The sequence below is a fragment of the Daucus carota genome, chromosome 4 (genome assembly GCF_001625215.2).
Source record: "Daucus carota subsp. sativus chromosome 4, DH1 v3.0, whole genome shotgun sequence".
Lineage (NCBI taxonomy): Eukaryota > Viridiplantae > Streptophyta > Magnoliopsida > Apiales > Apiaceae > Daucus > Daucus carota.
The window spans coordinates 15,894,208-15,965,139 of NC_030384.2; the positions used below are offsets into that span (position 1 = coordinate 15,894,208).

Consider the following 70,932-nt stretch of genomic DNA (forward strand, 5'->3'; position numbering starts at 1 on the left):
TAATACAAATAATATATAATATATTACACATATATTTTGTAAAATTCAACTTTAATTAAGTATAAATATTTATGAATTTAACTTTAATTCATTAAAATGAATTAACTTAAAAACTAATATTTATGTTTAATTAATTTTGAAAAATACAAAATAGACACAAATAATTATCTAAATGCTTGAGAAATAATACAGGGGAGTATATAGCACTTAGAAAATTACAGAGACATGCATAATTACACAGAAAATTATCAGATAATTTACAAACAATTATATAAAATCTAATAAAATATATATATATTACACAGAAAATTCACAAAAATATATAATAATATATAGAACAAATATATAATATATACAAAGAGAATCATGGCATATTTAACATCCCTAACTCACAAACCAACTTAGAGAAAGTGGATTCATCAAGTGGTTTAGTGAAGATGTCAGCAATTTGATCAGCCGTGGGTACAAAATGGAACACCACAGTTCCATTCATGACATGTTCTCGAATAAAATGATACCTGATATCTATGTGCTTGGTCCTGGAGTGTTGCACTGGGTTGTTTGAAATGGCTATGGCACTGGTGTTGTCACAAAATATAGGAATTTTGTCGACAGAAATACCATAATCATTTAACTGATTTCTGATCCAGAGAATCTGAGCACAGCAACTGCCAGCCGCAATGTACTCAGCTTCGGCAGTAGAAGTGGACACAGAGTGTTGCTTCTTGCTATACCAGGAAACCAACCGACGTCCTAGAAATTGACAGCTTCCAGACGTACTCTTTCTATCAATCCTGCAACCTGCATAATCAGAATCTGTATAGCCGGTTAAGTCAAAACCAGTATTCTTAGGGTACCAAATACCTAAACCAGGTGTACCCTTAAGATATCTAAAGATTCTTTTGACGGCTATAAGATGTGATTCCTTAGGATCAGCCTGAAACCTAGCACATAAACATGTTGCAAACATGATATCTGGTCTACTCGCAGTAAGATAAAGTAATGAGCCAATCATACCTCGATAGCTTGTAATATCAACTTTCTTACCAGATTTATCCTGGTCAAGCTTTGTGGCAGTGGCCATGGGTGTCTTTGCCGGAGAAGAGTCTTCTAGATTGTACTTTCTTAGAAGATCTCTGACATACTTTGATTGGCAAATGAATATTCCATCTTCCTTTTGGCTTACTTGAAGACCAAGGAAGTAGGACAGTTCACCCATCATACTCATCTCATAATTACTCTGCATTAACTTAGCAAACTTCTTGCACAAGTTATTGTTAGTAGAACCAAATATAATATCATCAACATATATTTGAACAAATATCATATCATTATCATGCAATTTGTAAAAGAGAGTTTTGTCTATGACACCTCTAGTAAATTTATTTTCAATTAAAAATTCAGAGAGGGTGTCATACCATGTCCTTGGTGATTGCTTGAGCCCATAGACAGCTTTGAATAAGAAGTACACAAAATCAGCAAACTCTGGATTTTCAAAGCCAGGGGGCTGTTCCAGATATACTTCTTCTTCTAGCTTTCCATTCAGAAATGCACTTTTCACATCCATCTGATAAACCTTGAAGTTGGAATGTGCAGCAAATGCAAGAAATATTCTGATGGCTTCAAGACGAGCAACTGGAGCATAGGTTTCATCGTAATCAATTCCTTCTTCCTGAGAATAACCTTTTGCAACCAGTCTGGCTTTGTTTCTTACAACAATGCCATCACCATCTAACTTGTTACGGAAGACCCATCTAGATCCAATTGTAGACTTTCCTTTTGGTCTTGGAACCAGGGCCCAGACTTCTTGTCTCTCAAATTGATTGAGTTCTTCTTGCATGGCAAGAACCCAATCAGGATCAGCAAGTGCTTCATCAACTTTCTTTGGTTCTAATTGTGATAGAAAACCAGAGAATAGACATTCATTTGTCGTAGCACTTCTAGTCCTTACACCAACATCAGGATCACCAATAATCAGATCAAAGGGATGATCTCTGCTCCAAATCCTTTCCCTTGGAAGATGTGTCCTTGATGATTCAGCAGTATTATCATTAGGCTGATGTGCATGACTAGTTGATCCACCAGCTCCCCCTGAGTTGTTGCCAGGTTGACTTGATGATCCACCACTAGCATCAGTGGAATCTCCAGCATTATTGCCATTTCCTCCACCATTGCCTGGATCATTATCATTGTTGTCATCACCTGTTGCAACCTCAGGTGACACATCATCATCTGAATCAGAATCTGGATAGTTATCAAACTTCAGAGATTCAGATGGATCAGCAGATTGTATACTTGGAAGTTTAGTGTCATCAAATGTAACATTGACACTAACTTTCACTGACAGAGTATCAATTATAAAAACTCTATAAGCATTATTAGTATAACCAACAAAAATTGCTTCAGATGCCTTTGGTTCAAACTTGTTCAAGTTCTCTTCTCCATCCTTGAGAACATAACACTTGGCTCCAAAGACATGAAGATGTTTGACATAAGGTTTCTTGTTGTTATACAGATGAAATGGAGTTTTCATATGATCCTTATTGATCAAAGTTCTATTCTGGGTATAGCAGGCAGTAGACACAGCTTCAGCCCAAAAGTACAGAGGAAGCTTTGCTTCAGCAATCATAGTCCTTGCAGCTTCGATCAGTGTACGATTCTTTCTTTCGACGACTCCATTCTGCTGAGGAGTCCTTGGTGCTGAATACTGCCTTCTAATTCCCTTTTCAGAGTAAAAGTTGATTAGAGTTTGATTCTTGAATTCTGTGCCATTGTCTGACCTTACAGCTTTGACTGGAACACCTTTATCCAATTCAACTAACTTTATATGATCAATCACTGTCAACGGGGTTTCATCCTTAGAAGCCAGGAAGTAAACCCAAGTAAATTTTGAGAAGTCATCCACAATAACCAAGGCATATCTTCCTCCATCAATTGATGTAACATTCACAGGGCCAAACAGATCCATATGCAACAAATGAAGTGGATCTGTAATGGTATTGATGGTTTTGCCTTTGTGAGATGCTCTCTTCGCTTTTCCTTTCTGACAAGCTTCACAAAGATCATCAGTTGAGAATTCCAGGGAAGGCAACCCTCTCACTAGATCTCTCTTGACTAGAGAGTTCATGGTTTTGAAGTTGAGGTGTGAGAGCTTCTTATGCCATAACCAACTATCTTCAGCAGACGCTTTGGCGTAGAAACAGTGAACTTCGTTTCCTGGTCCTGAAGACAAATCAGCTACGAATATATTGCCTTTCCTTATGCCACATAGTGAAGGACGCTTATCCTTGATATGTTTAATGATACATATCTCCTTTTCAAAATGAACATAATATCCTTTGTCACAGAATTGACTGACACTCAGGAGATTATGTTGAAGTCCTTCAACTATTGCAATATCTTCTATGATGATCCTTCCAATTTTGTACTTGCCATATCCCACAGTACGAACTTTGCTATTATCAGCAAAACTGACTGTAGGGCCAGCTCCTTCTCTTATGTCTTCCAGCAGGGATCTATTGCCAGTCATGTGCATTGACGCTCCACTGTCAAGCACCCAGGTAACACGAACAACTCCACTGGCACCCTGCAAAAGACAACTTGATTAGACAGTCTTTGGGACCCACACTTGATTGGGTCCGGCAGTCTTAAAGAACTGATTTCTATTAGGTAATACAACAGAGCCTCTTGGACTGATACTTGGTTCTGATTTGACTGAACTTAATTCCTTAAAAACAGCCTTAAAAACCTTGGTTTTAGGCTTTGGAACATAAGTCTCCTTCCTGACACGAGGAGGACTAGCAATCTTTGATCTAGCATGCTTATTGTTTGTGTGTTGTCTAGGAGATGTGTTTTCATTTTTAGCATGCAAATTTCTAAAATAAGCAGACATCATATTGAAAGCACAAGTCATGCAATTATCAACACCACAACATTTATGACATGCATCAAAAGCAGGAACAACAGGAGTATCAGTCATAGTAGTAGGAACATCAATGGATTCTACTCTAACCTTGTTATCAGATTTAAAGTTCTCAGTAGAATGACATCTATTGTTCTTGTTCTTACTATTCACAAAATTATTAGGCTTGTTGAATTTAGTTCTCTCAGAGTTGACACCTAAACCAGCTTTAGGCAATCTAACATTGCCCTTCACTTTGATTGGTTTCAGTGATGTCAGGATCTCATCTCTCTTCTCATTACTCTCTTTCAATTTAAGGTCTTCCTGTTTGAGTTCATATCTAATGACAACAGGAGTCTCTAAAAGAGGTTCAGCTTCTGAGGTTTTAAACAAAGGTTTAAGGGAATCTTTCAAAACAAAAGGAATCCCTCTTTCCTCAGCACTCTTCTTAAAGGGAGTAATGTTACTAGCCTTACCTACGGATTTGTTATAGTCAAAACCTATTCCAACAGTTCTTTTGATCTCTTGTTTATCATTAAGTTCTTTGACTATAGTGGAGGCATCCTTAAAGGCTTTACACTTAACTTTCTCTTCGTCTAGCTGAAGTCTTAAAGCAATCTCACCTTTCTCTAGAACTTTGACTTTAGCACATTGTAATCCTAAATCCATAGTCAATTGTTCTATTTTAGGTTTTAATACTTTCATCTCATTCATCTTATAAGCATGAATTTCTAAGACTAAAGTATCAATTTTAAGATTGGCAGCTTTCATCTTTTTAATAGCATCATCTCTTTCAAGTCCTAATTGCATAAACAGTTTAGGGCATGTAGGATCTACCTGAAAGCTTCCAGCAGGAGGAGGTGAAGATGATCCAGCATTAGCCATGAGAGCAACATTCCCAATCTGCTCTTCTTCATCACTATCTGTATCATCCCAGCTTTTCCCTTCTGCTAGATATGATTTGCTCTTGAAGCTTTGACTTCCAGAAGTACCATGATGCTTTCTTACTAAGGCATCATACTTCTGCTTCAGCTCATCATACGAATCCTTTCTCTTTCCTTGAACCTTGGGCTGCTTGCACTCAGTTGCAAAGTGTCCAGGTTCACCACAGTTGAAACATTTAAATTTACTTCTGTCCACCATCCCAGTCTTGTATCCTCCTTTGCTTGTTGAAGATGAATAGTGTTTGGATGAGATTTGGATTTTTGAAAGAAAAATATTTTAAATCAAAATTAATTTTTGGAATAAAATTAATTCGAATAAAAAAATATTTGGACGCTACAGAGTGTGTATAGGATCTGATACGGAAAATGGTATCAACCTCGCTCTGATACCAATTGTTAGGTCCAGAAACGATTGTAGAAGGGGGGGGGTTGAATACAATCGTCACAAAATAATCGCGGCGGAATAATCTGATCGGAGTTTAACTTGTTAATCAGATTTAAATTAATTAATATAACAATTTTTAAGTCGTTATATAATTAATATGGTTCATTTTAAAGTCCACTAGTTCGTAGAATAAATTTGACAGGAAGTATTCTAACTTAGCGGAATAAAACAACCGAATGATCAAAGCACAGAAAACTGTGGATATAACGAATAGCAAGTTACAAACAACTTGAAAGTTTACAAAGCTTTGAACATTTACAAATGAAGAGGTGAAGGCCTATTTATAGGCAAATCACTTGAACTTGTATGACAAAGTTGGTATGACCATGCTACAAAGATCAGTATGACAATGAGAACTAATGTCATGCTATACTAGAGATCAGTATGACAATGTGAGCTTATGTCATGCTGAAATAGAAATCGGTATGACATAGCAGGACATTGTCATGCTGCAATTTTCGGTATGACAATCCATAGCATGACATATGACTTGGAGGTTAAGTTTGATTCAGTATGAAAATGCAAGGTAATGTCATACCACTTTACTTCGGTATGACATACCATCACATTGTCATGCTAATACAATTTCGGTATGACATAACAAGACATTGTCATGCCAATACAATTTCGGTATGACATAACAAGACATTGTCATGCCAATACAATTTCGGTATGACATAACAAGACATTGTCATGCCAATACAATTTCGGTATGACATAACAAGACATTGTCATGCCACCTGAAAACAGAACCTTCCAGGGGCGGTATGACAATCTATATGATTGTCATACCGTGCCCAAAATCAATATAAATTGATTTTCTTTAATATAATTAATTCAATAATTATTCACTTAATTATATTAATCATATAAATTCATAAATTAAATTAATTCAAGTGTGAATCAATTTAATAAATAAATTACATAACTTATATAATTATTTTGAGATGTGAATAAATTAAAAGAATAATTATATTGAGCACAACCTTCAGCAGCAGGTCTTCTGACTTCCTTTAAAAGATCTGATTCTTTGTCTTGATTGAACGACCACCTATTGTTGATGCAGAATATTTAATCTGAGTAGCTGACACACAAATGTACTGACTGGTTCATCTGTATCTAGCTGAATCAAATATTCTTTATCAATTAAACATTTGAGAAGTGGCTTGTTCGTCGAGTCTTTGTCTTCGTAGTTCATCTTCATAAGTAGAAATAGTTTGGAATCTTCTGAATAAATAAAGTATTAAAACTTTATATCTTTTGGACTTCTGGACGTGCTACAAAATATTATTTGTACACTGAGGCTTGAACATATTAATGAACTTCTTTCAGTGGTGTGCAGCAGCATCCTGAAATTCTTCAGACATATGATTTTAATAAATCATTTGACGTTCTTCGTACGGATTCCTTCAGTAGAGCTTGCTAATTTACTTTCTTTCTTATCAGAGTTGAGTTAATACTCTTAAATACAAATAGGCTAAACATGTGCCTTTCACCTCTTAGGTTCATCAGAACTGTCATTTGCATCATCTCCGGATGATTCATCAGTAACTGATGAGATGTCAGTATCCGATACTTGATTCCGGATTTGATTTCTAGGCTTTTCGATTTAACATGAATGTATCCGTATTTATGAAAATAATTATAAATTAATGTTTTTCCTCAGTATTACAATTTAGTCAGCTATGCTTATCATTTATACTTTTCTTAGTGCATACAAAACTAGTATTTTGTTAGGTCGCAATTTAATCATTAGACTTGAGCGGAATTTATCTATTTTTGAATCGTATGTCGTATATACTAAGATAAACAACCAATCAAAATCTATATCAACTCAACTCTTATTGATAACTTTCAGAATTGTTACAAAACTCTCTCAAGAAACACAACCGTTCTCAAGAGCCTCTAGGTTACACAATATATTTCCTTACTTCTATTCGTAAGACCTAATAATCTGTGTTTATATGGTACACAGCTACCACAATTACTAACTTGATATATTCTACCAGAAGTATATCTCTCTATAAATAAGCTGATTCGTATCGATTTCCTTTCTTTCCTTATCAAACTCAATCTCCAGATACTGATTGTACTTGATACTGATCAATTATCCGCATACTGATGAGATTTCATCAGTTCCTGATGCGGCCATTAGTTTCTGTCCATTGCATTGTTCATTGTCGCTTCATTGTGATGATCTCCTGATGCATAAATGAATCTTCCTACGTAACATATTTAAATAACAATCTCCTATATGAAAAATACAATTCTAATAAAATTATAATTTTATACATATTGGCACTATTGACCGCAATTTTTGCTATATCAGTTATAACTTGAACTTTGAATATTAAAAAATAACTTATAGCTATTTATTCGCCGATTATTATAAACAATATAAACATTTTTATAAAGATTATATTTATAAGGACATAATGTTTAAATAAATTATGTTGAGTTGGTATGAAATTTTTTTTTCCGGAATTGGTGAATAAAAATTTACGTATTACTTGAAAATTTTTTGATCATTAATGCTTTCTCCAATCTTATTATAAAATCATATCATAATGTTTTAAAATATTAATATTCATACATAATAACATGTGAAAAAATTAAATAAGATACGTATTATCGATTGAGAAATATTGAAAAAAAAATAGAAACAACCACAACTAAAAAAAATGGGGTCTAAAATTAGGAGCAACTGTCCAAAACACATTCGCGAGACAGTATTCCTTTTGCATGCAGTCTAACTCGGTGCTGTTGTGAAAGATCAAGCGACGAAACACACTATTGAGGAGGAGAGCGGAGAGATGGAGTACCAATATTCAAATTCAATGAAGGTAATCCAAAAGCTCTCTTCCTCATAATCGTTTAGTCGCTTATGTGTGTCTTAGAATCTTATAAGCTAAAACCATATAACCAAAAATCCTAAATGACATATAGCCAAATCAGGAACAAGCGACTGCTTCTAACCCTTCAATTTGAACTATGACCATGTTATAATTAGTCCAAGATTATAATTGATATGTTAGCAGTTAATGTGTCTTTTATTAGCGATTGAATCATATGTTAACTTCGTTTTAGAGTGCATGATGGCATGTACTAAATTGAAGTAAAGTATTAGTTTCTTCCGACTAAATTGATGTAGTTATGTATACATTGTCTGATTACTCACTTGATTGAAAGAAAAATAGACAAATATGATCAAAGATTGTATTAAATCAAGATGATGATTAAGTAGACATTTGATCTACAGAAAATAGTCATGTGCATAAAATAGTTAACAAATCCAACAGGTTTCAAGGCACAGGAATTGGTGAATCAAAAAATGGAATTGGTAGAGAAGTGGAAGAGAATTTGTGACAGTGGTGAGATCAATAATCCTCTCTCTCTCTCTTTGTGGTAATTTTTATCATATTGCCCTATGTAAGTTGATTATTTTTTACATTGTTGTTCAGGAGATTCGGCGATCCTATCTAGTTTCTTGTCAGTGAGCAAGGACCACGCATATTTTGGTGTACTGGTAAAAGAATCCGGAATTTTTGTATTAAATATGTGTCATGCCTTCAAATTGCTTTATATTTTTAAAAGTTTTATTTGACTGTTTACTTATTTATTTACCACAGACCATGGCCGACGATTTTGTACAGAGATTTGGTGCTACGTTACCATTATGATAGGCCTTCAATGTCAAAAAAATTTGTGGTTTGTGAAATATGATCTGCAATGCAAGGAAATCTATGGGTTTAACAAATTTATGAGATTTTACGGACTCAAGATATTTAACTTGGTACAACTAGATTATTATGGAGAGGGCGTGTTTTTGGTTACTCTCTTTAAAGATATTATAATAGAGTATAACTACCCGATCGGTAATCCAAACTATTTAAACATCAGCAAAGAATGAGAAGATCTAAACAAAGATAATTATGTACTGCACACAGGTACGCTTCAGTCTGAGTAGTGCACAACCTTTATTTCATTTAACGCATGTTCAAACAAAGATGATTACGCTAGTATGCTAATTCTGAAATCAGATATGGAAATGGATCGAGGGAAAATGGTAAATTAATCCTCATTTTTAATTACTCTTCATAATACTCCCATAAATGTTATATAAGATATAACAATCATTGCAAATTTATGCATGCTTATATCATTAGATTGATGCAGTTACTAAGTCCCTGAATTTTGTTTCGATACAAATAGTCACTGAAGCCTTCGTGGGAGAACTTTATAAGCATGGGACCAATGGTAGCAGAGTGTCTTTAAAATTCTTAGATACATCATGGGATATTAAGGTAAAAATAAGAGGCGAAATGTGCTATTTAGGCAAAGGCTGGAGAGAATTTGTTGGTGTAGTTGGTTTGAGAGAGGGTGATTACCTTGTCGCCTTCAAAGAAAAAGATACTGAAAATAACATGCTAAGGGTGTGCATCTATAGTGAAGAAGACAATAGACGTGATCTAAAATCAGGTATGGTTCTTTCAACTAAGCTAAACTTTTCAGTGCAAAGAAAAATGGGAAGGTTTCACAATTAATCATATCTTCACTTTATTAGCTGTGACAGAATCAAATCGGTGGAGCAAGTCATTTTTAAGATTGTTTATGAAAAAGCTTCAGTAAACGGATTCTTTGTAAGTATTGTTTCATATATTTTGATGTAGTTTTGTAGGTACTACCAACATTTTTTTTGAATACGATATAAGGATATTATATCATCGCTTGTATAAGAACAATTATTGATACCCATAAATAAGGAGGTTAAAAATTAAGACTAAACATTACATGCTTCCGGTTCAAAAATGACTAACTCTGATTCTGAACTTCTTACTGTCTACAATAAAACCACTTGATCAAATCATTCCAGGTTAAACATGCTTCAAATGTTGATTACGAATAATCATTGAGACGACACTGAAATCCACTGACTTTGACACTGAAATTGTAAACCATCCTGATCACTAAACCACTTGAAATTTATTTGTCACCGAGGTCTGAACATTTTAATGAACTTCTTCAAGTGACTTGTAAGTGTTTCAGCTTTCTTGATTGTCTAATTAATCATGTATCACCTAATATTCATTATGTTGATTCTTGTGTCCTACTTATTCATTATTTTTTTGTCTTGATTCTAGTGTTGAGTTATCGCTATTACACATTACGTTACATTATGTTTTACACTATATAATAATTCAGTTATTAATTTAATATTTAATTTTCTAAAATAGTACTAGGACTAAATTTTATAGTATTTTGATTATTTAGTTATTATTATTTATAAACATAATAAGAAAAATTCATTTTTTTAATCAAAATTCCAAAAATTTTATGACCCAGCCATCGGGTAAAACGTACAAACACAACTCGTATCATTCACATTCATATTTTGTCACAGTGTTGTAGAGAAGTGTTATGCCCAAATATCAACTGGGCGGTTAATTGCGTGAATCTCGCCCTAGGATCTAGGATCAACTCATGACTTGAGTCAACCTCGCCCCCCATGGACCCTACCTCGCCCCTTTGTAGTCCTCGCCCTATGGCAAGCTCTGGACACCTTATATGTAGATCCACTAGTCTGATTCTTAGGTGGTCCTCGCCTTGATATAGCCATCGCTTGGACAGACATCTCGCCTGAAGCTTTGTCCTTGCCTGTCGATCAGAGATGCTTACTTTTCTCAATTATTATTATTAAATTGGGCTCCCGGCCCATATTTAGCTTCACCCTCAGTGAGGATGGGGGTAGACCACATAGCCGAATTAAGGGAGGTCCACATGTTCTAAATCGGGTTAGCCCATCTAGTCTCATGCTCTTTAGAGGAGGCTGGGCCTCAGCAGCCTATACCTGTTTGATCTAAGACAGTGGTTTACAGCTAGAACCAGAAAAATAGAAAACTTATTCTAATTAGGTTACTTGTTCCCCAAGAGCTACGTCAGACTTGATCGATACGTAGACACATTCTGCAAAAGCGAATACTCCTTTGATCTTGTGAGAAAATTCTGATTCTCAAATGATCTCAACCAAACCCAAAATCACCATCTCTGTTCCGTTGTACGCCATCATCAACAAACAATAATTTCATCAACCCACCCCAAATCTTGTAATCATCAGATTCCTCCGTTAACAAGAGCATGCATAAAAGATATATGGAGTAAGAGGTATACATGAATCAAAGACAATATAACCTGAAACGACTCTACTACTATACAAGTAAGTTGTTGTACATTTTATCATTCTCAGAACTGGTAGCTAATGTGACGATACATATATGAAATTAAGTGCTAGATACGAAGATATTATTCATACTATCAAAGAAAACCAACATTAATCATTTCCTAGCCTTGTGAAATTTAGACAACAAAAGTCTGGCCAGTCATAGCATCCTGAAGATGCATTGACCCATCCTTCATCATTTGTACGCTTAAGCTTTGGAATCTCTCTCTTGAATATTGTCGAGATGCCTTTCTCCAATCTATTCCCGTCTTCATCATGGCAACAAACTCGTTGTAACTAATTTTTCCATCCTGCAAAATTGGACCACTAGTGTAAACTTAAATTCCTAAATGTTAAGATCTTACAACATTTGTAAATATGTTTAGCTAAGCAAAATGAAGTGAAAATAAGTAAAATTTGTGGTTAATGTTAGACCTTGTCTGTGTCAACCTCTCGCATTACTTCGTTGATTACATTGTCAGCCGTTTCACCTGATTCATCATCCAAAGCATCTCTCAACTCATCCACCTCAATATAACCATTAGAATCTCTATCGAAAAACATAAATGCTCTGTGTATATGCTCATCATTCTCCATCCTCTGCAAGTGGATTGTAACAGCCACAAACTCTCCATAGTTCAGTACTCCATTCCCATTAACATCAGCCTATTAAACAGAAATGAAACTGTATCAACATCTGATGCATTTTTCAGTAGCTTATTATATACACAAAGGGCAAAAGAGATTTCTGCACAGGTGCAAACAACTTTCTTGTGATGACAAGAGGCTTAAAAATATACGCCAATCATATTGATATGTACTTTTTCTTTTAAAAAAGTGAGAAATCAGACCAATAACAAAAGAGTATCGTGAATTTACCACATCCATCAGCATCTTCATCTCAGGTTCAGCCAATTGTGAACCAACTTTCCTTAACCCAGCCCTTAGTTCTTGATATGTAACTTTGCCGTCATTGTCTGTGTCCATCAAAGTAAACATATCCCTCATAACTTCAACTTCTTCAATAGACAAATGTTCAGCAATTACCTACATCAATCAAAAAAACCCAAATCTTGTGATATATTTGGCATATTTAAAATACCATTCACTAAGAGCTGAAAACAGCTTACAGATAACACCTATAGACATGCCAATACATTTTATGTGTGATATTAAAATTACTGATAATGTGAATGTGTGATAATAACACAAGCTCATGGGGCCAAACCAACCATTTGCGGAAACTTACCCGCAATGCTTTCTTCTTGAATCTGTTCATTAGAGAGAACTGCTTGAGCCGTGTTCTTACTATATCTCCCAACGAAACATTAGAAACCTTCTTTGCATTTTGTAGCCAGGGATGTTCTAGCAGTAAACATAAAACAAAGACTTGTTACCAGATGTAGCGGTGCCAATGGTGTAACATAATTTCAGTTTAATTACTAGCTTTCACAAATCAGAGAGCTTTCTTTTAGAGAGCATATATTTCAAGGGTAAGCTCTTCTAGTCTAGGGTCAAGAAAAACATCATCCTTAACCTACTTAAACAGTCTTTGAAAAGAATATAGTCTGAGGATAAGGCACAAAGATCATTAATATTACAATTCTGAAAAATTATTTGAATGCATATTAAGTGTCATCATGAGGACCATAAGACAGAAGCCATACAATGTTCTGCAATTACAAACAACTACATTTGGGTAGAAGACATTTGCAAGGACTTACCAAGCACCTGTTTCGCAGTCAAACGCTTCTTTGGATCAGGTTCTAGCATTTGTCGAACAAGACTTTTGGCATTATTAGAAATCTGAGACCAGGGTTCCCTCTTAAGATCAAGTGTGCCGCGCAAAATAGCTAGAGCAATGCCCTGTTCAGAATCTGTGACAGCAAAATGAAAGTAGAACCACCTTTTAAAAAAATTATTCAACATCCAACAAATTGAATAATCGAAATGCTTATGATTGATACCTGCCCAAAAAGGAGGAACTCCACATAAGAGAATATAAAGTATGACTCCTGCACTCCATACATCAACCTCTGGGCCATAATTTCTTCTCAAAACTTCTGGGGCCATATAATAAGGACTTCCCACAATCTCTGAAAACTTCTCACCTTGAACAATAAATAAATACGTAAAAGAGAGTTGGCAAATAACCATCAAATATTTGGAATGAATTAACAAAAACTAACAGTTGTGTTCATTTGGATGGAATGAAATGGAAAGAAAATGGAATGAATTTTGTACTCTAATATCAGGTTGATTACAGAAAATGTCCATAATTTTCATTTCTTCCGTCATTCCATTCCAAGAAATTTAAACTCATTTATATTTAGTCACTATTTTCTCATACTTTTTTATTTCTCCATAAATATTTTATATAATTTTTCATTCTATTATTCTCTCATTCCATTCTCTCCAAGTGAACACAGCCTAAGGGAACTATGAATGAGGACTTGAGGAGTTCGAAGACTAAAATATACTCCTTCCGTCCATTTTTAATTGTCCACAATTGACTTTTGGTGGTCAAATTGACCAATATTTGACTAGAGATTACAGATAATTCTTTTATTATTTTAAAAAGCTAAAAATTATATTTTAAAATAAATTATATGTACTTTATAGTGATATAATTTTTAAATATTTTTTCAATTATATAATATACATGAAGTTCAGTCAAAATTTGGTAAGTTTGACTATTAAGGATCAAAACTTGATAATTAAAAAAGGACGGAAGGAGTATGAGATTAAAGTCAAATAATATATTACTTCATCTATCTCTTGTTCTTTTAAAAAAAACTAGCATTAAAGCCCGTGCGAGGCACGGGTCTCTAGTTTTTGCTGTGTTTTAAATAAGTCTCTAGTTTTTGCTGTGTTTTAAATAATATTCATGTGTCATCATATTGTTCTCGTACGAGCCTTGAGTTTGTATTGTGTTTTAAATAATATCTGTGTGTCATCATATTGTTTCGAGCGTAACTATTACATTTTATTTTTTGACAAAATATGTAAATATGAAAAATGTAATATTTGCACCCTAATAGCATTAATAGTAATAATAAGTACTATTCCCTCCGTCCCATTTTATATGACGCTTATTCCTTTTTGGGACATCTCTAAAATAATGAACTTATCATACTTACTATTTTTAAACATTACTTTTCACTATTACACCCACTACTTCTCTATTTTATACTCTTTTTTATTAAAGGTTTAATGACCTTTTAGCCCTCAAAGTATGGGTGGAAGTTCCGATGTAGGGGTGGCAATTTCGGGTAACGGGTTGTGTTCTTTTCATCAATCGGGTCAATTTCGGGTCAAGCTAAAATCACTTAAAATTAAATAAACCACAAATTGAAGTTGTTACAAATGAAATTCTCATTTCGGGTCATTTCGGGTTCATTTCGGGTCCGTCGGTTGATTTTCGAGTCACTTTCGGGTTTCTGTCTCAGTAAATCGGGTTTCGGGTTGGGTCGGGTTCGTGTCGGATTTCGGGTCGTGTCTGATATTGCCACCTCTGTTCCGATGCGGCCTCGAAGTTTAAAAACGTACCTTTCGACCCTCAAAGTATCTTTGTCGTACCTTTTAGCCCTTTTTAAAAATACCAGTATAAATCGGGGGATAAACTTGACAATTCATATTCGGGGTAAAGTTTGGGCGTACCTTTTAACTCTTAAAGTATACATCTCGTTCCTTTTAACCCCTAAAGAATACATTAAAATTCATTAGATGTTCTTTTTAACCCTTAATGTTTAATGCCCCTTTTAACCCTCACGTGTGAAATGTCAACTTTGTTCAACCCGTTATATACACCATAAGGGCTAAAAGGTACGACAAAGATACTTTGAGGGTCGAAAGGTACATTTTTAAACTTCGAGGCCGCATCGGAACTTCCACCCAAACTTCAAGGGCTAAAAGATCATTAAGCCTTTATTAAATAAACACTATTACACTCACTACTTACCTCCACTGTCTCAAATCTATTTTTAAATTTTGATATGTTCCACCACTTTACCCACTTTCCAACTAAATTTAACCTTTTTTAACTACCTTTTTCTTAATCTCCGTGAAAGTCAAATAAGGTCACTTAAAATGGGACGAAGGGAGTATATTTTAAAAAAAAATTCTGGATCAAAAACTACATTTGAACTGATATTTCTATATTCAAATTCGTTAGGATATAGAGACCATTATCATATTACCTATGTTCAAAATTATATTCGAAATTAATACTGATATTTTAGATTTTAAATATATTATAACTCACTAAAAGTATTTGTAATTTATTGTTGAAATTATTAAATTATCTCAACTAATATATCATGATTTTGATGAAAACTTGTTCTTGATATGTGAATTACGATATCCTAAATCATGTTTAAACGAAGATGTGTGGTCCGCGTTGTCTTACATTTATTTCTTTTTTTTAGCGTATGTTTGCATAATTGTTAAAGTAATACATGATGGAGCAGATCATCAACACATTCTTTTTAGCATAAGTTGCACACATTTTGTATAAATAGAAATTGAAACATATGTTGTATGTAAAAAGACACATACCTTATTTTATTATAAAAGCATCAATTGAACTACTAACTGTATAATTGCACCCCAAAAATTTCTGACACCTTTGATGTGTCTTATCCTTTTATTTTTCATATCAATTATATAGTACTTCAACGTATTATATTTTCATTGTTAATTTAAAAATATTAGATGATTATTACTTTGATACATTATGTTATAATGTTATCTCGTTATAAAATTTAATTTTTTTATAATTAGTTTTTTGAGCTTGTCGATTAAGACTTTTAATGATTTTTCATGTAATCGTTATAAACCAGATCCCAAACAAATGATTTTTAGGAATTTCAAATAGGAAAAAGAGAGTAGATATGAGTTAGGCATCATGAAGTTCATAAAACCATGAACTATTTAGTTCAATTAGTCGTGTAGTTACTTTTTTAACTTTGTGCAAACTCACATTTTTAAATATTTTGATACATGTATTTATTAGGAGTGATCAATGTGGCATACCATGTTCAATTGTTAAAGATCAAGTCATATATCCGATATTTTGAATTATGAAAAAACTATTCTTGTTCTAATCCTGTTTAATCAGATATTAGTTTTCACTGTATCACGTCAGATTATCCGATTCAAAATTAATTATATTTTATTAGCTTAATTTGTAAATGATTAATTTAATTGTAGTTTGAATCATTTTATTTAACTGGTATATTATATATTGAATGATGGCATATTAAAAATTATAGTTTTAAGACTTTAATATATATAACTTATTCCTCTCTGTTATTTTATTAACCAAGTAAAATTTATAACTCAAATCTTTTTAGTAGTTCTCGTAAACGCGTTTTATTATTATATGGTTGACTTCTGATTGACAATATAGAATTTCCCTAAATTCACCTTCATATCACAAGTTATAGTATTTCAATTACATATATCATCATATTTTCTGACACCAAATTTGATGTATTGTCACTATTCTTATATCTATAATTTCTTTAAAAAAAGATTTTAGTTACACACCAAATTCTGAATTCATAAGTTTAAAAAAAAATTCTAATTAAATAGGAATATTCTTTCGGTCACCTTATTTCGTATTCTCCAAAATATTATAATCTCTTTATAAATCGCCTTTTATAACAAAAGAAATTAATATGACATAGTCCATGTTGAAAGCCCATCAATTTTTCTTTTCAAATATGCTCGCTTAAACCTCAGTTTGTGTGCTTATTTCTCACATTCATGACTTAAAATTTCTATAATATTGTATCGGTGCTCGTTTAAACTATTAAGTTAGATTTGAATTCGTTTATTTTTATTCAAATATGAATTATATCTATTTTTAGAAATTTGAATCATGGCTCGAACCCGATTATTCATATTCTTTTTCAATTTTAAATTTATTTACGTAAATAATTAATTTATAGATATTAATCTATCATGTAAACAATATATGAGACTTAACTGAAATAATAACTTGTCTCAAATAACTTGTCTCAAATAAATAAGATATTGAAACTAATATAAATACAATAGTTTTAAAGGATGTGGTTAATGCTTTTGAATAACAAACTAATTGTTTGTGTAGTTCAAGTGGTTTGAGTGATGTATTTGCATCGGAGAGGTCCTGAGTTCGAGTCTTATGAATAACATTTTTTTTAATATATATGAGAAGAGGCTAGGTTCGGAGCTAGGTAATTAATTTGCTCAGGAGAGGCTAGGTTCGGAGCTAGGTAATTAATTTGCTCAGGAGAGAGGCTTAACACGAACGTGTTGGGCTATTATATATATATAAGTAGATTATAAGACTTGACGTGTATCTTAAGGTGTATATAAAATATAATTTTATAATTTATTTTTAAATCTTTTTACATAAATATTTGAACATTAAATTTTTTATTTGGAAAAACAATTATCAAAACTTATAAAATTATATTTCATAAGAGATTTAAAAGGTGAGGTTTCCATTATTACTCAAGAATTCCTCCCAAAATTCTGCGAGGTCAAGAAAGGTGAAAAGGACAAAGAAGCTAAAGCAATATTCTTTTTATTCCAAAATAATACTCGTTTTGACTTTGTGCACATAATTTGAGGTGTAAAAACAATATACTCCTACATATTATTTTGCAAAAAAGATTTTTGAATAAAAATTTAACATCTATATTTTTATTCAGAAAAAGAAAATTTTAAAAATAATAAGTAGAAGTATATTTTTCTAACCCATCAAAATACGTGCAGAAAGTCAAAACAACTATTATTTTGGAATGGAGGGAGTAGAACAAAACTTTAACTTTTTGTCAGCAATCAATAATATTCCTAATTACTCTTTTATTTATATTTTATAAATCTTTTGACTTTTTGACATATACCTGTGTTTTGATTACATAATAATAAATATTAATTTTAAATTTTATTTTTATGAATTATTTTAGTTATTGTATATTTTTATTAAGAAAATGGTTTGAGAACAATAAATTTTATTTTATAGTCAAAATTTAGAAAATAAAAGTCAAACCAATTATTTAACAAAAATATAATTTTGTTCTTTAATAGTCAAACCACCTCTAAGATTCCCATAAAATGGATATCTGCTAAAATTATATCGTAGTTGCATGTTAAAGAAGTATAAGGGTAGCTTTCTTCCACCTACTCTGTTCCTTAATAAACTGAAAACTCATACCCAGAATTCTGGCCCCTAGTTATTTCAATCAGCCATGTTTTCTCAAGTCAAAAGCTCGATAATCATCCATGAAATCTACTCCTACAAACTTTGTAAGAAAAAAATATCCATGAAATCATATAGTATTCACGTATGTATGATCAATTTGCAAACAAATTAAAAATATGTATCAACTTGTGATAATTATATTGGTGAGGTTCTCGATATCCAATAAGGAGATATATAAAACGTGAAATTTGGGTAAATATTGAGAAAATTGAACGTTATATATCCTAAAAATGAGAGAGCAATCACATACCAGGTTTAAAGAAAACAGAGAGCCCAAAATCAATCGCCATAAGAGGAGAACTCTCCTTGTTATTAGCAAAGAGGAAATTCTCCGGTTTCAAATCTCGATGAATAACACCATTATCATGGCACATCTTCACCACTATTGCCACGGTCTTGAAAACGGTAGCTGCAGCTCTCTCACTATAATGCCCTCTAGCAACAATCCTGTCAAACAACTCGCCGCCTTGACACAAATCCATAACCAAATGCACAGCCTCTTCATCCTCATAAGTGGCTCTGAGCTTCACAATGTTGGCATGGTCAGGCAAGCTTGACATGATCGCAACTTCTCTACGGACATCTTCGATGTCGATTGCCGTCCTTAGCTTTTTCTTTGATATGGACTTGCAAGCTAGGTTTTGTCTTGTTTCTTTGTCTGTGCACAAGTAAGTGATCCCGAACTCTCCACGACCGAGTTCGTGGCCCACGATGTACTTGTCGGTGATTCGAGTCCAGCGGTGGTTGCCTGGAGATAGATCTCTGAGGACACGGATCACTGCGGGAGATGATGATGAGTAAGGGTTTGGTTTTCTTGTGTTATTGTTGTTTGTTGTGGTTTCTGGTGTTATACATGCAGCACAATTTCCCATGATGAAAATTGATAAGGTACCACGCTACAGTGACCGCCAACAGTACCCGCCCCAGCTACAGGGTCTTAAGACCCCCAAAGTCAGACCTCATCATTACCAAGTACAAGGCAAACAGGATAATAAGCATGCACAAATCCCAAAAGGACAAGAAAAAGGACAGTAGTTGCACCAAAGCAGCCACCCATGCTGGGGAGTGGCTATAGACCCATTCCCGCTACTGTAGCAACAGTGGCGGCCAAGGGCCTATATAAAGCACTCCCCAGCCAAGGTGGGAGGTAAGTGCAAATTTCTCCCCAAAACTCTCTCTAAAAAGCATCTCTCACCAGACACTTAGAGTGAAAACTCTCTGATTTCCCTTACTTGTCAAGCATATCCAAATCACTGATTATCACGCCGGAGGCGCCTCACGGGATGTCACCCCCCGTGTAGCGTTGTTTTGCAGGTTAGGTCCTGCCTGAAGCTTCCCGGAACAGTGCACTGGAACCCTAGACGAGATTTGGAGTTATCATTTGGCGCGCCAGGAAGGGGCCTTCTCCCTAAGAGAAACCTAACCGCATCCCTAGAAGCTGGGTGAATTTATGCAAACTCGATCCGGACTCATAGTAAGTCAGACCAGCAACATGGCAAACCCTCGCCCAAACATGCAAAACACCAACCCGCTAAACCCCGACCCTACTAACCCTAACGCTCAAGTAGTCGGGGACGACGTGCTCCTACAAAACCTATCACCGTCCGGAAACTCCGTCCCAAACGCGGGACAAAACACCAACGCAGTACCCCCCCCGCTCGTTCAAGGGGGGCCCATTGACCTGACAAAGTTCACACAGCAACAGATCGACATAATGCTAAAAGTGGCATCTGCCTTCCCACAACCTAGGGGGGAGGCGCGCGGAAACCATGAACCCCGAGACGAGGAAGAGCGAAGTGAAGCTCATAGCCAACCTCGCCCACAAAAGTCCACAGCATCGCACCTTGGACCGTCACAAAACACGAACCACAAAAACCACGGTGGCCAGCAACACCGCCCCTCAACCTGGAAGGAAAATAGGAGAATCCGGGATCTGAAAAAAGAGCTCGAGGCCAAGCAAGCAGAATACGAAAAGGCCCGCGCCCGTCTCGAAGGCCGTCGTACCGAGACCCCTGAGGTTCGCAACGACACAGGAAGCGTCAATCCCTCCAACGCGGACATGCTCAATACGCTCATGGCCCTAAAAAAGCGCCTCGAGGATGGCACCAGTGGTGAAGTCGGAGAATCCCCTTTTACAAAGAGACTAGAGGATGAGCCAAAGCAAAGGCACATCAAGCATCTTAACCTGAACCCCTTCGACGGGATGGGAGACCCCGAGGAGCACCTTAGCTACTTCAACCAACTGGCCCTGCACTACGAGTACCGCGACCTCACCAAATGCCGTTTCTTCGCCGCCACCCTGAGGGGAAGCGCGCAGCGGTGGTTCAGTCGCGTCCCGGCCAGGAGCATAGACACTTGGGCCGACTTTAAAAGGGCATTCCTGAATAAATTCAGAGCAAACCAACCTCAGGAGGTGCACACTTCCTACTTACAAACCATCGGGCAAAGAGAAGGGGAATCCCTGCAGAGCTACATCAACCGCTTCAAGGAAGCGGTCAATAAGATCATCTGTGTAAACGAGATAGAGGCTCTCGTCCATTTGAAGAGAGGACTTGACCCGTATGAGTGCGAAAAATATGTTGTCAAACTAATGGAAGTCCAGCCTACAACATTAGCCAAGGCATATGACCTAGCGTCCCAAGCCGTCACGGAAGCGGAATCTCTGGCCGTGTTGAAACGGGCACGAGCCCCTCCCGCCAGCAATCAGAAACACTACCCTCGTGAGCGACACGTCCCGTACCAAAAACCCGTGGAGCAAATGCAAGTTCAAACTACACATGGACCTCCCGCCAACAAAAACAACAACATATCCGTAAAAGATCGTCTGGGCCCCGCGGTGGGTTTCCGCCCCGAGAAGCGCCCTGAGCCTAATTGGACTAAGTTCAGCCTCAGCCGGTCTGCCCTGTTAAGAGACATTAAAAACAAGCCATTTTACCAAGCACCGCCGGCCATGTGGACAAACCCGGAGGACCGGAACAAAGAGCGCCATTGCGAATATCACGAAACACATGGGCACTCTACGGATAGCTGCCTCGCACTCAAACACTTCCTGGAGCGACAAGCTAAAGCGGGAAACCTAAACCAATACCTCCCTCGGGATCTGCCACCACCACCACCACAGGACCATCGAGACGGTCGAAATGTGGTCAACCCCGTCTTTGGCGGCACCGTCACGCCCCCTGCCCCAGGCGGGCCTTCAGTGTATGCCATCGCCCAGGGAGAGGTGCACAGCCCCATATACTTCACACATGCAGATTACGAAGGTATCAACCCGGATCACAACGAAGCACTAGTAGTATCCCTGGACATAGCAGAAAACGAGGTAAGAAGAATATTGGTGGATAATGGCTCCTCTGCAGATATCTGCTTCCAGCACACCTGGGATCGACTGCGCCTCAACAACGCGGTTCCCGAACCCTGCCTTGAAGAGACACCCTTATATGGTTTTGGGCACAACGCTGTGCCCATAGCGGGAGTAGCTCATCTGCCAGTCACCTTCGGGTCACCCCCCCACCAAATCACCAAGACAATCAAATTCTACATCATCAACGCAGTCTCCTCATACAACATGATCCTAGGGAGGCCAACCCTGAATGCACTCAGAGCAATCCCATCGACCTCACACCTCAAAATGAAGTTCCCAACTCCCACAGGAATAGGCGAAATCAAGGGGGATTCTGAAACCTCGAAACGATGCTATGGGATAGCCTTAGTCCTAGCGGCCACCGAGCCCGGAAACATCAAGCGGGAGAACGCTGACAAACGAAAGCAGGAGAAGCGAAAGAAACACGCTGAAAACCTCCAAAGGAAGAACAAACGGCACCGAGAGGTGCAAGTCATAGAAACCCATGATCCCACGCACGAAGAACCTCCGCGCATGGACGCCGAACTCAAAAAATGCTTGTTACGGGATGAGCAACCCGTGGCAAAACCCGCTGTGGCAACAGAGCAAATTCAGCTCTCTCCTACCGACCCTACACGGAAAATCAGCATTGGGGCCGGTTTGGAGTCGGTGTTCAAGAAGGAACTTACAGATCTACTGCGCGAGTACGCGGACGTTTTTGCATGGAGCCCAAAAGACATGCCCGGCCTCGATGAATCCGTGGCCATGCACAAACTGAGTGTCGACCCCAAGAAGGCGCCAAAAAAGCAGAAGCGGCGCAACTTCGCTCCTGACCGCCAAAAAGCAATCGACGCGGAAATAGACAAGCTGTTGGACGCAGATTTGATCTGCGAGGTCTCATACCCGGATTGGGTGGCAAACGTCGTGCTCGTAAAGAAAGCTAACGGGAAATGGCGCATGTGCGTCGATTACACAGACCTTAACGCAGCATGCCCTAAGGACCCGTACCCGTTACCAAGCATAGACCAACTCATTGACGCAACAGCCGGGCACCTCATGCTCAGTTTCATGGACGCCTTCTCAGGATACAACCAGATTAAGATGGCACCGGAAGACTGTGAGAAAACTGCTTTCATCACTCATAGAGGAGTATACTGCTACAAGGTCATGCCTTTCGGCCTCATCAACGCGGGCGCCACCTACCAACGCATGATGAATAAGATCTTCGCACCCCAACTGGGACGCAACATGGAAGTCTATGTCGATGACATGATTGTCAAATCTATGCTCCAAGAGACGCACCTGACCGATTTGCGGGAATGCTTCGCAAACCTCAGAAAACACAACATGAAACTTAACCCCGACAAATGCACTTTCGCCCTAGGAGCGGGAAAGTTCTTGGGTTTCCTGGTAAGCCAACGCGGGATCGAGGCCAACCCGGAAAAAATCCAGGCCGTCATTGACATGCAGCCCCCAAAAACCATCAAGGACGTTCAACGCCTCACAGGGCGCCTCGCAGCATTGCGACGATTCATATCAAAGCTGGCGGAACGATGCCTCCCTTTCTTCGACACCCTCAAAGGAGCACTCAAAACCAAAAAGCTCACATGGACTGAGGAATGCCAAAAGGCCTTTGAGGACCTCAAAACGTACCTGGCCTCTGCGCCACTCTTGACGACCGCGTCCCCTAGCGAACCATTGTCACTATACCTGGCAGTCTCTGACAAAACGGTGGGCGCAGTGCTTATTAAGGAAGCAGAAACGGTGCAAAGACCAGTTTACTATGTCAGCCAAACACTAAAGGATGCAGAAACCCGCTACCCCAATACCGAGAAAACAGCCCTAGCCCTTGTCATGGCAAGTAGGAAGCTTCGTCACTATTTCCAAGGGCGAGAGATACGAGTCGTCACGAATCAACCCTTGCGCAAAATCCTCCACAAGCCTGAGTTGTCAGGACGACTTATTAACTGGGCGATCGAGCTCAGTCAATTTCACCTCACTTACGTCCCAAGGACCGCGATCAAAGCACAGGCCCTGGCCGACTTCGTCGTGGAGTGTAACTTTGCTAAACCCGACGAAGAAACACCGGACAACCAACAACCCCTCCCGGTCGCGGAAGGGTGGAAGCTTTACGTGGACGGTTCCGCCACCAACACCAGATGCGGAGCCGGGGCAATACTCATTAGCCCAGATGGTTTTTGTATAAAACAAGCCCTTCAGCTCAACTTCAAGGCCACCAACAACCAGGCGGAATATGAGGCCCTGCTTTCGGGTTTAGACCTCGCCCTAACCCTACAACTGCAAAATCTTACCATATACAGCGACTCCCAGCTGGTAGTTCGACAAACGACAGGTGACTACGCGGTCAAGGATTCAACTCTAGCTCAATACCAACAACTAGTGCAGACCCGCTTGTCCACACTCAAAAGCTACCAGCTCCACCAAATCGACCGGGAAGACAACTCATTGGCTGACAGCCTATCCAAACTCCTAGAGGGAGAGTACACGACCTCGGATGGCCCCGTCTACTTTCTATCTCTCCCGCATCCCTCAACAGAGGCCAAGGAACAACTCAGCATCACGCTCAACGAGGACAACTGGATGACCCCTCTCGTCGCTTACCTCCGAAATGGAACTCTGCCAACCGAGCATAGCAAAGCCCGGCAGATCAAGGCAAACGCAGCCAAATTCTTCCTACAAGACGATGTTCTCTACCGTCGAAACTTCGACTCCCCCATTCTCAAATGCGTCGATGACGACGAAGCAACATACTGCATGCGGGAAGTTCACGAGGGCATATGCGGGGATCACATGGCGGGCAAGGCCCTTACACATAAAATCTTGCGCCAAGGATATTACTGGCCAACCATGGCAAAAGACTGTAAAGCCTTTGTCAGAGCGTGCCACCAATGCCAGCTCTTCAGCAACGTCCCGCGCGCAGCCCCTGCAGTCCCAGTTTCAATACTCTCCCCTATCCCGTTCGCTGTGTGGGGAATCGACATTATGGGTCCTTTCCCCAAGGCCCGCGGGGAACTCCAATTTGTCATGGTAGCTATCGACTATATGACCAAGTGGGCAGAGGCAAAAGCACTTAGGACCATCACCCAAGAAGACGCAATCCGGTTTGTCCGCAACCAGATAATCACCCGGTTCGGTATCCCCACGACTCTCATCTCTGACAACGGGACGCAGTTCGTAGGAAAGAAATTCACCACCTTCCTCTCTGATCACGGGATCAAGCACAAAAAAGCATCAGTATGCCACCCGCAAAGCAACGGACAAGTCGAAGTCACAAATCGCATCATCCTTCGCGGGCTAGAAAAAAGCCTCACGGAGTCCAAGAAAAAATGGCCAGAACACCTACCCCAAGTCCTATGGTCCTACCGCACCACGCAGAAAACAAGCACAGGGGAAACACCATTTAAACTAGCTTTCGGGGCAGAAGCACTGGCACCGGTGGAAATAGGATCACCGTCCTTCCGCATGCAAAATTTCAACATCAACGACAGCATTGAGGGAATGCGGACTAACTTGGAGTTACTAGACGAGGTCCGAGCAGACGCAGTCCAGAAAATGGAGCTTTACAAAGAAAAGACAAGGGACTTCTTCGGAAAGCGGGTCCGAATGCGGGCATTCCAGGTGGGAGATTTAGTCAACAGGGCAACCGAGGCGTCAGACCCGCGCCACACGGGCAAGCTAATGCCCAAGTGGGAAGGCCCATATAAAATAGCACAAGTTATCCGTCCCGGTTCCTACAAACTATCCCATTTGGATGGCACGGAGGTCAACAATACTTGGCACGCGGAAAAACTCAAGAAATATTATCAGTAGCAGACATGGCCTAATGATTCATAGCATGTAAACGGGCATCCTTTTGGACTTATATATATTATTAACGATGTTTTCCGTCAATTTACGTCTTGATGATTCATCCAACAAGAAGCACATAAAAAGCACATTGTATAAAGCACATCTCAACAAAAGCACATAAAAGCACATTTACGCACAAGACACAAGGACAACTTATCATATATAATCCATATCTTACAAAGATCGGCTAAAGGCCGCCGCGGGAACAACGCTACCCGGGTCAAACCACGGTCACGGGTACCAAGCATATTACAAACGCACGCACACGGGAAATACAAACAACAATGGACCCCCGAAACATATAACGGGGGTACTTAGGAAATACAACAGCCAGCGTGGCGATAGCACCTTCTAAAAAGCCTCATCCTCCTCGCTCGAGTCACTCGCGGAAAGCTCATTGTGAATGAGCTGCAACTGCGCCCAGATCGCACCACGACGCTTCACCTGGCGGGCCCGAACGCGCTCCATCTTCTTATGATAAGACTCATGCAGGTCCTTGTTTTTCTGCATCAACTCCTCAAGGGCACCCCGGGCACGACTGCTAAGCGGCTCATCAATCCACACTTCATAGTAACAATCACCCGCAACACAAGCTTCCATGCGCCGCCCAGCATTCCGGCCACCCCAGATAGTCTTCATCACAACAGGACGATCACAATAACAGCGAGAGCCTACAAGATTGGACATGGTAAACACAATTTTTGCAATACACAAGGGGGAAACAACAAAGGTGTGAAGGAGCATAATACCTCCGTTTCAGGGGCAAGCTATTTATACTACTCCCACGCACGTACCTGGCAGCCACCTGTCAAGAAACAAGCATATGGCCTAGGGGGAAGGACGACCACCGCCATCCCTTCCCTAGACTAAATCCACACGCAACAACAAATATATAGCAAGGCATGGCCGCATATCCGCAACCATGCCCTGACAACGGCAAGGCTCCAACCTGTAAACTCGAGCAAGCAACACAAAGCACAGACAAATACACGCAACTAAAAAGCAAAACAAAAGCATATTAAACGCACAGCCCAATCCACACACAAGTCAACCGCCGTGGTACGGCAAATTACAGTCCCAAAAGAATAAGTTCAAATAGTCAAACCAGCCAAGTTCAAACGTAACTTAAAAGGCAACAGTATAAAGACAAAGGAGTTAAATGGTGGGGGTCTCAGTCGAGTCATCAACAAGCTCTTCATCTCCCTCCGGGGTGGCAGCCTCGGTCCCGTGTTGTTTCTCTGCATCAGCCATGACCGTGTCCGGGTTCTCTCTTTCCTCAGCTGCGGAGCGGGAAACCTCTGTCTCCTCCACCGCGGGATTCTCATCCACGGTTTCCAAAGTTTTTGGACTCTTTGTCCCAGCACTGCCTCCAGAGCTACCACCCGCACTCTCGAGCTCCTTCACCCGGTCAGCAAGCTTCTTGTTCTTCTTCTTCCTCTTGTGCGCCTTTGATTTTGCTTTCTTCAAGGAAGATGCCAGGTCCGCCACCCGCTTCTCCAAAGCGTCCACACCGGAAGAAGAACCACCCGCGCCCGCAACTAAGCTCAAATACTCTGCACTTTCTTTCACAGAAGAGACTCCCTCTTCAAAAGCTTTGGCCAGGGCAGCCCGATATTCAACACTGGCCTGATATTTCCGAATGGCCATCTCCTCAGTGGGTCGCGACGCAACCATAGCTTCAGCTTCTTCGGCACGCTTACGCAGCTCGGTGAAAGTCCGCTCCGAGGCCGCCTCCTTCCCCTCCCAAAACAGCCTTTGGGTTTCCAACTCCTTGTCCACAAGGCCCCTTCGATCCGAAAGCACCTGCCAGTCAGCCTTAAGAGTCTCCATCTCCTGGGCAAGTTCTTTCTTTTGATCCTCGACTGCATGGAAGCTCTCCACCAAGGTCTTCTTCTGACCTTCGAGATCACCAACCTGCTTCCGCAGTGCAATGTTGTCCTGGCGGAACATTTCTCCCCGGGTGCTTAACGCCAAGTCATACCCTCGAGCCTGCAACAACCATCAGAAAACATATCACAACCCACATACACGGACTTAAAACGCTAAGTACAAAAGCAAATGCACAAGCACATACCTTCCTGTGATGGAGCTCGGAACGACGCACCAGCTTTTTCCATCCCAACCCATCCATCTTTTCAACATCATCCTCAGTGAGGCCAACCTGCCCTGGCGGCCCGGCTCCAAACAAGTTACCCCGTCCCACACGACGGGCATCCACAGGTCCCACCTCATCTTCGGTCCCGGACGCATCCCCAGCACTAACACCCGCCATCAAATCCACATTGCCGCGGCGCTTCACGCGACGCCCAATCTGGGCACTCAAGGTCAACTTCCGACCACTGCCAGCACTGCGAACCCGTTTTCTCCGCCTAGGAACCTCGGGAGTTCGCCCCTCTGTTGTCGGGTTCTCCAACATCAATACAGTCGACGACCCGCCGACCTCAACACCTTCCTTCCCCCCAACTGCGCGGGACGTTCCCGCCTCCGCCACTTTCCCGCCAGTCTGCACACTGACCTCAGTTTCACCCTCCCCGCCAAGACCATCATCAAACTCGCCCGCGGTGGTATGACCGCCACCTTCTCTTTCCTCGCTGTCCGCGATCTCATGGATCTCGGGACTCTTCTCAACTTCCTCTTCATCATCGTCTGCATCCCCAAACACATCTTGGTTTTCCACCTCCTCACTTGGCACATTCTCTTCCTGCTCAGTCGCGGGCTCCGGTTCATCCCTCAAAAGCAGCACACGGCCTCGGGAAGCCGTCCCAGAAGTGGAAGCACCAATGGCCGTTCCCGAGGGTTGCACCATCACCCCCCGTGCCGCCCGGGCAGCCGCGCGCCCCGCTCGGCTTTGAGCCGGCGTACGTCGCCTTGCCTGCGACCGCCCTTCACCTTCACCCCGGGCAGCACCCCTGTACCTAGGGGGATTTCGGTTCAGCAAACCCGTGAGCAATTTTATCTCTTCTTCATCAGTCATGCCCTCCAAGGGCGGCAACTCCGTCAATCGCGGGTCCAGAACTGCAAATTCAAGCAACATATCACAACACTATAAAGCCAAAAACCAACACAACACAAAGCAAACTCACCCAAAACTTAGTAAAGTAAACACTTACGCAGGTATAGTTGCAGCCTCCCGTTCTCAAAGAATGCACTCTTGGTCCAAGTGCTCCCCAACGCCTTTGTAATACCGACCAGTATCTCCACGTCAACCGCGGACAATTGATCCCGCGGCGCGCGATAACTCTTCTCTACTTTCCGGGCCATATTAGGCATCCACGCCAGCTCACCACCCGCCACCACCAGAAACTCATACTGCCAGTCCGTCATACTATTCGGAAAATCAAAGGGCATATAGTCCACAAGCTCTCTGCCAATCACGCTGCTCTTATTGGCGAAAGGCAACTCCACAAACGGCTTGGCCGTGCTCGTCTTGATGTTAAACAGGTGAAAGAATGCCTTCAAGGTAGGCTGCTTCCCCAGAGCGGTGCAACTCGCTATAAACCAGTTAATAGCCCGAATCGCGTTGGGCGTGATCTGCGAGATCGAGCACTTCAAATGCACGCAGACAAGGTCCCACATGAAGCGGTGCATCGGGAACCTCAAACCCGCCTTCAGCTGTTCGAGGGTCACGCAGATAGACCCGCCAGCACCACGATGATGCAGCCTCTCCTCCTCACGGGCAGGCCTCCAGCTGTAATCACTCCCAAACCTAAACAACTTCGCCATGTATGGCCCATACTCCGCCACATTGAACGTACTCCTCCTCTGGAGATGATCACAGTCTGCTAGTTCTTGCTCCACCTTGGCATTGTTTATCTCCACTGGGCGTATCTTGAAAGTCCGGTAGAAACTGCTCTGATCCTCAAAGAACCTGTAATGCAGGTCTTTTGGCGGAAGAGGAATAGTAAACCGAGGAAAATCCCGCCACCGCCCAGACAAACTGATCAGCGGCCTTGCCTCCCTCGTCACGGGATCAAAACAATCTTCCCCGGGCATGGCAGCCATTTCTTCTTCAGTACCCGGATGAATAGCTTCCAGACGCACCTCTTCAGCCACAGCAGTCATCAATTACCTACAAGATTGCAACACAGAGAACAGCCCGTTACATACATCGCCTACATCCCGTCAACATTAGCGGCATAAAAATCAAAGACACAAGCACGTTTCACAACACAACCCCTTTTTCTTACCCGCGACTCCCATACAAACATATTATCAAACACCTACAGTACAAACACGTGCAACCGCCGCATATTACAAACCTTAAAACTTCAACCTAACCCTAAGGGTGCACAACCCGAGACGACAATCCCGAGGTCGCTACACCGCCCTCAAGCCGCAAACGCCACCGTAAAGACGGCAGTCACGGCGGCGAAAGCTCCACTACTACCACCACAAATCAAAGACGAAAACACAGACGTTCAGACATTTCAAAAAACTGAAAGGACAAGCCCTAAAACACCGCTCTACCCACACTACGGCGCAACAACACGATTACGAGACTTATATACGCCGGTGAGCAACCAAATACGCAAAATACAGTAAGAGCGGCAACAAACGCGATGAACAAAGCAAAGTCTAACAACATCAGAAAAATGTGACTAAGCAGCAACATCAAGAGAAAAGACAAGCATAAACTTAAAGGCTCGTCGGCGACGCTTACTTGTTACCGGAACTGACAAAGAGAACGGTTGCTCTTTACTCCTCCGAACGACCTCTCGCAACTTACAGAAAAAAAAAGCGGAGCACTTCGGAAAAACTAAAGCTTCAGACAAATATACTCAGACCTGGTTTTTGAGACATACATATATACCCCCACAGTTACCAAGAGGTGCATTAACTGCATGGCCACGTGCACGCACACGATTGGCTCAGAAACTGCACCATCACACCCACCCCTCCTCAAAAGCCGCATAAACCGTACTTCATCCCCAAAAAACCCCCAACTTCGAAAACCGGTGCCTCTTCGATTACCCATGTACACAAATACATATACGCCACTCTACTTATCAAATCTCACCCACAACATTCTCGCATTCAATTTTATTCCCCATTTATTACTCAATTTATTACCAGTCATAAATTGGTCGAAGACAAAAAACATAAATACAAGCAAGCCACAAGCCCGCGGGAAAGCAAAACACTTCACATATATATATCAAGTTTCTTTTTAATACAAGCCAAAGCGGACTCAGTCCGCGACAAAGAAGCCCTATTGCTACAGCTGAGCCTCCAAGTCCGCAATGCGGGCTTGGACATCCTCTAATCGCTCCTGCAGCTCGTCTCTCTCTTCCCGGGCCGCAGTCAATCTCTCCGCCACGGTAGCCTCCGGCGCGGGTTCCGGGCGATCGATGGGCACATACCATCGCCCATTGATCTGCACCGCCGCTCGCCCGCGTCCCGGCACCAGCATCCTTTCATACACCTCCTCAAGGAGATCGTCGTAGGGAAGACCATCTTCCAGCATATCAGCCAACCTCCTAGCGAAAGGATCAGTAGGCAAATCGTTGAAAAGGGTGAGAAGTTCAACCCTCCTCATCCAACGCATCTGCGTCCTATAGCTCCCACTGGACACATCACTCCCATTGCTCACAGACGCCGAAGAGTTATCAGACATTTTTTACAATACTTTCACAACAAAAAGAGCGATTTGACGATTAAAAGAGAAGAAAGAAGATGAACGCACAGATGAAGTGCACAAATGAACTTCTCTAGACTTTATATAGCCACAGCCACAGCCCCGTAATAAAAGCAAATGGTGTTTCCAAAGCGTTTAAACTTCCCACAGGCGTTTCCTAGGTCAAATATAACTCAAACGCACCTGGAAAACCAGCGGTCAACAGTCTCCTCAGTGAATGTCTGGGCAGTGCATTTAATGCACACGGACACCCACAAGCTACAAGTCCACACAACTTCAACACCCACAATCAAATTTTTACATCTTCCCTCATTATTGGCCGCGTCCAATACCTGGGGGGCACATTTTCATTTTTATTCAAATTTTTACATCTTCCCTCATTATTGGCCGCGTCCAATACTTGGGGGGCACATTTTCATTTTTATTCAAATTTTTACATCTTCCCTCACTATTGGCCGCGTCCAATACTTGGGGGGCACATTTTCATTTTTATTCAAATTTTTACATCTTCCCTCACTATTGGCCGCGTCCAATACTTGGGGGGCACATTTTCATTTTTATTCAAATTTTTACATCTTCCCTCACTATTGGCCGCGTCCAATACTTGGGGGGCACATTTTCATTTTTATTCAAATTTTTACATCTTCCCTCATTATTGGCCGCGTCCAATACTTGGGGGGCACACTTTCATTTTTATTCAAATTCTTACATCTTCCCTCATTATTGGCCGCGTCCAATACTTGGGGGGCACATTTTCATTTTTATTCAAATTTTTATCTTCCCTCATTATTGGCCGCGTCCAATACTTGGGGGGCACATTTTCATTTTTATTCAAATTTTTACATCTTCCCTCATTATTGGCCGCGTCCAATACTTGGGGGGCACATTTTCATTTTTATTCAAATTTTTACATCTTCCCTCACTATTGGCCGCGTCCAATACTTGGGGGGCACATTTTCATTTTTATTCAAATTTTTACATCTTCCCTCATTATTGGCCGCGTCCAATACTTGGGGGGCACACTTTCATTTTTATTCAAATTTTTACATCTTCCCTCACTATTGGCCGCGTCCAATACTTGGGGGGCACATTTTCATTTTTATTCAAATTTTTACATCTTCCCTCATTATTGGCCGCGTCCAATACTTGGGGGGCACACTTTCATTTTTATTCAAATTTTTACATCTTCCCTCATTATTGGCCGCGTCCAATACTTGGGGGGCACATTTTCATTTTTACATCCACCTTTTAACTTCCCTCATTATTGGCCGCGTCCAATACTTGGGGGGCACATTTTCATTTCTACATCAAAATTTTTATATTCCCTCCTTATTGGCCTCGTCCAATACCTGGGAGACACAGTTTCATTTTACTCATAATTTTTAATTCCTTCACTATTGGCCGTGCCCGATATTTCGGGGCTACCAACCTCATTTTTACTATGTATTTTGTTCGCTTTAAAGCCTTATCGCAGGAGCAAAAAACAACAAAGACAAAACAAGGCGATATGCGAATCCAATAAACAGCTTTGCATTAGGACAGGAATAAAATTACAATCAGACACGGGCTATTCCCGCATCGAAACTACCTAAGGAAGCTGAGCCCTCAGCTCCGCTATCCGCTCATCCACAGCTTCCAGCCTGGTAAGCAGGCCTTCCCTCTCCACCTCCGCGTCCCGCAACCGCTCCCGCACCGTGACACCAGGAGGAACCGGCGGGTTGTCAATCGGCACCATCAACCGCCCGTCCACTTCCTCCGCGTCCCGGGCGCGACCCGGTAGCAGAAGCTCATGGTAAACAATCTCCAGAGCAGACTCATAGGACTGCTCCTCGTCCTCCAAAGCCTCCGCGATTCTCACCGTGATAAGCTCGGCCGGCAACCGGCGAATCCGGTTGATCAGGTCCTGACGCCGGCGCCACTCGCTTGACCGGCCATAGTACAGGTTAGAACTAGCTGCAGAGCTGTCGGAAGACATATCACCTGCACAAAACAAACCAAGGCAAGACGACCGGTTAAAAGTTCCGATCAGATAACAAAGCAAGAAAACAGATGATCACTACGCCGACAGGCCTAGCCTCGAACACTCACCAATATTGCAGAGACAAGCTTTTACAAAGATACGAGATAAAACTCCCTTTATATAGACAGCACTCCAGCCCTTTGAACTTCAGCCGTTACTTCCCTAGGCAGTTGAAGCGCCAAAGATACACATCCATCAGCCCCGTCAAAAGTCTCATGCATGTATCTGTGCCAGTAATTAATTGGCACAAATATCCGCACAGAATACCATCAGTCAAATTAACCTGGCATGCAGATACGACATCAACCACTCACAGCACGCCACGTGGAAAAACCGTACATTCCCCATACGGAACGACAAGACCAGGCGGCAAAAGGCTTCACACCTTTTGAAAATTTTGAAATCCATGGCCCAGCAAACACAACCCGGGTAAATCACGCCAATAACCCGCCACCTCAGCCCAGCCACTCACAACAAACACGCTCGCCCACATACAACCCGGAAGTGCACCTTTGCGGGAAGGATTTTACTTACTCCCCCCACCCGCTAAAGCAGATGGAAGGAGTAGGGGGGCAATGATAAGGTACCACGCTACAGTGACCGCCAACAGTACCCGCCCCAGCTACAGGGTCTTAAGACCCCCAAAGTCAGACCTCATCATTACCAAGTACAAGGCAAACAGGATAATAAGCATGCACAAATCCCAAAAGGACAAGAAAAAGGACAGTAGTTGCACCAAAGCAGCCACCCATGCTGGGGAGTGGCTATAGACCCATTCCCGCTACTGTAGCAACAGTGGCGGCCAAGGGCCTATATAAAGCACTCCCCAGCCAAGGTGGGAGGTAAGTGCAAATTTCTCCCCAAAACTCTCTCTAAAAAGCATCTCTCACCAGACACTTAGAGTGAAAACTCTCTGATTTCCCTTACTTGTCAAGCATATCCAAATCACTGATTATCACGCCGGAGGCGCCTCACGGGATGTCACCCCCCGTGTAGCGTTGTTTTGCAGGTTAGGTCCTGCCTGAAGCTTCCCGGAACAGTGCACTGGAACCCTAGACGAGATTTGGAGTTATCAAAAATGATGTCGAATGTTTGCTATTGAAATACGGGAGGAGTCGAGATAAGTAGAACAAGAAATCTCAGATCTTAGACGACAGAGGATAAACTGTTAACTACTTAAACTATGGAACAGTGTTCAGAAGATCAGAAGAAGAAATCATGGTTAAATTACGGAGAATGAGGTGTGAGACAACGCGGGATAACTAAACTATTATTCGGATACTTGCAGTCTTGTCCATACCATGTATTTTATTTTGTTGTACAAGTACAAACAAGGCTGTGCAACAAATTATCACGGACTCATATTTTTTATTTCATGAATTATATGTCACACTTCAATCACTTTGATTGTTTCTGCCAAAGACCTTGTCAATTCTTATTATTATAACACAGACTTGGTAAGAGCATCTAAAGTTTTTATCTCAAAACAAGCTGTATACCAACGTCACGCTCTAAATTAATATTGATCATTCCAGTTAACAGCTGGTTGATTAATTTAATATCTTTTTTGTTTTTCACTATCATTATTCTCTTTGATCTTTCTGTACTGACATGGTGTATTTAACTGGTATTTTAATAAATTGTTTTAAGTCTATAAATTTTAATAGATTATATTTGATTTGGTTTTTTACGAATTCTTGATAAAATGTCACATAGTTGATATAGATGTTTTAGGATTTAAGCACAATATATATATGCTTCAAAATCTCTTGAATTTTGGTGAGATTTCAAAAAACTTAAAATACACTCAACAATTCCACAAAATTTATCATTTTATGAAGTCCAAAACAATCCATCAATATTTTAATACCATCAACATTTTAATACTATCACATTTTAATGGATTTTAAACAATCTCAATTGGATATCATCCCACTTTAAAGTATAATTTAAAATCTTGATTGAATACCACCAAATTTTCTAGTATAATTTAAAATCCCAATTGAATACCCTAAGATTCTTTTTTTTTTTTTTGAAACAAATGTGTTAATCTAATAATAGAAAGCCATACGGCATCTACACCAATGATCGGGCCGAACAAACTGGAAATTGCAATCGCCTGTTCTCATGAAGAGACAGTTAAACGATATTTTGAAGATAAAGTATATACAAATACAAATACCCGCTTCATGCATCCTCGTTGAATCACCGGTACCCTCTTCATCATGCCCTAAAAGAGCTATCGTTTGAGCTATCGACTTGAACTGCGATTCCATGCAAACTTTCATCATCAAATCAAGACACCCGCTTACAATGAAGAAGCGAAAACAAAACTCTCACGAGGGAGAGAAAACAACCTTGGATCTGGAGCGGAACCACAAAAACAAGAGAAATTAGACTGAAAATCCACCCGATTGAAACAGTGAAGAATGACAGCGAAATCTCCGATGGTTTTAGATCTAAGAATCTTCCCGAGAATAGATTTGGAACAGAACCACAAAAACAAGAGAAATCGGACTGAAAACCCACCCACTTGGAAGAGAGACATCGAAATCTCCGATGGTTTTAGATCTAAGTTTTCCGAGAAGAAGTATTATTCGAAAAGTATGAAGAAAACAAAGTAATTAACTGATTTGGGGCTTTCCACCGGTGAAAACCGATGAAAGCCCAAGGCGGCTACGACAATAGAGTGGTTAGACTCTAGAGAGAATTAGGGTTAAGAGATAGGCTAGACACGTTATTTTATATCACATTGAATACCCTAAGATTCTGTTATATTTTTTAAAATCCGAGTTGAATACCCTCAGATTTCATGAATGAAAAAATTCTAATATTTAACACGATTAATTTTACATAGAATAATGTTATTTTTAATCCATATTTTTTGTTAAACATGTTAGATACTATTGTTGTGAGAGGAATTGTTACAACTACGATAATCACGGCTAGCTTTTAAGGGCTACCGTTAACATAAACTATCAGAAAACTAATGTGTTTAAGGGTTGAGCTCTCAAAGGACCAAGCAACGAGGCCGGAATTGTGGAATTCCGTCCCGCAATTGCCCGGAAGTAATGTCACGAAGGTTACACGTGCCTCTCTTTAGAGTGTAGAACTTGTGATTATGAATCCGAATCCCCTTTGCAAGGTGCCTACATACCCTATTTATATGGATCAAGCCCATGTAGTTCTTGATAAGCGTGAGTGAAAAGATAGACTCGTATCCCCTCTAGTTTAGGATAAAACAGCCTTTTTTTGTAGGTATCCGGAGGAATCCCACTTCAAGTAGGTCACTTGAAGCCTTTATCTTGCATGTATATCCGATTATATGCACTAGATTTGTATATATGTTATAATTATCTCCAAATACGCATAATTATCCTTTAATTCGTGGATAAATAGCAGCTGATACGTATACTTCTACTCGACCTTCAATGCATCCTCCTAGAAACAAAGAAGAAGAGTCCTACTTGGAGTCGGCCTGCAATTCTGCCCAGGCGACGGAAGCCCTGGCAGCGGCATCCCCTAACTGCAGCCCCGTAGCTGCAATCCAGGATGCACTTAGCAGTAACCCCTAAAGTGCCTTCAGGTACAACCCCATTCTGATGGCAGCCTCCATTATGCTTCCAATGCAGGTCCACATGCCTTCTTGTATGCCTTCAATGGTTCGCCCAGCCATGGTGAAGCCCAACATCTTTAACCAAATGACTCTTGTAAAACCAAATAAAGCCCAGATAATATGGTGGGCTATAAAATAAGTCCAGGAAGATTTTATGGCACAACAACTATTATTATTCATAATAAAAAGTTAACTAGCTTAAAATTAGATTTTAATTATAATTTTAGATGCATGAGATTCTGTATACGATTCTAAAGTGTTATTTATTTGTTACTCTTTTAAGGGTGTTCTTGTTAGAGTAATAACACACAAATGTACGCGGGTAGGGTCTAGCTCAACAATATAACTAACAAAAATGATCCAACCACTTAGCCAAAAAAAGCAAAAAAAAAAAGCAAAAAATGATCCAACCCATCCTAAACCATCAGATTGTAAAATAAAAGAACATGATCGCCCGCAAGGGTTGGTTCAGCTGGTTAAAAGAGGGGACTTATATCCTCTTGGTCTCAGGTTCGACTCCCGAAGGGAGGAGAATTTGTGATTATGCCTCTTGGACCAGAGCTTGTCGCTTAACTGCAGTTTACCTTGGTTCACGTGGGGGTTCCTACGTTAAAAAAAAGTTACACTAAATAATATCGAGTAAGTCGGGTGTTATTTTAAATTCAAAAAATGCCATTTAAATTTAACATGTTTTAAAAATATTAGTTGGTTAATTATGCTATATTAAATATATCATATTGTGAGAAAATTTGATACACACCCCCAGAATTATATGTCATGATTATAGGATTTTTCATGATTTTCGTATGAATAGCAGACTATGTATAGGGGCTACGAATGCCGAAAAAGATGGAGATTTGGTCGTGTTTATGGCTGAGTTTGCAAAGTCGCCAATCAAAGAAGCCGGAATAATGTTCCCCCGCCTCGCCGGTGCCCGGAAAATAATCACAGAAGTTAGACATACCTTTTGAGAGTGTAAAATTTGTGAGTTCTAACCTTTGCAAAGTGCCTACATACCCTGTTTATATGGGTCAAACCCAATGTAGTTCTTGAGATAAGTATAATCAGGTGATAAGACCTTTATCCCACCTGATTAAGTGATTATCCTAATATAGATTAGCATTTCAAGGAGTCCTTTCCATGTATGCCACTTATAGCCTTCGTATTTTCCATGTATATCCGAATGTATACCAGCGTGCTAACATAAAAAACGAGCATAAAATATCGTATTCTACTCCCTTACATATCTTGTAGATGTGTGTTAATTATCTCCATATCCATGAGAATTATCTTAATTGAAGAGATAAATACCAGTAGATACACTTCCAATCCTTCTCCAAGTCGTCCACCTAAAATTGAGGAAGAAGAGTCCTAGCAGGATTCTGCCAACTTGGTGGCAGTAACCTCTTAGTCGAAGTTCTGAAAGTCGCAACCCAGGATTCGCATACTGATAACCTCAGTTGTCGGTAGCAATTGTAACACATCTAGTTGGACCCCTATCCATACAGAAGCCTTCCCAGGGTCTCCATTACAAGTCTGCAGCCCTCCAAAGGCAGCTTTAGCAGTCATAATCCGGGTTTCGCACAGTGATAACCTCAGCTGAGGGTAAGCCCTGTAATACTTTCAGATGGAACCCTAACCTTACTGAAGCCTTCCCAAGGCCTCCCTCACAGGCATGTAGCCCTTCATATGCAGTCTCAGGAGGTTCACCCTTCAAGATTGAAACTCAGTATTTTTACCAAATAATCCAAACAAGCCCAAATAATGTTTTGGGCTATAAAATAAACCTAGAGGGATTTTATGGCACAATAATTATCCCCCGGTTCCTTGAAGTATTGAAGACGAGAGGAACCTAAATTAATCACAGTCCTTCTCATTCATGTGCAAGCCATTTAATCCAAGAAGTTCTAAACTTACATGGGCGTACCCTGTGTAAGAAACAAGAAATCCCATGGATAAAACGTGCACCCATCTTTAAATAGTCTACTCACCTCCACTTAATAGTTATACAAATAAATCCCAGGGGTTCACCCCTGGCTTCCCTCACACGGGTTGTAGGCCTTGCAATCTAGTTAGTTACGTATGCACATCCTGATAATGAAAGGAAAATTATCCAGTTGGTTTAAATTAAAACTCAAACACTAAGGTGTCCAAGTTCAATTAAAACACAACTGAAGATTTTACTTTTTAAAACAAACAAAACCCATCCATCCCCGCTAGTTACACGCACTTAGGGAACCTCTAAAACTTCATCATAAGTATTGTTTACATGAAACCAATGCAAGCTTGTCAGGTGTCTTGAGTAATCCCCTTATGCGTGTATCTATCTATGTTAGGTCCAAAGTATCGTAGAAGGGGGGTTGAATACGATACTCACTACAATTTAAAATTCTTTTGAATCTTGCGGATAAATAAATTGCAGTCCTGTAATGGGTTTCGTGTTCCGGATATTTATTGAGTCAGTTTCTGAGGATATGAAAATATTAAACCAACACACAATATTTTTCAAGGTATATCTATATATTGATAAATACCTCGATGGGTGCTATAAATTCAAACCCGAAGGTTGGCTACAATGGCTACTACTACGTACACTCACAAACCCTAGCTTCTAAATATATATATTACAAAACTAAGCTATGATTTTTTGTGTGTAGTAGTGTGCAAGGCACAAAGCCATTCCACCATAAAGGTGGTGAAGAGTGTGTGAATTATGAACCCACATCTCAAGTATTTATAGACGTCTCATTAACTAACCCTAGTTAACTTTTGAATTTGTGCCAGAATTAGTTTGTTCCTGAAGTTGCGCCAAGAACATGAGTTTGCGCCTTATGTGTTCACCTTGAGTCATTTTGACTTAGTTAAAATCAAGAAACAAATGAATTGGCGCCACCTCTTGTGAACTTGCGCCAAGAGTGATCACCATAGTTCCATGAGTAATTTTGACTTAGAAAAATCCAAGCAAGTATTTGAATCTGCGCCACATTGAGTTTGCGCCTCCATTGGTCCTTGTGAGATAATATGACTTAGAATATTTCCCAAGATGAGATGAACTTGCACCCCATAGCATGCTAACTCCACAGTTATCTCTCCTATGACTTTCTTTGACCACTTGCCCCAAGGAGACTCCTGTATGCACAACAGTTGGATTTTCACCAAGTCAAGATTTAAACTTGCGCCTACTATACACAAGGCATGTGTATAGGCGCAAGTATGTCCCATACTTAGCCAAGTTGACACAAAAACTGAACTTGCGCCATGAGAAACAATCCCCTGTTCTCTCTCCTAACTTGCGCTGATCAACCTTCTCCACTGTAGGGTTTGAGTATATATGACTTAGACAAATTCACTGGATAGTGAACTTGCGCCACTCAGTGCTCCACTCTGTATCTGTTATCTCTCCTACCATGGTTAATATATATGTGCATGGCTTCAGTGTACAACAGGAGCTTAAAGAGAGTGAAACCCCTAGCTCCATGGACACATGACATCATCACATACATGCAAACCCTAGGTTGTAGTAGACACATGACATCATCCCATGCATGCATATAATATATTATATAATATATTATGTTGTGATTATATTAATAAATAAAAGTATATATAAATATATACACACATATATACATTATTTATATGAACATATAATAATATATGTACTTATATTTAAATATATTTTCATATATTCAAATATATATAATATATAATTATATGTAAATACAAATACAAATGTATATAAATATATATAGATATATATATATATAGTTATTTATAAATATAAATATAAACATAAATATTTAAAGAAAAGTATATATAAATATATACATATATATAATATTTATATAAACATATAGTAATATATATATAAACATATATTTAAATATATTCTCATATATTTTAATATATATAATATACATATAACTATGTGTAAATATAAATATATATATATAAAGATATATATAACTCTCTCTAAATATAAATATAGATATTTATGCACATAATATAATATATATACACACTTAATTATATAAATGTTTATGTAAAATATATATATACGCACACATACTATATACATATATATTTATTTAAATATATATACATATAAATATACATATACATATGTTGAAAACATATATACATATCTATTATATATATTATATTTAATTAAATATACATATATACATATATATATATATATATGGGTCGAGTTCCAAAGAGACCTTACTTTGCGAGAGACCCAAAGACTTAATATCAACCATTGATTACATCTGTATACTCTTAACAGGCTCAAGGGCACGCTTGTCAAACTGATGTGCAAAATACTAAAATCAGATATACAGATACGATTCGTGTACGGCGCAAGGAAGGAAACCTTTTGACCTATTTTAGGCTGTCCGCGTCAATCATGGATTTATTTATTTGTGGAAATTTTGCACAGCTGCATATTAGAAAAAAAAAACTCATAACCATACCAGACGCGCAAAAACAAAGTTGCACAGAACCCTAACACAACGAGTGCAGCAGACATGGATACAAGAAGGTTTGTTCTTGAGTTATTAATGAAAAAAATAAGTATTCTGCATATTGTTTTTATTATACGAATCGCTGAGGGAACTCTAAAAAGAATCGCGTATCTTATTTTCTTGTGTATCATATGTGTAGGCATGAGAGAGCCATATGTGCAAAGGTACTTTCATAATGGTTTTATTAGAATCAAATAAATGTTAGAGAGAGCACTTAATAAAATTATCTTTCATTATATTGTTTCTTAATGTTTTTTTTCATAGACAATGTGTTTTTGTTTGGCAGAATTGCGAAGCAAGTTGTGAGATTCCACCATTGGCATTAACTATGTTTGGGATTAACGATGTAACTATCGTATGGATCAGTAATTATATTTATCTTGCCTCCTTTGCCACCTGCCATTGGGTAGCCAAACCAAAAGACATCTGCAACATTTATGGGGTTTGTAGCTAGGCATGGGCCGGTTATATTTATGATCAATCCTCTTCTTGTGTCATTATACTTTTTTGTTAACCTATAGAACTCACTTTTCATAAAATTCATGTAGAAGAAAAGATACAGATGTTGTATATCTGGTGTTCTCAAATTTTTTAACGGCTTTGGAGGTTTGTTTTTAGATTCTTGATTGTATTCCACCTATATTGGATGTTAAATTTTGAATTGTTAAGTGAACACCTTTAAAAACATGTCACAGTTTAAAAAAAGCTTAGTACAACATATATATTACTATAAGATTTCAATAAAGAACACGTTGAAAAATTTCACGGAATTTAAAATAAAAGAACATATTATTCAAAAAATTATTTAACGTTTTAATTAAAGAATTCGAGTACTGTAGTTTATAGTACAAAGATATTTATAGTCAATATTAATTAACATAGTAATGAAAATTGAAACGTACGTATCTATTTATACTTAAAAAAAACATTACATTATGGTTGTTGATTTTAAGATATGTAAATATTCAAGACTCTTCATATTTTTGGTATTGAATTGATTACAAATTTTATATTTTTGGTAATCCATTGATGTCGGTGTATATTATGTTTCAATTATATAAATCTTTTATAACTCATACGATATGTTGTCTTTTATGAGCTAAACCTCCAACTCATTCAAGAAAAAAAAGAAATCTCACGACAAGATTCATATATTCTTTAATCTACTAAATAATATAATATTGTTATATGTAGATCAGTTAAAGAACTCAAAATAATTATAATATATTTTGGTAGAATATTAAAATTATATTAAATTTATAGAACACTTACTTGAATAAAGTGTTAAATAATTATATATAGTGAAATATTTAAAGAAACATTCAATAGAACCTTAATAGTGAAATACTTAAAATAAACACTTAATAGAACCTATAGTAAACACTTAATGGAACTTCAAGTAAACACTTAGGTAAACAATTGATTTCCATAAATAATAAATACAGGGAAATACTTAAATAAACACTTAAAAGAACCTTACGACAAAAAAAACACTTAAAAGAACCTTAGCATTATAATTAAATATATATGTGATATATTAAATTATTATTAAAAAACTATATATAAAAGAAATCTATAATGACCTCTTAAGGTTCTATTACAAGTCTCATGAATTAAAATAAAAATAAGTTCAAATATAATATATGATATGGAATAATATTAAGATAGATCAAAAAATTAAAAGTAAATAAACAAGATACTTAAAAGAATAAATACAAGAATCTTGATAATATATATTATTTTATCGAGTAGATTACCTTGTTAAACTCTATAATGAATCTATGATGATTGTAAAAAATAAAATATATTATATTTAATATTTAGTTTAACGTGATCGGTGAAATACTTAGGTAAATAGTTAATATTTTGATCAATAATTAATATAGTGAAATACTCACGTAAATACTTAATGGAACCTTAGCATTATAATATACAACAAACTGTATATCATATTTTATATTTTATTATATTAAATATTTAATATTATACTTGGTAGAATTCTACGATGATCCATAGATTCCATTATGCCTTTTATGATTTAAAATAAAATAAGTTTAAATATAATTTATCATGTAAAATTAATATTAAGCCAGATAAAAGAAAATTTAAAGTTAACAAAAAAATATCTAAACGAGCACATATAGAATATCGAATGATTTAACAATCTGGTAAGAGATTAAACCTATGTAGCGATAATCAAGACTTTTGTTATATTTTATCGTATATTAGAAAATTTTAAAATATTATCAAAATTGTAATAAGAGTTCTACTAAATGAAATTACACACCTAGAGGGGGGTGAATAGGTGTTATGGCTGATATGACCGATTTTTAATGTTACCGAATAGTTATACTGTCACAGACAGCTTGCTGTTAATTATCAGAGTAAACAGTCAGCTAGCTAACAATGCAGATGCAATGCAAAACAGATATAATCAGTAAGCTAGCAACACAGAGAATTTTAGCCAAGTTCGACCCCTAACCCTAATGGTCTACGTCCGGGTCCCCTACCAACTGGTAAGAGATTATATTATTAATCAAGAAATGTCACAATTACAAGATTCAATAATATAACTCCCTTTAACCCTTGTTCCTGTTATCAGCTTGCTGAAACCCCTGAACCACGAACCAAAAGCTCTCCAAGACCTATACTTCCCAAGTATACTCTTCTAGCTAACTAGTCCCCTTGTTCCCTTGTTTCACAAGCTGGATACACAGCAACAAACCTTTACACTTTGAACAATACAATGTATGAGTGTAATACAACCGAAACTATGAACTCAATATAGATATATATTCAAATATAAGTACTAGAGCTCAAATAAAGATTTTGCAATGAAAGTGTTCTTGTTATTGAAAACGGAAACCACACTCAAGTATATATACACAAAGATCCAACGGTCAATTTGCTAACAAAATCTAACGTTCTTGTTCCAACCGAACTCACGTATATTTTGTTCCCAATTTGAACGTTTAATCTTGTGAAGTTTACTGAGTAAAAAGCTTAGAAACGTTGTGAAATATCTCAGTAAAACGTTTATAAAAACCATAATTTGAAATCAAATAGGAGTAGTTAGAGATAAGATCGAGTAAAAGATAAAACTCCTATAAGTTAGAAAATCGTTTTTGTTTGAAATTCTGATTTAAAACTGAGCTCTAATATTTATATAAGTCATATATAAATATTAAAGTTCTTACAAATCGTTTCCTAATAATTCTCCATGACTTTCGACTTTGATCCTTATCCATTTGCTATTCTGTTCACGCTGTGAGCTTGCTGATAAGCCTGAATAATATCCTGTAAGCTTGCTGACAGTTGATCATAATACTAAAACTTAGCAAACTGTTAGCACATGTATATAAGTCTTTGATAGCTCGCTAACAAACCTCAGTTTTATGTTATTAGCTTGCTGACAGTGTGATCATCAAAACCTTGAGAGTATCAATGTCCCCCTTTTTGATGATTACACCATATTTAGGAAAATTATTTAAACTCCCCCTGAATACAGCAATCTAATATCATTAAACTTAACAGATAAAGCATTGATCAATATAATAGCAGTTGTCCTACTAAATAGCAGTTAAGCACAAAACAATATTTAAACCAAAAACAGATACTTGCATAGATAATTAAAATAAAATACTAACCAGGATAAACCACCTGGTATCCAACAATTATCCAAAACAAATCCTACTCAGGATAAACCACCTGAGAACCAACCAAATCCAAGAAAATTTAACAACTTAAACAACTTAGTCTTAAACCACATAGAGCCATAAAGTACTTAAGCAGATTAACACACTTAAGTAAAGTATTACTTAGATATTAAATTTCCTAAATCTTCTCCCCCTTAATCATCTAAAAGGTAAGAAATTTAGGTCTCCTCATCGTCCTTAGCAGCCACATCTTTTCCAGCCACAGCAGCAAGAGCTTCTACTACCATCACATTTCCAGCAGCATCTTTGGAAACATTTTCAGCAGCCTCCTGAAGAGCATCCAGTGCAGTACGTGGCCTAGGACTGTCAGTTGCATCTTCCTCAGAAGTGAAGGTGAACTTCACATCAGAAGAAGCTCCAGAACCAAACATCCTCCTACGAAGTTCATAGGCGAAGCTTCCAGAACTACACTTCTCAGGAGAGTTTCCTGTCTTTCCACCAAATACAATATCTTTCCAGAACTGAAATTGATTTGCAAGATCATCCATTTGCTCATATAGCAGTTTCTGTCCTTCAACCAGCTGCTTATGATTATCACGGAGTTCATCCATGAAGTCCAAAATTTCTTTAGCTGATATACCCAAATCAACACAAACAGGAGCACCAGCAGGAGGTGGAGTAACAACTGGAACCTCCACAACAGACAAACTACCATCCTTTTCAATTTTCAAGTTTGACTGACTCAAACACTTAACATCTAAAAATTCTTTGGCAGCAACAGACTCAACACCATCAAAACTAACACCAAACCGCTCAAAAATACGAGTCAAAAGCAATCCATAAGGTAAACCAGCAGAAGATTTGCCCTCAAGAGCCCCAATCATATTGTTTAAAATCAAGTCCCCAACATCAAAGGACTTCCCAGCCATAACCATTGAAACCACAACAACATCTTGTGCCGACAGATTGGATCGAGTACCCAACCGAGGACACAGATTCTCAATTGAAACTTTAAAAACAACATGAGCTAAAGGTAGTATTTGGGTAGTAGAGGGAAAAGTTTCAGTAGGAACATCTTGACCAAATAACACAAGAAACTGATCCTTAACAGGAAAAATCATTCAATTGCTTAAAACCACGTTTGGTATGGATCGAAACAGGGGAGGGAGGGGCTTGAATAACAGCATTCAAAAACATAGGCGAAAGAGTAATTTTTGTATCCGAAACGAAAGATACAACCTGACCAGATGGAATCTCATGCAAGTTCAAGTAAAACTCACGCACAAGAGATGGATAGCAGACCTTAGGTAAATCAACAATCAAGGACTCAAACCCCAAGTCGGAAAATAACTTAACAACACCGCAATTGAAGAATGCCTTACCAGAGATAGGCTTTCCCAGTATGATTTTCCGAGTAGCTATGCCATTGTCGGACTTCTCCTTGTCATTGGACTCAACCGTAGCCCTCTTCATATCCTTGTCCGAGCGCTGAACACCCGACTCATCACCACCACAGTCAGAATCCACAGTAGCGATTACCACATCCTCTTCATCTCGGAGTTTTCGACCAGAAGTAGGAGTTTCACCCTTGACTGCGGCTCTAGTCTTTCTCCTCATAGCGACACGGTAGGCGATTGAAGCAATCGTGATTAAGGTGTAGCGATTGAAGATGAGAGAAGAAACCCTAACTGGTTGTTGTGGGCTTTTAAAGAGGCAACTGTGAAGACTCGGGGATAAGATATATTTTAACCCTTTTTGAATCATATTCGGGGGAGGATTTTTAGGAATAAATCTAGTTAGATTTATTTTATTTCAACAATTCATTATGTATATCCGAATGTGATCTAAACAAAATTAGTTACTGTTACTAATCTCACTTCCACTTAAATAGTGATTAGAGATAAATTCAAATTTTAACCTAATCTTTAATACACATAGATTATCACATAATCACGTAACACATATTTTCACATAATTTTATACAACTCAGCACACAACGGATAGTTGATTTATGAAGTTAAACTAACTAAAAACCTTTGGAATGACCCTCATGCAAAAATAATTAAATTATGTAAAGTATTGAAAGTAAGCTGATAGTACCCGGATTAAGCTTATTAGCTTGCTGACTGCACATCACACATACCCAATTCCCTTCTCAGTACGACATATCGTTCTTCAGGAAGAGGTTTTGTGAAGATGTCAGCTAGCTGATCTGCTGTAGCCACAAATATCAACTTGACAGCACCCTTTGCAACATTATCTCTCAGAAAATGATGTCGAACATCAATGTGCTTTGTCCTTGAATGATTGACAGAATTTTCTGAAATATTGATTGTACTTGTGTTGACACAAAAGATAGGAGTTTGCTTGCATTTGATTCCAAAGTCCTTCAATTGTTGTCTCATCCATAGCATTTGAGAGCAACAGCTACCAGCTGCCAAATACTCCCCCTCAGCCGTAGATAGAGCAACTGAAGTTTGCTTCTTGCTTAACCAGGGAACTAAGCTTTGACCCAAAAATGCACAAACACCACTTGTACTTTTTCTATCAGTTTGACTACCTGCATAATCTGCATCACTATACCCAACAAGATCAAAAGCATTTGTGATAGGATAGAATAAACCCAATGTAATGGTTCCACTTAAATATTTAAATATTCTTTTAATAGCTTGTAAGTGAGAATCCTTTGGTTTTGCTTGAAATCTAGCACAAACACAAACACTATACATAATATCAGGTCTAGAGGCTGTAAGATAAAGTAAACTTCCAATCATACCTCTATACATTCGAATATCAACATCTTTACCATTTTCATCTGCTGTCAGCTTGCTGACAACGCTCATTGGTGTTGATTTCGCCTTGATATTCTCATATCCAAATCTTTTGAGTAGATTCTTGATATACTTGGATTGATGCACATAAATTCCTTCTGGAGTTTGCTTAACTTGGAGACCCAAGAAATAGTCGAGCTCTCCCATCATGCTCATGTCAAACTCACTATGCATGCACTTTGAAAACCACTTACACAAAGAATCATTAGTAGATCCAAATATAATATCATCTACATATATTTGAACAACTAATATATCCTTGCCTTTAATAATGGTAAACAAAGTAGGAACAATTCTACCTCTAATAAAACCATTTTTGATCAAAAATTCACTTAACCTTTCATACCATGATCGAGGTGTTTGCCTTAATCCATATAGTGCCTTCTTGAGCTTGTAGACACGGTTAGGATATTTTTCATCCTCGAATCCTGGTGGTTGCTTGACATAGACTTCTTCCTTTAGATATCCATTTAAGAATGCACTTTTGACGTCCATTTGATGTAGCTTGAACTTCTTGAAGCATGCAAATGATAAGAGCATCCTAATAGATTCCAATCTTGCAACCGGAGCATATGTTTGATCAAAATCAATTCCTTCTTGCTGATTGTACCCTTGTGCAACAAGTCTAGCTTTGTTCCGAGTGATAGTACCAAATTCATCAACTTTATTCTTGAACACCCATTTTGTTCCAACAATTGAAGCATCCTTTGGTGGATCTACAAGTTCCCAAACATCACATCTTTCGAATTGGTTGAGTTCTTCTTGCATTGCCATGATCCAGTTTTCATATTGTAAAGCTTCTTGAACATTCTTTGGTTCCTCTTGAGCTATGAAGGCAGCATAAGCACAAATGTTGGCTTGAGCTTTCCTTGTCTTGATTCCAGCTGATTTGTCTCCAATGATAAACTGAGGAGGATGATTCTTCACTGTTCTAGTTGACTTTGGTAGATTGTGTTGAGCTATGACCTCTTCATTCCTTGTAGTCTGCCTAGGAGGAGTCTGATCAACAACATTTTGGCTTGCTGATGAAGTTTGACCTCTGGATTCATCCAATGTGAGCTTTGACATTTTATCCAAAGTTTCTTCAAGAGATGGAGTGGATTCAGAAGCTTTATTGCTTTCTGAAGTTGTAGCAGTTGACTTGTCAGCTTGCTGTTTTCCAGTTTCCTGCACTGTCAGCTTGCTGCCAGTACCTGTACCTGCACATTCTTCCTCGTCTCTTGCAAGATCATCAGTAGACTCTTGAAATGAAACATCAATAGACTCTTCAACAGTATGTTTAGCAAGATTATACACTCTATAAGCACGACTTGTTAAAGAATAACCCAAAAATATAGCTTCATAAGATTTAGAATCAAATTTACCATCCCTATCAATGGTTTTGAGTACGAAGCACTTAGATCCAAAAACCTTGAAGTAGCTGATATTAGGTTTCTTTTTCCTTAGCAATTCATAAGGAGTCTTGTTGAGAATTGGCCTGATAAGCACTCTATTAAGAACATAGCTTGATGTGTTGACAGCTTCTGCCCAAAAGCTTCTTGGCATCTTGCTCTCTTGCAGCAATGTCCTAGCTGTTTCTTGTAAGGACCTGTTCTTATGCTCTACAACTCCATTTTGCTGAGGTGTACGAGGTGCTGAGAACTCATGTGAGATTCCTCTTTCTTCACAATAAGAAATGAAGTCTTTTTGGAATTCCCCATCATGATCACTTCGAATACCTACAAGTTTTGTATGTAGTTTATTCTCAAGCAACTTGATTAGTTTCTCAAATTCACTAAAAGCACAATCTTTAGTACGCAAGAATAATACCCAAGTGATCTAGAATAATCATCAACAATAACAAAGGCATATTGTTTACCACCAATACTCTTATAAGCTTCGGGACCAAAAAGATCCAAGTGAAGAAGCTCTAAAGGTTTAGAAGTAGATACCATTTTCTTTGCCTTATGTGGAGTCCTTGTTTGCTTTCCCAATTGACAAGCAGAACATGTCTCCATCTTGACATACTTAAGCTTTGGTAGTCCTCGAACAAGCTTCTTTGCTGACAGCTTGCTGAGATGATCCATGTGAGCATGTCCAAGCCTGCTATGCCAAATTACTGGATTATTATCCACAGCTGCTAAACAAACACCTGCCTCCTGTTCTTCAAAGTTCAAAACATATATATTCCCTTCTCGTTATGCAACTAGAGGAGTTTTGTTAGCACCTACAAGTATAGTACATTCAACCTTTCCAAAGTTAACAATATGACCATCATCAAATAACTGACTTATACTAAGCAAGTTATAAGTAAGACCTTTAACATATTGTACCTTGTTAATAGAAATGATACTATTACCTATAGTTCCTTTGCCAAGAACAGGAAGAGTTTTGCTATCACAAATTGTGACACGACCACCCTTCTTCATCTTCAATCTTAGAAACTGAGATTTGTCTCCACTCATGTGCCTAGTGCATCCACTATCCAATATCCATTGAGTTGGCTTTACTTTAGACACGAGACAAACCTACAAAACAAACACAAACAACTCAACGTTTTGGTACCCATATCTTATTGGGTCCAGCAGTGTTAGATGATAAAACATATAGAACATTCAAATCAGATTTCTTGATCCACATTTGGACCACTTTAGAAGTCTTCTTCCATGTTCTGCTGGTCTTATCAGCATACTGTCTTGGAGCTGTCTTTGGTCTGTTTGCACTGTCAGCATACTGTCTGTGAGCTGACTTCCTTTTCCAGCTTGCTGATTGAGTATTCTTCATTGAGCATTTACTAGCAAGATGGCCCTTCTTTCCACACTTGTGACATGTCCTCCAAGGCATGGCATAATTATATGGAATGCCATTTTTCCCTTCATATCTCATTGATGATGTAGATGTAGAAGCTGCACCAATGCCTCCTTTGTCATGAGAACCTTTAGCTTGTTTCATCATGGATTTGAGACTTTCTTCCCCTTGAACAAACTTTCCCATTGCTTTCTGAAGATCTTTAACTTCTTGCTCCAATGACTTGATCTTTTCAGCTTGAATAGAGATTTCGGCTAAGCTTTGGGTTTTGCTTAACTCGAATGCCTCCAAGCTTGCGTCCTTAGCTTTAAGATCTGCTCTCAGCGAGCTGAGTTCCTTCATGAGTGTATCATTCGTTCTTTGGATTTGCATGTTGTTCCCTTCAAGTTGTGAGATCTGTTCCTTGAGAGTAGCAATGATTCCAATACTAGCCTTGTCACTCTTTTCATTCAAGAAATCACCTATGACTTTCTTCAAGTGAACATTTTCTTTCTCGAGCTCATAATTCTCATTCTTGAGATCAATGAGTTCCATTTTTGATGAACAACTCTTATCCTGCATGGTTAGTTCACAAGCAGTTGTATCAATAGTATGTAATTCAAAATTAATAGAATTTACCTCACTATTAGTGTCCGTATCCGAATCAGTTGTATCAATTGAGCCATCGAGACCAACAAGAGCCAAGTTCACCAACTCATCACTTGAATCCTCAGAAGCTGATTCATCTTCATCATCACTCCAAGTGAGAAGTGCCTTTGATTTCTTTTTATTCTTGTAATCAGCTTGCTGTTTAGGCGGCTTAGACTTGTTTTTCAGCTTGTAGCAATCCCTTTTGAAATGTCCTTTCTTGCCACATTCGAAACATGCATCATCCTTTGGATCTTTCTTTGCACCAAAAGCTTTGCCCTTTTCTCTCTTCATTTTATTTTTCTTTTCAATCATTCTCTTGATTTTTCTGGACATAAGGGCTAGATCCTCATCTGATTCTGTTTCCTCATCTGTTTCCAGCTTGCTGACAGAGGAGTGCAGTGCAAGATTCTTCATTTTCTCTGTTGGCAGCTTGCTGCTTTCTGAGCTATTAGCTTCAATCTTAGCTTCAAATTGCTCCAACTCAGCAAATATAGCTAGGTGATCCATGGTATCAATGTTGAGAGCTGACTCCAATGCTGTGACCTTGGCACCATATTCGAATGGAGCTGCATTTAGAATATTCATGTTGATTTCCAATTGAGGAATCTTTTTGCCAAGTCTTTCAAGGCTGTTAAGAGTAACTTGGAATCTAGCTTGGCTTTCCCGAATGGATTCTCCCTTCTTGATAGTGAAGCTTCCAAATTCTTTCATGAGCATTCCGAGCTTGACCTTCTTTAATCCTTGTGAGCCTTCATGATACGTCTCCAATGCATCCCAAATTTCCTTTGCTGTTTTGAGAGATGAGACCTTGTCATATTCAGCTTGATTCAGCCCATTGATAAGTGTACTCCTTGCTTTTCCGTTGGCAGCAACCTTTGATAGCTCGTCAACCGTGAGAACATCAACATCCTTGACTTTGCCATCTTTGTCGAGATAATTGTAAGGACCTCTCTGCACAACTCTTTGCATTAGGGGATCTCTGGATAAATGAGCCTCCATTTGGCCTTTCCACCAATTGTAGTTGTCAGAACCGGTGAGGAGAGGAGGTCTGAAATCGGACTTTCCCTCAAAAGTTATCAGCCATATCGATCGATACTATTCCTGTTACAGAAGTATTGGTACAAGCACAGCTCTGATACCAATTGAAATTACACACCCAGAGGGGGGGTGAATAGGTGTTATGGCTAATATGACCGATTTTTAATGTTACCGAATAGTTATACTGTCACAGACAGCTTGCTGTTAATTATCAGAGTAAACAGTCAGCTAGCTAACAATGCAGATGCAATGCAAAACAGATATAATCAGTAAGCTAGCAACACAGAGAATTTTAGCCAGGTTCGACCCCTAACCCTAATGGTCTACATCCTGGTCCCCTACCAACTGGTAAGAGATTATATTATTAATCAAGAAATGTCACAATTACAAGATTCAATAATATAACTCCCTTTAACCCTTGTTCCTGTTATCAGCTTGCTGAAACCCCTGAACCACGAACCAAAAGCTCTCCAAGACCTATACTTCCCAAGTATACTCTTCTAGCTAACTAGTCCCCTTGTTCCCTTGTTTCACAAGCTAGATACACAGCAACAAACCTTTGAAAGTGTTTGTCCTAAATCCAATCATGTATGATGAGTTAGGAAATACTTTCTTGTATTCGTCTTTGATTTCATTAATATTAATAAAAGACTTGTTTTGATTTTATTATGGGATTTATCTATTTAAAGTGTTTTAAATAAGATGTTCCATAGTTTGGAGTAAAGCTTCTAGAATTATAATGAGATTATAATAGTGAGATCTAGAAGATGATAACTCTGGACTTAAACAGTTCCTGATCATAGGATAACTAATCGGAAGTTAGTAAATCCGCAAAGATTGGTACATACTGTGCTTGCTCCCTTGAGGAGGATGTCTGTTCTCATAGGCATTTGTGTGGTGACACTATAGCCAGTATGTAGGTGCTTATTGGGGAATAAGTTCACTGAACATGACTCGATAAGTTGAATAACTAATGGAGATTACTCACGTGTCAATAGTTATTCACTGAGTGATAGTTGTACAAGTGTCCTAAGACTTGAGATCGTTAAAGTTATCTTATATATAAAGAACTGTGCTTTGGTTTAGTCCTTAGTCTCAAGGACAACCATTAGGACTATTCTGGGCATAGGGATTTATGTATAGAGATAGTTAACGTCAATAGAGGATCTACCCCTTCTAGTATAGGATGAGAATATCCTATGTTATTCTTTCTATGCAAGTTCTGGAATCTCTGGCCAGAGTGTATGAAATTAGAAAGGAGTTTCTAATTTGCATTAATATGAACTTCGCATTAAGAACAAGAAATCATATGATTAAATTTGATAGGCTTGACACGAGATACATGCCTTGTATTTAATCGGGATATTGTAAGGGTAGAAGGAATTAATTGTACGGTAACTAGTCACTGACAGGTTCTTGTTATTCTAAGCAGAGAATTCATATTATTCGGATAGTCGCGATATGTTGAGAAGCATCACTCACGATGTAGAATAAATATAATTAATCAGTTAATTATATTTAGTGAATTTTAGAATTCATATAAATAATTAATAAAAGGTTTATTATTATTTATTTCTACTACCGGCATAATATTGAACCTACAGGGTCACACCATAAAAAGATTAATTTATTGATGAAGGGATTTTTTGAGAGAGCAGGTTATTTTCTAAGGAGTTTAGAAAATAATAATAATTAAAATAGTTTTAATTATTATTTAAACATTTTATAAGGTAAAGTGTGGGATTTATATATATTAATATATATTGATATAATAATTGTGTAAAATCTAGGAGGGCCCTATATAAAGAAAGAGATGAGAAGGCTTTAGACAACTCGGGTTTTGTGAAAACCTAGTAGCCTCCCTCACCTTCTTCATCTCTCTCTCTCTCTCAAAAGTAGAAGGGTTCCATCTTTATAAAAGCTTCATCGAAGGATTAATCTTGGTGGATACCGGTAGAGTGCTTCACGCATTGAGAAGCAACTGCTAGGACCTCTCTTTGTCTTCCTTGGATCGCTTTTAAAGGTTAGAATTCGATTCTAAAACTATTTCATAAATCGTATGTGTAATTTATGTGTCTTTCTATATGCGCGATTCATGATTTACGGATTGATAATTGTTATATCATGCTTCCGCTCTTCCGTAAATTCCTTCAATGGCATCAGAGCTTAGGTTGTATGCATATAGATTCATGATAAAAATTTCAGATTTTTATTCATACGTATGGATTTTTAAATTGATTTTATGATTCGAGGGCTTTATTGATTTAATTATGAATTAAATCGTAAATCTTTTTAAAGGCTTGTTTCTTTTGAGATCTGGGTTCCTTGTATTTTTCTGAAAATTTCCATATTTTTTTCGAAATTTTCTGAGGTCATAAAGTATTTTTCTTGAATTTTTTAAGTTCAATTCTGCCTGAAAATTACTTTTCTGATTTATGACATGGATCTGCCACGTGTCGCATTCTGATTGGCTGGGAGTGTTGACTGTGCAAACGAGTCAGCAGCTGACGTCAGCGCCACGTCATCTGATGACGTCAGCGCCACGTCAGCGCTGGTGGGTCAACTGCCAGGTCAGCGCCACGTCATCTGATGACGTGGCGCCACGTCAGCACTGCCTGCCACGTCAGCACTGACGTCAGCGCCACGTCATCAGTTGTCGCGCGCGCTTGATTTCGTTTTTTGGCTTTTCCGGGTGCGTCCGAACTCCGATTGAGACGTGTAAGGTACCGTTGGATTCGTTTTTTCGAGACGCCTCTGATGGAATAAAGAAACAGATTTTTTAAATTGTTTAAAAAATATTTACAGCCCTTGAAGTGTGTTGAATGCCTTGTTTGATGATATTTGATGCATCCCATTATTTGCAATCTTGCTTATAATTGTGTTACATGCTATAATAAATCCATACATCATTATATCAATGTGTAACATGATTTTATTTGCATGCTTACTTGTTTATTTAATTTTATATATGAGATATATGCCTATGTTTACCATGCGATGATAGATTTAGGTGAACTTAAATCAATATAAGGCGTGCTCTAGAAAATCTAGAATAGGAATCGTTTCTTGCCTTAATAAAAATATTATGATTACAATCATGAGATTCTTGTGTTTATGAAACACGTAATTAAATATGAATTTTCAATATTGAGAGAAAGGATGGTTCTGTCAAAAGAGGATTTCGATCTGTAAGAAAGGGGTATTAAGTGACGCCTCTTGACAATGCTCCCCCCGATCTGGGAATCATCCAATTATCGATTATTGATTTGAAATATTTAATTTAAAAGGAAGAATCTCTTTATAATATGATTATGATTGTAATATAATATAATCCCTCTAAAATTAAATAATATCAAGTAGTAATTGGCCAATGACACAACGGGCTTGTGTCGGTCATAGCCTTCCAACATGGTAGAAAGTAGTTCTTGTTTTTAAATCATTGTCGTTTCGTGCTACAACCGAGGGCTTTGATTTCGAAATAAGAAATACTTGTCTATTACATAGAGATGTGTACATTGAATTAGAATCTACTGGTCGTTACGTGCTGCAGCCGTGGGCCGTTGGAAACTGATTTAATTGTACGAGATGTTGGGTTAGACTTGACTTAGAATATTGAGTTTGTCGTGCTACAGCCGTGACTCAATTATTCAAGAGGCTAAAGTTTTATTAGGAAATAACATAAGATGTAATTGACAAGAGTTGTCTGCCTATTGAACGTCGCATGACGTTTCATGCTACAGCCGAGGTTGTGTGATGGAATGTAGGATCCCTATTCCCACTAGCATTATGAATGCTTAATTTTTCAATTAAGGGGTTGTATAAATTGGATAAACTAGTGGGAGCCACTTATGAATAAAGACCCAATTCATATAGTGTTTTTAAATGAAATTGAATATTTGCTAAGTGTTGTTATGTGTTCATCATTTACAGATTTACTATATACATTATGTCTTCTGCACTATCACTCCGTAGCATTCTTGATGCTAACAAGTTGACTGGTCCCAATTTTGTTGATTGGCTTCGTAACTTGAGAATTGTTCTCAAGTCTGAGAAGTTGGACCATGTGATTAACTCACCACTGCCTAAGGCCCCTGTTGATGATGCACCTTATGATGAGCATCAAGCTCATCGCTCGTGGATGGATGAGGCAAATGTTGCCCAGTGTATTATGTTGGCCTCCATGAACTCTGAGCTTCAGAAGCAACATGAGTACATGGATGCTTACACTATACTGATTCATCTACAAGAGTTGTATCATGTTGAGGGGAGGACAGCTCGATATGAGATATCGAAAGAGTTGTTCCGTTGTAAAATGGCAGAGGGGACATCTGTGAATGACCATGTGCTCAAGATGATCAATTTGATTGAACGTTTAGGACAACTTGGTTTTGTCATGGATGGGGAGCTAAGCCAAGACTTGGTCTTGCAATCGCTTCCAGATTCGTTCTCGCAGTTTGTTGTGAACTTTCACATGAATAAGATGGATGTTAGCTTGCCTGAACTCCATAACATGTTGAAAACTGCTGAGTCGAGTTTCCCTTCCAAGAAGAGTTCTGTTCTTCTTATTGGTGAGGGTTCTACTTCCAAGAAAACGAAGAGGGCCCCTCCCAAGAAAAAGAAGAAAGGTGGTGAGAATAAGACTAATCCAGCGAAGGCCAAGGTTGACCCCAAAAGCACAGCTGTTTGCTTTCACTGTAACAAGTCGGGGCACTGGAAAAGGAATTGCAAGGTTTACCTTGAAGAATTGAAGAAGAAGAAGGGTAGTGAGACTACCGCTTCTGCTTCAGGTATGTTCATGATTGAAGTGAATATGTCAATAAGTCAAATTTCTACTTGGGTATTAGATACCGCCTGTGGTTCTCACATTTGCAATTCGTTGCAGGGACTAAGGAGAAGTAGGACTCTTGGGGAAGAGGAGGTGATTCTACGAATGGGTAATGGAGCAAGAGTTGCTGCTGAAGCTGTAGGATCATTTCATTTATATATGCCTACGGGCAAGACTATTGTTTTGAATAATTGCTACTTTGTTCCCTCGATTATAAGGAATATTATTTCTATTCCCATGTTAGACTTGGATCGATTTTCGTTTGTTATTCAGAATAATAAATGTCTAATTCAAAGAGATAACATTCTTTATGGAAGTGGTAGTTTAAATAATGGTCTGTATATATGTGACGTAGAGCATAATTTACTACAAATTGAACGTACTAATAAAAGAAAGGGATGATGAAAATCTCACCTTTTTGTGGCACTGCAGACTTGGTCATATTAGTGAAAATAGACTACGGACATTGCAAAAGGAAGGGATACTTGAACCCTTTGATTTTGAATCATATCCTACATGCGAGTCTTGTCTATTGGGCAAAATGACCAGATCTCCATTTAGTGGACATGGAGAAAGGGCTGCGGATTTGCTAGGATTGGTACACACAGATGTATGTGGACCAATGTCTACGCAAGCCATGGGTGGATTTTCATACTTCATTACTTTCATAGATGACCGATCTAGATTCAGATATGTGTATTTGATGAAACACAAATCTGAAGCCTTTGAAAAGTTCAAAGAATATAAGAATGAAGTAGAGAAACAAACCAAACGTAGTATTAAAACTCTTCGATCAGATCGAGGTGGTGAATACTTGAATGGAGAGTTTCTAGATTATCTCAAAGAAAATGGTATAGTCTCTCAGTGGACTCCTCCATATACTCCACAGTTAAATGGGGTATCTGAAAGGAGAAATCGAACTTTGTTAGACATGGTTCGGTCCATGATGAGCTATGCGGATCTTCCAGTATTCCTATGGGGTTATGCATTGGAAACCTCAGCATATTTACTGAATAAGGTGCCTTCCAAATCTGTTCCTCAAACTCCATATGAGATATGGAAACAAAGGAAACCAAGTCTTAAGCACATTAAGATTTGGGGATGTCCAGCTCATGTCAAGAAAGTTGACCCTGATAAGCTGGAATCTCGATCCATAAAATGTAGCTTTGTGGGATATCCTAAAGAGACTTTAGGGTATTACTTTTACACCGATCATAGGGTGTTTGTCTCCAGACATGCTACCTTCTTGGAAAAGCAGTTTATCCTTGAAGGGAACAGTGGGAGCAAAATTGAACTTGGTGAAGTTCAAGAAGAACAAACTACTACGGTTCAAGAGGAAACACCTGTTCAGACTGAACAGCCTTCTGTGGAACAGCCCCTTCGTAGGTCAGGGAGAGTGACTCGCCAACCTGAGAGGTATTATGGCCTTGTCATTGAGAATGACAATGAGTTGTCTTTCATTGATGATGACGACCCTATAACCTACAATGAGGCTATGAGTAGTGTTGACTCAGAGAAATGGCAAAGTGCCATGGAATCCGAAATGGAATCTATGTATACCAACCAAGTATGGACTTTGGTCGAAGCGCCTGAGGGCGTGAAGCCTATTGAGTGCAAATGGGTATACAAAAGAAAGATTGGAGCAGATGGCCAGGTGGAGACCTATAAGGCCAGGCTCGTGGCAAAAGGATTCAGACAAAGGCAAGGAATTGACTTTGATGAAACCTTTTCGCATGTAGCCCTGTTAAAATCAATTCGGATTTTGCTTGCAATCGCTGCTTACTACGACTATGAGATCTGGCAAATGGACGTGAAAACGGCCTTCCTCAATGGGAAACTTGAAGAGGAAGTGTATATGACACAACCAGAGGGTTTTCTTTCCAAAGGAAATGAACACCTAGTGTGTAAGCTACTACGAACCATATATGGTTTGAGGCAAGCTTCTCGTAGATGGAACATCCGTTTTGATGAGACAATCAAAGAGTTTGATTTTATCAAAAATATAGATGAACCATGTGTCTACAAGAAGGTTAGTGGGAGCGCGGTAACATTTCTTGTATTGTATGTGGATGACATACTTCTTATAGGAAATGATATACCGATGCTGCAATCAGTCAAAGTGTGGCTATCAAAGAACTTCACTATGAAGGACTTGGGAGAAGCGTCCTACATTCTCGGTATGAAGATCTATAGGGATAGATCTAGAAGAATGATAGGTCTTACCCAGGGTACATACATCAAAAAGGTGCTTAAAAGGTTTAGCATGGAAAACTCCAAAAGAGGTCTCATACCGATGAGCCATGGAGTATCTCTTTCTGGAAAGATGTCTCCTAAGACACCTGAGGAAAGAGAGCGTATGAGTAAGATTCCTTATGCTTCAGCAATAGGATCTATCATGTACGCGATGTTGTGTACTAGGCCTGATGTTGCTTATTCAATTAGTGTGACGAGCAGATATCAGTCCGATCCAGGTGAAGACCACTGGAAAGCAGTGAAGAACATCCTTAAGTACTTGCGAAGGACTAAGGATATTTTTCTTGTTTTTGGTGGTGAATCTGAGTTGAAAATAGAGGGTTATACCGACTCTAGTTTTCAATCAGAAAGTGATGATAGTAAATCCATGTCAGGGTACGTGTTTACTCTAAATGGTGGTGCGATTAGTTGGAAGAGTTCCAAACAGTCTACTACAGCTGACTCCACAGCGGAAGCAGAATATATAGCTGCAAGTGAGGCTGCAAAAGAAGCCGTTTGGATGAGGAAATTTGTTTCTGAATTGGGAGTTGTTCCTAGCGTTGAGGAGCCTATTGTGTTGTATTGTGATAACAATGCAGCAATAGCACAAGCCAAGGAACCTAGGTCTCATAAAAATTCCAAACATGTTTTGCGACGCTTTCATTTGATTAGGGAAATCATTGAAAGAGGAGATGTCAAGATTGAGAGAGTTGACACACATAACAACGTAGCAGACCCACTCACAAAGTCATTATCTCAGATTCACTTTGATCGTCATAAAGAGAAGATGGGTATTAGATATCAGGGAGATTGGCTTTAGTTCAAGTGGTAGATTGAAAGTGTTTGTCCTAAATCCAATCATGTATGATGAGTTAGGAAATACTTTCTTGTATTCGTATTTGATTTCATTAATATTAATAAAAGACTTGTTTTGACTTTATTATGGGATTTATCTATTTAAAGTGTTTTAAATAAGATGTTCCATAGTTTGGAGTAAAGCTTCTAGAATTATAATGAGATTATAATAGTGAGATCTAGAAGATGATAACTCTGGACTTAAACAGTTCCTGATCATAGGATAACTAATCGGAAGTTAGTAAATCCGCAAAGATTGGTACATACTGTGCTTGCTCCCTTGAGGAGGATGTCTGTTCTCATAGGCATTTGTGTGGTGACACTATAGCCAGTATGTAGGTGCTTATTGGGGAATAAGTTCACTGAACATGACTCGATAAGTTGAATAACTAATGGAGATTACTCACGTGTCAATAGTTATTCACTGAGTGATAGTTGTACAAGTGTCCTAAGACTTGAGATCGTTAAAGTTATCTTATATATAAAGAACTGTGCTTTGGTTTAGTCCTTAGTCTCAAGGACAACCATTAGGACTATTCTGGGCATAGGGATTTATGTATAGAGATAGTTAACGTCAATAGAGGATCTACCCCTTCCAGTATAGGAAGAGAATATCCTATGTTATTCTTTCTATGCAAGTTCTGGAATCTCTGGCCAGAGTGTATGAAATTAGAAAGGAGTTTCTAATTTGCATTAATATGAACTTCGCATTAAGAACAAGAAATCATATGATTAAATTTGATAGGCTTGACACGAGATCCATGCCTTGTATTTAATCGGGATATTGTAAGGGTAGAAGGAATTAATTGTACGGTAACTAGTCACTGACAGGTTCTTGTTATTCTAAGCAGAGAATTCATATTATCCGGATAGTCGCGATATGTTGAGAAGCATCACTCACGATGTAGAATAAATATAATTAATCAGTTAATTTTATTATTATTTATTTCTACTACCGGCATAATATTGAACCTACAGGGTCACACCATAAAAAGATTAATTTATTGATGAAGGGATTTTTTGAGAGAGCAGGTTATTTTCTAAGGAGTTTAGAAAATAATAATAATTAAAATAGTTTTAATTATTATTTAAACATTTTATAAGATAAAGTGTGGGATTTATATATATTAATATATATTGATATAATAATTGTGTAAAACCTAGGAGGGCCCTATATAAAGAAAGAGATGAGAAGGCTTTAGACAACTCGGGTTTTGTGAAAACCTAGTAGCCTCCCTCACCTTCTTCATCTCTCTCTCTCTCTCAAAAGTAGAAGGGCTCCATCTTTATAAAAGCTTCATCGAAGGATTAATCTTGGTGGATACCGGTAGAGTGCTTCACGCATTGAGAAGCAACTGCTAGGACCTCTCTTTGTCTTCCTTGGATCGCTTTTAAAGGTTAGAATTCGATTCTAAAACTATTTCATAAATCGTATGTGTAATTTATGTGTCTTTCTATATGCGCGATTCATGATTTACGGATTGATAATTGTTATATCATGCTTCCGCTCTTCCGTAAATTCCTTCAACCTTTACACTTTGAACAATACAATGTATGAGTGTAATACAACGGAAACTATGAACTCAATATAGATATATATTCAAATATAAGTACTAGAGCTCAAATAAAGATTTTGCAATGAAAGTGTTGTATTTTCAGTAAGCTTGAAGTGTGTGTTCTTGTTATTGAAAACGGAAACCACACTCAAGTATATATACACAAAGATTCAACGGTCAATTTGCTAACAAAATCTAACGTTCTTGTTCCAACCGAACTCACGTATATTTTGTTCCATATTTGAACGTTTAATCTTGTGAAGTTTACTGAGTAAAAAGCGTAGAAACGTTGTGAAATATCTCAGTAAAACGTTTATATAAAAACCATAATTTGAAATCAAATAGGAGTAGTTAGAGATAAGATCGAGTAAGAGATAAAACTCCTATAAGTTAGGAAATCGTTTTTGTTTGAAATTCTGATTTAAAACTGAGCTCTAATATTTATATAAGTCATATATAAATATTAAAGTCCTTACAAATCGTTTCCTAATAATTCTCCATGACTTTCGACTTTGATCCTTATCCATTTTCTATTCTGTTCACGCTGTGAGCTTGCTGATAAGCCTGAATAATATCTTGTAAGCTTGCTGACAGTTGATCATAATACTAAAACTTAGCAAACTGTTAGCACATGTATATAAGTCTTTGATAGCTCGCTAACAAACCTCAGTTTTATATTATTAGCTTGGTGTGATCATCAAAACCTTGAGAGTATCACTAAATAATATAAACTCTAATATTTTTTTTTTAACTTATGTGATTAAGTTTATCTAATATATACGTTAAGATTCTACTAAAAAGGATTATTAGACGTCTTAGCCAGTCATGGATAATATATAATTTTGTTAGTTGTTATTTTCAACAAAAAAAGTAAAATTTAATTTAAATTAATTAAGTGATACATTAATAAAGGTTCTACTAATTGATGCATTTAGTTTTTTATATAAAGACAAAATAAATTAATAAATTTAGATTAATAAAATCTTTAAAATTCTCTAACAATATTTTTTGGTGTAGGAGATTCTTAACATAACACTATAAAGTTATTGAACCTTTAATAGAATTTTAAAGAAAATCTGATGTAAATTAATACATTAATAGATTCTACTAATTGGTACATTAAGTTTTTTATATAAGGACAAAAGAAATTAATAAATTTAGATTAATAAAATTCTTAAAATTCTCTAATAATATATTCAAATATTCATGTCATTTATAGTGTTTTTTTAGAAAAAAATATTATTCCAAATGATTGTGCTATTAAAATGTTTTATATAATACAATTTTAATGTTCAAACACCCAATTTTTAAAATTTTGACAATAAATTTTTAAAAAGTTAAAAGATTCATTAGGATTAAATAATCGTATATTACATATTTAATATTAAAATGAAAATCTACAATTTTGTGAATTCTTAATAATAGTCACCTCTTCAAATCTTCTATAAAATCTTAACACCATTCAACAAATTAAATAAATTATTTCACTAATCATTAATAAAGCTTTCCCAACCTATATTAAATAAATTATTTCACTAATCATTAAAACTTACCCAACCTATAAATTTCTAATAATAGTCACCTCTTCTACTACCTCATATAGGATTTTATGATTCCATCACAGACTACTTGTATCACAGATTGCAACATTTGAGTATTCACATTGAGCTTTATCTTTTTGTCTTTGTCCATTGGTTGAGTGAACTCTGAGTCAAGATAGTTATTGGTGCACCCTCCTTCCATCCCCATCCAATTGTTGAAGCATTTGAAGAAAAAAGAGGAACATAATTACTACCAGATCCTATCAAAGCAAACACTGCGAAGCAAACACGCGCGAAGGAACAAGTTATCAAATAATGAAAAATTATTTTCCTCTGTCATGTACATGATAAACATACCATTAACTATCAAGAAGCACAGCCAAATCATCATCGAATTCTTTGATAAACATACCATTAACTATCAAGAAGCACAACCAAATCATCATCGAATTCTTAGCAACAAGTTGACTGACAAAAATCGCTGGTGCAGAACACCATCATGAACACTCTAGTGAACACAAAAAGATAGAACCTATATTCTCAAGAATGAATTAATCCGTCAAGTTGTTCTCCATTGAAGCTCCGATATAATCCAATATATAATGAGAACATACCATTAACTATCAAGAAGCACAACCAAATCATCATCGAATTCTTAGCAACAAGTTGACTGACAAAAATCACTGGTGCAGAACACCACCATGAACACTCTAGTGAACACAAAAATATAGAACCTATATTCTCAAGAATGAATTAATCCGTCAAGTTGTTCTCCATTGAAGCTCCGATATAATCCAATATATAATGAGAATGAAATCTGTTGAAGTAAAATTGGTATATTAAGACTTGCAAGCTGTTACGTGGGTTGTATTGACAAGATCATTAATATATATGTGTATGTATTATGCTCATAAATAGTAATTAAATCATCAGCGTGAAAGATGGAAGGACACAATCTCTTCATGGAAGGAAACGTAGAGATTTTGTATTGATTGAATACGCTAAATGTACGTACAAAAGTTATAGATTTTTTTTTTTTGCCAATATACTACCCTTAAACTGAATCTCAACAAATATAGAAAATTCATTTAATTAATTTTGACCACAAGATCAAATCATATCCAATGGTTGATGTATGGTCTCTCGAGTCTCTCACAATGCCTCGGTCTCTTTTGAACCTCGCCCTATATATATATATATATATATATATATATATATATATATATATATAGACAAAAGTTATTTGGGATCCCATAATCTTTTGGAGTCTTGGAGTCCAAATCCAGGCCATCTATTTTAAAAGGATCCTACGGCTGGGAGTAAATCTGCTTTGTTTTTTTTAAAAACTATTTAATTAATATTTTTATACAAGCAGCGACATAGGTTATCATGTGTGTATCCTCTCTGCGGACAAACATTCTAGCGCCAGTTATGGGGCGGTTACAACAAGATGAGGTTTTTATGGAGTTCAAACTGCAACCATGTACTGCAATCTTTATATCAATTTCTAAACCATTTTCACCCTTTCGTTCATGTGTTTGGAGGTACGATCAAACAATTCATCTGCAGGACGTTAATACCATGTCTAATCAGAATCCAGAATCTGGTAAGTACTGCATATAATTTATTGTTTGATTTACATGGAGTCGGTTCCTAAATGTTATACTCATTCAGGAACATCGTGTTGCAGGTGTTTGTCTTTTTTTCTATTAGTAATACTATGTTCTGCAGAAATTTGTTTTCAGTTCCGTTATGTGTAGTTTTGCACGATTAGACATTAGTTTCATTAACTGGTTTAGGAAATAATTTCGTCATTGTTTTGTTCTTAGGTGCTTCGGATGTTCATCACATTGAGAGTTCCGATTCCGAACATTCATATAGCGACTCTGATGATGAAAGTGCTGAGATTGATGAGGACAAACTAGATGAGATTGATACTGCAGAGGAATGTCTATACCCCAAAGTTCCCGCCCCTAGAGTAGTTGTCACTCCTACTGGTGATAAAGTCTGGATTCCATCTTGTGACGATGTATACAAACCACGAACAAACCAGCACTTTCAAACACTAGAAGATGCCTTTAAATTTTATCGGGAATATGGGCGGCAAGGTGGATTTGATGTTCGTAAGTACGGACAAAAATCCAACAGAAGTGGTAATGTGGTGTCCAAGAAAATTATGTGTAACTGTGGTGGTAATCCTACTCCTGGAAAATCAAATCCTAAAGATGACATGGTTGCAGAAAGTTCGCAAGTTAGAAGAACCACGTCCCGTAGATGTGATTGTGAAGCTCACATCGTTTTGAAAGCCGCAGGACTAAGGGGTTTTGTTATTATGAGTTTTGTGGAAGATCACAATCATCCTTTAGCAGTTGGTGCTGAAAATATGTTTTTGAGATGTAATCGGAAAGTATCTAAAAGTCAGCAAAATTTTATTATGGATTGTTCTCGAGCGAAGATTGGTGCAACACGAGCTTATAATTTAGCCAAGGAGATGGTTGGATCATACGAGAATGTTGGTGCTACAATTTCGGACTTCAAGAATTTTGCACGAGATGTTAAACTTGGAATTGGAGAAAATGATGCGAGTTTGATTATTGACAAATTTAAACTGAGAATGAAGTCATCCAAAGATAAATTTTATTACGACTACAAGACGGATCGAGAAGGTCATTTGACAGGATTGTTTTGGACGGATGCAATAGGCCAAGCCAACTATGAGATTTTCGGCGACATTTTTTCATTTGATCCTACTTTCCGCACTAACAAGTAAAATATGTTACACTATTATTTTATGTTACTTTACCTGAATTCTGAGTTATATTACTACGCTCTCGGTGCTATGTTTCAGTTGCAGAACACGATGTTTTTTTACCAGAATTGCAACTATTATTAGAACCGAACATGCTGCATACTGCCATGCTATTCGCAGAATTCAGTGATGCAGTATTAGATATAAAAAAAGTCTTTTTGTTCCATGGTTACACTTAAATTGTACTGCTAATGAATTTGAAATTTGAGGGGTAGTATGTTTTATTGTTATACTTGTATAATCTCAAGTTTCAGTGTCCACCTTATACTCTGTTTTTAATTTTCTGCATGTGCGTACTGCTGTACCAGGTTCGGATCAACATTGCCTGCGTTTTCATAGTTTCACACCAATGTGATTTGGTGGTGTCCGTGTATTTGTTGAGCACCATTAGTAGATAATAATGGCCAGAAATACTAATAGTTTTCACAGCACTTGCCATCACATCGAGCCTATGCATGTCAGCAGGCTTATTATTTAGCCATAAAGGATTTGACATTTTACACACATTCTAATAACGTATTAATTTTACCATTCCTAAAACTAAGTGACTATTTTTTTTGCAATTTTGTATTTTTTTGCTTGTCTTTAGCACTCCTAGTAATGTAGCCACATCCCTGGTGGTTTCCTTTGAATAATATCATGTGTTTGTTGTTTGCCAGATATAATATGGTATTCGTGCCATTCACCGGGGTCGACAATCACTGGAAAAATGTAACATTTGGTGCTTCTCTAATTGCAAAGGAGGATTACAAGAACTTCAAATGGTTGATTAATACCTTTAAAGGTGCCATGGGTCACGCGCCTACATGTGTTATTACAGACCAATGTCCTGCGATTAAGAAGGCTCTTCACCTAAACTGGCCTCATACGAAGCACAGATTATGTATGTGGCATATAATGAACAAACTACCTTCCAAGGTTCGGATTTTTATTTATTACAGTTATTTGATTTAAAATATTATCTCAATAACGTTCTGCACGTTCACAAGTGTTTACTTCCTTCTTATCTTAGACTGGTCCTATACGTGCTACGGATAAAGTATTTATGTCCAAATTGAAGTCTGTAATTTATTCAGAACACTCTTCACCTCTAGAATTTGAAGAAGGATGGAGCTCAGTTATATCAGAGTATAAATTACAGGATAACCAATGGATGTCCGCTATGTTTAGGCAGCGTAGAAGTTGGATTCCCGCATACTTTTTAGAAATTGATATGGCAGGCTTGCTGCGCACCACGTCGAGGTCTGAAAGCTCTAATTCCTTTTTCCAGCACTTTCATGAGCGTGGAGACACACTGGTTCAGTTTTATTCAAGCTTTGAAAGTGCTATGGATAAACAAAGAATCCGTACAGTCGAAGATGACAAGAATTCACGCAAGACACCAAGGTTTGAGACTCCATTATAGATTGAAAAAGATGCTGCACAGGTGTACACGTTGGCTCTCTACTACCGTGTCAGGGAAGAAATTAAAAATGCTTGTTTTCATACAAGCATGCCTGAGATGACACAAACCGATGAGACCCGGGTTTTTATGTGCAAAGATGATTTACTCAAGGGCAAAATATTCAAGGTACTGTATTCTACATAACTCGCATCCTTTCCTTTCAGTCCTGAATATATTTTAATCTCATATCTGTTTTTTATAGGTATCTGTCACCCGTAGTAATAATGACGTCGAGTGTAGTTGTAAGTTTTATAACCGCTATGGATACTTATGTTGTCATGCATTTGCGGCATTGCAGCAATGTGGCATTCAAAAAATACCACGTCAATTTATAAAAGCCAGGTGGACAAAAGATGCCTTGAAAAATCATTCCTCCATAGGCTCCCTTGAAACTCCATCGAACTGTGACAAGACTGAGCGGACCAAACTCAAACGTACCCGAGTATGGTTTCAATTTGAGAGCTGTTTGGACTTGGTTGGGGACGATGAGGACAAGTTGGATATGGTGGGGTTACTTGTGCGAGATATGGAATCAAAGTTGCAGGAGGATTGTGAAAATGATGAAGGACAAAGTCGAGCACGCCGAGTTGATTCATTTATCGGCCCTGTACCACCTAATGAGGATTGCGTTCAGAATCCAAATATCAGCAAGAACAAAGGTAGTGGCTCGCGCATTAAAAGCACTCGAGAGATTTCTATTCATTCCAAGGGACAACGTACATGCAGCATTTGTAATAAAACTAAAGGACACAATGCGCGCACGTGCCCAACTTTGAAGAAATAGAGTGAGGGCTTTTTTATCATTCTACAGTAGATTTCTAGTCATATTTATTTTCATGTGAGATGTTCTTTGTAGCTTCACTGAACATTTTCCGTTATTATTTTAAAGTTTGTAATGTGGCTTGGAGGACCACGATGAATGGCAGATTATTAACATATTGTTATTGTGATTCTATTTGTTTGGTCTTCAAGTATTAGGCCCAAGAGGACTAACATGTTAATTAGTTGGTATTGTCACCTTTGGAATGTTACGCAGGAAAATTAAAAAAGCAGTTAAGATTTTGCAATAAAGCTAGTCTTACATCTTAGTTACATACCCCTCTTTTTTTCAAAGGTTGGATGCATATAATTGCTTAGTTGCACAAGTAGTTCTCCTGTAAGACAGTGTACGTTTTCAACAAAAAGAAATGCGGCCCCTGTGCACTTGTCTAATTATTAGTGTGCATCTTTATGTACTAGCCAAAGCTACAGAATTAAAAAACCGAACATGAACACCAAAAAAATAACCAAGGACAGGAGCTTGATATATAATATAATATTTATGAATTCATATCAATGTCAACAATTCCAACTAGTACTTAAAAATCCCCAAGCAAATCTAGGATGCGAAGATATATCCTAGCTTAAAGTCTTAAAAAAAAATGGCCAACAGGTTTTCCTTCCTATATCTGACCATTTTTTGAAGCACACGACGAACCACCCTAACACGAAATATTTAAATTGTGGAATACATAAATAAGATATTAACAGCATCAATTGCCTAACAGCTTCCTCTTCGAGTAATTCACCATTTGGTGCAGCACCAGATGCCGTTTCCTGTTTTTAGACCACAGCAGAATTCGGTGAGCATATATCGCTCTTAGCTTCAGCAGTATACTCTTCTGATTGTCCTGCAAGTTAGGAATGCCAAATCAAGCACTTGTAATGACAACAGAGATTTAATAAAAGGCAGAATACACACCCGCTCAGCTCGCAGTCCAGTACTCCATCCATTTGCGCTTCCCATGTAGCACTCTAAATGCCTCATAACAAATACACCGCAGTCCACTACATTATCTAATGTTTGCCAGCTCATTGTCACGATAGTCGGCTCCAGTTCAATTATCTCTCGCTGCTTAGGTACTCGGTAGCATTCCAGAAACTGGCAGAAGCATTCATGCTGCAATGAACAATGTAATTAGATATACTTTCCACTGCCTAACAAATATACTATTTATTGGAGGCTTTGTTTGATTAATGGCTTACATGATTTCTGTAGCGTTCATATACGCAAGAATGTATATCTGCAGATTATAAGTTCGTAAAAAATCATCTACACTCATGTACACATACACGTATAGATTTTACTTAAATTTCATTGAGGAATAGACATACCAGGTTCCATGGAAGATCGTCGTACGTATCCTCCATACACATCTCCTGGACTCGGTTGTCTATAATTTCCCATCGCGGTTTTTTGATGTTGTAACAAATGATGTAGTGATGGGTACCAGTATACACCGGGAAAATGAACTACATGGCAACAATAAAACCCATCTATTACACCATGTAGCAGAGAAAGTAAGATATGCTACTTTCTAAAGTGTGTGACAAACCCAATAATTTACACAAGTAGAATTTTACCATTTCAAAATCATTAATGTCAAACATACGCCCATGGATATCTTTCACCAGCTGCAGGACCACCTCCATGTTATCATCAAATGCGGCATAACGATTAAGCCTTGCATCCACATCTCCTTTTGCAACATTCATCAACATTGGTCCATACTGCATATGTATCAAAAAGAGGACAATAAATTATAAGGAAACAACAAGCTATGGGGGCAACATATAGGAATTCTGTTATGCAAACTTACTATTGTTTCACTATTTAGGAACATGCGAAGTGGGAAGGAATCCGCTCTAAGAAGCTCATTTTCATTCAGCATGGATGTCCACGTGTCAATCACGGTAGATTCCACTTGCCCGTTTTCTTTAAGAGACTGGAAATGTGCTTTTGTACATTGCCTATCCTTCCACTCGAATATGTAATCCCTACAATAACGCAGCACATAATTAGTAAAATACTCATGTAGCAGTATAAGGTTGAGGAACTTTACTGAGTAGAGGGAGACACTCACGACTGATTTGTGTTGTCATTGCACAGCCATTCCCACACATCCTTCTCCTCTAC

At 38.1% G+C, this 70,932-nt stretch overlaps 3 protein-coding genes across 3 annotated transcripts; 2 read left to right on the forward strand and 1 right to left on the reverse strand.

The window, feature by feature from the left end:
• Window positions 1-11,414: 11,414 nt before the first annotated feature.
• On the reverse strand, window positions 11,415-19,637 carry LOC108192320 (calcium-dependent protein kinase 30). The gene is made up of 7 exons (XM_017372381.2): window positions 19,013-19,637; window positions 13,475-13,618; window positions 13,232-13,384; window positions 12,757-12,872; window positions 12,387-12,554; window positions 11,943-12,173; window positions 11,415-11,818 (listed from the first exon to the last, which is right to left on the reverse strand). The coding sequence occupies exons 1-7, from the start codon at window positions 19,632-19,634 to the stop codon at window positions 11,645-11,647; spliced, it is 1,608 nt and encodes a 535-aa protein (XP_017227870.1). The 5' UTR covers window positions 19,635-19,637; the 3' UTR covers window positions 11,415-11,644.
• A 401-nt stretch (window positions 19,638-20,038) lies between these two features.
• Window positions 20,039-25,936, forward strand: LOC108194537 (uncharacterized). The gene has a single exon (XM_064092053.1). The coding sequence runs from the start codon at window positions 20,213-20,215 to the stop codon at window positions 25,934-25,936; it is 5,724 nt and encodes a 1,907-aa protein (XP_063948123.1). The 5' UTR covers window positions 20,039-20,212.
• Window positions 25,937-65,304: 39,368 nt separating this feature from the next.
• LOC108203475 (protein FAR1-RELATED SEQUENCE 5-like) lies at window positions 65,305-68,760 on the forward strand. Its single transcript, XM_017372420.1, has 6 exons — window positions 65,305-65,329; window positions 65,553-66,489; window positions 67,192-67,450; window positions 67,545-67,918; window positions 67,991-68,102; window positions 68,179-68,760. The coding sequence occupies exons 1-6, from the start codon at window positions 65,305-65,307 to the stop codon at window positions 68,758-68,760; spliced, it is 2,289 nt and encodes a 762-aa protein (XP_017227909.1).
• The last annotated feature ends 2,172 nt before the right edge of the window (window positions 68,761-70,932 follow it).

Coding starts and splice junctions, on each gene's coding strand:
- LOC108192320 (XM_017372381.2), bottom strand. CDS start 19,634: ATGGGAAATTGTGCTGCATGTATAACACCAGAAACCACAACAAACAAC. Junction 13,385..13,474: donor AGTTCCTCCTTTTTGGGCAG/GTATCAATCATA, acceptor TTGCTGTCACAG/ATTCTGAACAGGGCATTGCT. Junction 12,555..12,756: donor TCAAGAAGAAAGCATTGCGG/GTAAGTTTCCGC, acceptor TGATTGATGTAG/GTAATTGCTGAACATTTGTC.
- LOC108203475 (XM_017372420.1), top strand. CDS start 65,305: ATGTCTAATCAGAATCCAGAATCTG. Junction 66,490..67,191: donor CCTACTTTCCGCACTAACAA/GTAAAATATGTT, acceptor GTTGTTTGCCAG/ATATAATATGGTATTCGTGC. Junction 68,103..68,178: donor TCAAGGGCAAAATATTCAAG/GTACTGTATTCT, acceptor TGTTTTTTATAG/GTATCTGTCACCCGTAGTAA.
- LOC108194537 (XM_064092053.1), top strand. CDS start 20,213: ATGCAAACTCGATCCGGACTCATAGTAAGTCAGACCAGCAACATGGCA.